Source organism: Mytilus trossulus, chromosome 5 (genome assembly GCF_036588685.1).
Source record: "Mytilus trossulus isolate FHL-02 chromosome 5, PNRI_Mtr1.1.1.hap1, whole genome shotgun sequence".
Classification (NCBI taxonomy): Eukaryota; Metazoa; Mollusca; class Bivalvia; order Mytilida; family Mytilidae; genus Mytilus; species Mytilus trossulus.
The window spans coordinates 69,399,584-69,471,672 of NC_086377.1; the positions used below are offsets into that span (position 1 = coordinate 69,399,584).

A 72,089-nucleotide genomic window follows, 5' to 3' on the forward strand; every position below is an offset into this window, starting at 1 on the left:
ATCGACATGGATTATAAAACTTATAAAGGTTGATATTAAGTTATACAAATGTACATTTTTTTTTGTATTTGATGCTAAATCTGCTTTGTGAGCTGTGTCATAAAATTAGTAAATACCTTCTTATAATAAATAGCTGAATCCATTTTAAGGCATCAAGAAAATTAATTTGTATTTATTTAATTATGCCCTTTATGCAAATTACAATTGTGCAAGGAGGTTGTTAAATTTTGAAAGAGTTATTTCCCCTTTCAGATTAGTGTTGGTATAGTTTGAAAGTCTTTAATTAACCTTTTATTAGGTCATAGATATTATAACAAGAGAGTTGCGAAAATGCAAACAAAATTCTGAAGCTGTGTTTGCACTGACAGATCAACATTTCCGTAAATCCTGTGCCAAGACCATATCCAGACTATGAGCTCATTTTTGAAGTCCGAACAGTAACCTATAGTTGTTAATTTCTGTGTCATTTTTGTCACTAGTGGAAAGTTGTCTTATTTGCAATACTACCTCTTCTTTTTTATATGAAGATATATTTTGAATTTAATTCTAGACATATGTAGATATAACCACCAATAAAGGAGGGACGAAAAATATCAAAGGGACAGTCAAACTCATAAGTCTAAAACAAACTGACAACGCCAAGGTTAAAAATGAAAAAGACAAACATAAAAACAATACACATGACACAACATAGAAAACTAAAGAATAAACAACATGAACCCCACCAAAAACTAGGGGTTATCTCAGGTGCTCCGGAAGGGTAAGCAGATCCTGCTCCACAAGTTGCACCCGTCGTGTTGCTTATGTGATTACAAATCCGGTAAATACTGCACTAGTGACCTATGGGCAAATGAAGGGATTAACAGGAAAAAATCATTTTGTTATCTAATTTTCATGGAACATGTGTAATAAGATAATAAATTTGTTCAGAATTCTTTAAAAATTATGTTTTGTAGAAAAATAAAACTTGCCCGATAAAGTGCACAAATGGAATAAAATTTCCTGCTATATCACTGAGTCCATTATTTTCATTGAAAACACAAAGGTGCGTTCTACCTCTGTAAAAGAAGAGGGACGAAAGATACCAAAGGGACAGTCAAACTCGTAAATCTAAAACAAACTGACAACGCCATGGCAAAAAATGAAAAAGACAAACAGAAAAGCAAAAGTAGACATGACACAACATAGAAAACTAAAGAATAAACAATACGAACCGCACCAAAAACTAGGGGTGATCTCTGAGCAGTAAGATGTATCTTCATCTTGTGTATTGTATTCTCCCAACCATTGCTGTATGTTAGCGTTGAAATCTTGCAGATGTGCTATCTGTTTCTGGTCTTCTGGCCGTGTATCTCTATAGGCAGGACAATAAGGTGGTGCCTCATCCTGTAGGATGCATGAAATATTTGTACCCTGTAAATCTGTACCTTGACACTCTTCTCTGTCCATATCAATAATAACGTGGTCAGACTTTTGAGTGGACATACTCACAGATCCTGGTCTGTCACCATGTAACTCACTAACTTCTGGCTGTGGTCTCGGTGAGAAATCAATAAGGCCTAGGGTACCCTCTGTTACTTTCATGTATGGAATTTGGGACAAAACATCTTGATCTATATGTATACCCTTTTCCCTAATATCCATAATTCTTGTTGATATAGCCTTCCCTATGCCAGGTATGCAGGTAAATATAACTCTAGGGCATGTGTTAATATTGATCATATACCCCTTACGACTCTGCATAATGACTTATGGTTATTTACACAGTTTAATGAATATATTTAATTTTATTTCAATATCAATCAGAAACAAATATATATATTCAAAACAATAATAGTGTTTATTCAATAAAAAGTCAAGTCAGCAATGAAATACACAACGGAACAATGTAAAATCACTCGCTCTTCCGTTTGTTTACATCCGTTTGGTACAAGATGGCGTCCAAATCTCGCGGCAAAATACCTCGCTATGAACTTAGAAACTTCTTTTCAAAAAGTTTTTCCCGGCCCAAAAAGTACTCAAAAACGATGAAACTATCTAGCCTTTATCCCAAAAAGTTAAATATAGGACCTAACAATACCCCCCCTCCCCCCCCCCCCCCCCCCCAAGATAAAACTACAATTCTCAGGGTTGACTGTCTGCACTCCAAATTTTAGAGATCCCAAGATGGCGACCAAATCCTCTGCAGGACCAAAATTTAAACCACCCGCAACTACCAGTAAAGTGTTACTTGGCTTGTCTAGCTGGGCTCTACGTATACCCCTAGGATTATGTGTATAACAGGTGTAAATATGTGTAGATATTTACCTTCAGGCTTGGTTTCCTACAGGGATTTATCTAGGATTCTCGCAGATAGGTTTATCGTGATCATCAAGGTCAGGAAGAGGCTGTATCCGGTCAAGGGTGACCCTTGTGTCATGTCTCCATTCGGGGCTCTCCAGTCTTCTACCAGGCCATGCACGTCACCATTCGGGTCTCTCTGCTCTTAACCAGTAGATCACACCAGACAGAGGAAACACCCTAGAACTACTGGGCAATTACACAACAAAATGAATATCGTTCATTTTTAACATCACCGGGGTATTTGCTAAAAGGATATGCCTTTTTTTACCCTCTCTGCCGAAGTATTTGCCAAAAAATACTTTATCTGACTGGACGCTTGTAACGTCACGGATCATCAATGCGTTTTAGGACATTAACATTCGGTGTAAACAAACAGATATATCATGTTCTTGAGGGGTATTTGCAAAAAATACCAGTCTTGAGAATGAATTTCCATCGCCTAACGGCTCGTGAAATTTGGCATTCTCTCGACTGGTATTTTTCGCAAATACCCCTCATTAACATAATATATCTGTTCAAAATACTATAAGAAAATATACATCCACTAGTTGTTCTTATCAGCTAGGCTATTTCTTAATACATGTAAATCATTAACTTCCTTGACAAAAATTTTAGTTACGTCATACTCATTAAAAGTAAACATAAATACAAATTTTTCCTCATCAGACATTTTGGGGAAATCTGGAACAATATTCTCTAATTCTTGAAAAAGATTTTGCCTACATTTTTCTAAAATTTGACATTTTAAAGTAAAATGATATTCATCTTCTACATCCTTTTTACAGAGAGGACATAATCTTTTTACCAACGGCAATGTACGGTGTCTACCCTGTTCAATATTTAGATAACTATAACTTATTCTTATTTTTATAACATTTGATATCATGTATCAATCAAAATCTATTATTAATTTTTTTCTAATATGTATTCTTTTTTTATTTTTCTGTATGTTCTTTATTTGTTTTCATATGGTTTATTTTAGGTCTTTCCAGAAATCTGTATACGTTTCTGCTAATTTTTTACCTACAGATTTTATAAGGCATTTCTTAGAGAATGTACTTTGGAAGTACTTGTCAAATTGCATGCTTATATTGGTGATTTTGAATCTGTTCAAAGTTTTGATTTTTCTACCCTGTATACTACATTGCCTCACATTCTCATTAAGAAAAAATTCACACACCTAATTAAATGGGCATTCAAAAAATCAGAATGTGAATATATATGTTCAAACTCTTTTAGGTCATTTTTTAGTAGCAATAAACAAAAAACTATGTTAATTGGACATGCTTTGATACTATATATGCCCTTGAATTTTTACTAGATAACATTTTTGTTCGCTTTGGGGATTCCGTATATCGTCAGATTATCGGAATTCCAATGGGGACTAACTGTGCACCACTTATTGCGGACCTCTTTTTGTATTGTTACGAGTTACAATTTATGACAAAAATAAGCAAAGACCCTTCAAAACAACATCTGATAAACAAATTTAATAATACTTTTAGATATTTGGATGATATTTTGGCTCTCAATAATGACGACTTCAGTATGTATATTAATGAAATTTATCCTGGTGAACTCACTTTAAATAAAGCTAATACTAACAATGACCACTGCCCTTTCCTCGATCTTGATATCTATATCACTAACGGAAAGCTGAATACTAAAATTTATGATAAAAGGGATGATTTTTCATTTCCTATCGTTAATTATCCTTTTTTAGATGGTGACGTTCCCTTGTTTTAGATGGTGACGTTCCCTTGTCACCATCTTACGGTGTTTATATATCTCAACTTGTACGATTCGCTCGTGTATGTAACAATGTTTTAGATTTTAACGAGAGAAATTTATGTATTACTGAAAAATTATTACACCAGGGTTTTCGATATCACAAACTAGTCAAAACATTTACTAAATTTTATCATCGGTATACAGACATCATTCGTAAATATAGCTCAACATGCAGACTTTTTATACGTTCAGGTATTTCACATCCAATTTTTTATGGAAATATTCTTTATAAAGCACAAAGGTGTCAGTATTCACCTCATAAACTTACAAACCCTTTGAATAGACTTATTAAGAAGGGATATAATTACGATACTGTTGTCAAGTCATTAAAGATTGCATATTTTGGCGTTAATATTGAGTCACTGATAAGGTCTTTGCGTCGGAACTAAACACATTTATTCTAAAAACAGTTGTTGGCATGACACGGGTTATGTTCTTCTCATATATGTTATGATGGTATGATACTAAACCCCTTACGGGAAGGATTGTGCCTGATGTTCATATGATGAAATCATAATCTTTCAGTCAGTTTAATTGAAGTCTGGAGCTGGCATGTCAGTTAACTGCTAGTAGTCTGTTGTTATTTATGTATTATTGTCATTTTGTTTATTTTCTTTGGTTACATCTTCTGACATCAGACTCGGACTTCTCTTGAACTGAATTTTAATGTGCGTATTGTTATGCTTTTACTTTTCTACACTGGTTAGAGGTATAGGGGGAGGGTTGAGATCTCACAAACATGTTTAACCCCGCCGCATTTTTGCGCCTGTCCCAAGTCAGGAGCCTCTGGCCTTTGTTAGTCTTGTATTATTTAAATTTTAGTTTCTTGTGTACAATTTGGAAATTAGTATGGCGTTCATTTTCACTGAACTAGTATATATTTGTTTAGGGGCCAGCTGAAGGACGCCTCCGGGTGCGGGAATTTTTCGCTACATTGAAGACCTGTTGGTGACCTTCTGCTGTTGTGTTTTTTTATTTTGGTCGGGTTGTTGTCTCTTTGACACATTCCCCATTTCCATTCTCAATTTTACTTTGATTTTCCCATATACGATTAAACCCCATTTTTGAAAGAGCATGTTTTGATTTGACCGCAAAACCATTATTTAAATTTAAAACTACGTTTATAGGCATTTGAAGCATGACTATCTTTTTTTTGCATTTATCAAATGGCACCAATAGCCAACAGAAGCCCTTACAGCATCAATAGCAATACATGTAGGCAACATACCTATTTCTGCTAAAACTGCTGAGTTTATTTGAAATTATGATGGTATAAAAGACAAATATCTACACTCAAGACTTGAATTAAGGGAGGATTTTAAATTTTGAGACTGTCTCATTTTCTCAATAGTAGATTTTTTAAAGAATATTGCAAAAAAATAAAATTTTACCTCAAAATGTTATAACTTTATCAATATTTAAAAACTTACCAAATTTGTCTTTATTTTTCTATCATTTGTCTCTATTTCTTCTTTCTGAACATTGATGAAAAAGAACAAAAGCTCAGGCAAAAATATCTCTGCACTTGTTTAGCTATATATCAAGGACAAGAGATAATCCCAAATGAGCAATCATTTTTATTCTGCTGTACAATCTTCATCAGTCCTGAAGCAATAAAAGTATAATAACATAAAAGTTTAGCTTAAATCAATAAGTAATATAAATGAGAGCTAAAATTTAGCTGGTTCTTTTTCAAACCAAAAGCTAAAATTTTAGCATCCAGAAAGATAAAATTTTAGCTTTGCAGAAAATTGATAAAATTTTAGCAAACATGTACACAAAGATAAAAATTTAGCATTTGACAAAACATTATATTGCAAGGAAAAATAGACTTTAGCATTGAGTTACAGGTATTTAAACACTGATGATGGCATTACCCCTGTTAACCTTAAGTTTAATTGATTGTTGGTTGCTTAATAATCAGTGACAAATAGTTATTGCTATAAACAAACAAGTGCCTATATGGGACTCTGTGAATAAGGTCAAACACTGACTGCCAAACATTAACAGTAATAAATGCTGAACAATTCCTCATTGTTATTCATGTTATTGGTAAAAACAAACAAGTGGCTATATGGCACTCTGGGCATAAGTTCATACACTGACTCACAAACGTTAACAGTAATAATTAAATTAACGGTACCAATTTTCTTGCACCAGATGCGCATTTCGACAATACATGTCTCTTCAGTGATGCTCGCGGCCAAAATATTTGAAATCCAAAGCTTATATAAAAGATATATGTTAAGACAATTCCTCATGGTTATTGGTAAAAACAAACAAGTGGATATATGGGATTCTGGGCATAAGGTCATAAACTGACTCACAAACATGAACAGTAATAAATGTTAGACAATTCCTCATGGTTATTGGTAAAATCAAAAAAGTGGCTATATGGGATTATGGGCATAAGGTCATACACTGACTCACAACCATTAACAGAAATAAATGCTAAACAATTCTTCATAGTTATTGGTAAAAACAAACAAGTTGCTTTATGGGACTCTGGGCATAAGGTCATACACTGACTCACAAACATTAACAGTAATAAATGTTAGACAATTCTTCATAGTTATTAGTAAAAACAAACAATTGGCTATATGGGACTCTGGGCATAAGGTCATACACTGACTCACAAACATTAACAGTAATAAATGCTTAACAATTCCTCATGGTTATTGGTAAAAACAAACAAGTGGCTATATGGGATTCCGGGCATAAGTCATACACTGACTCACAAACATAAAAAGTGATAAATGCTGAACATTTCCTCGTCATTATTACAAGTGGCTATATGGGATTTTGGGCATAAGGTCATAAACTAACTCACAAATATGAACAGTAATAAATGCTTAACAATTCGTTATGGTTATTGGTAAAATCAAACAAGTGGTTATATGGGACTCTGGGCATAAGGTCATAAACTGACTCACAAACATGAACAGTAATAAATGCTAAACAATTTCTCATGGTTATTAGTATAAACAAACAAGTGGATATATGGGACTCTGGGCATAAGGTCATACACTGACTCACAAACATTAACAGTAATAAATGTTAGACAATTCCTCATGGTTATTGGTAAAATCAAACAAGTGGTTATATGGGACTCTGGGCATAAGGTCATAAACTAACTCACAAACATAAACAGTAATAAATGCTAAACAATTCCTCATCTTTATTGGTAAAAACAAACAAGTGGCTATATGGGACTCTGGGCATAAGGTCATACACTAACTCACAAACATTAACAGTAATAAATGCTAAACAATTCCTCATCTTTATTGGTTAAAACAAACAAGTGGCTATATGGGACTCTGGGCATAAGGTCATACACTGACTCACAAACATTAACAGTAATAAATGTTAGGCATTTCCTCATAGTTAATGGTAAAAACAAACAAGTGGCTACATGGGATTCTGGGCATAAGGTCATACACTGACTCACAAACATTAACAGTTATGAAATAAAGACAATTCCTCATCGTTATTGGTAAAAACAAACAAGTGGCTATATGGGACTCTGGGCATAAGATCATAAACTGACTCACAAACATAAACATTAAGAAATGCTAAACATTCTTCATAGTTATTGGTAAAAACAAACAAGTGGCTTTATGGGACTCTGGGCATAAGGGACGACATCAAAAGTTCAATGAAGGATAAAAAACTAAATTCACATAGTTTTTTCACTGACCCCCACACCCCCTTTCTTAACTTAATTTGGGAAAAATTGATTGACCAAAAGAGATATATGTAAAATCGATTTTAGATTAACAAAACTTGCAGCGATGTTGACCCCCCCCCCCCAAAAAAAAAAAAAACTATGTGATTTAAGTTTTTTTTATCCTACATCGATCTTTTGATGTCGTCCCTAAGGTCATACACTGACTCCCAAACATTAACAAATGCTAAACAATTCCTCATCTTTATTGGTAAAATCAAACAAGTGGCTATATGGGATTCTGGGCATAAGGTCATACACTGATTCACAAACATTAACATTAATAAATGCTAAACAATTCCTCATGGTTATTGGTTAAAACAAACAAGTGGCTATATGGGACTCTGGGCATAAGGTCATGCACTGACTCACAAAAATTAACAGTAATAAATGCTAAACAATTCCTCATGGTTATTGGTAAAAACAAACAAGTGGCTCTATGGGACTCTGGGCATAAGGTCATACACTCACAAACATTAACAATGTCAACCCCAAATGGCCCTTTTCTTATTGTATTTAGTGTAACGGAAAATTCATAAAATTTTGTCAGCGGACTTTAAACATCCACCCTTGATCCTTATCACTATGCTCATGCTGGCCATATTCTTGTGCATCTTCGTTCCCATCTTGTCCGTGTCCAGAGAAGACGCAATAAACTATCTTCAAATTCGTGTTAACTATAAAATGTATGTAATTCAAGATTCCAAATTCTAAAACCGATATTTCGACTGAAAAAATGGAAAACAACACGTTTTATAATTTATTGCGTCCGAAGCGCTTTTCTGGATTTACCTTCATCAGGAACGCTCAAAGCCAAATATTTGAAATCCGAGAATGTACAAGTACCGAAAATCGTTGAAGAGCTATATATCAAAAATACCTAAAATAAATAGCCAAATTCGTCTAAAGCCAACTTTGCCTGAGGGAGTTGAAACCTTAGTTTCATAATAATTTCAAAAATTTATAAACAGACAATTTTAGTAAAGTTTGTTAAATCATGTCAGTACCGAAGTACTGACTACTGAGCTGATGATACCCTCGGGGACTGATAGTCCACCAGCAGAGGTATCGACCCAGTGAAGTTAAGGTATTGAAAAGGGTGAGGTCTATTAGTGTGTACATGAACATGAAACTAGATGCAAAAAGTCGACCACTATAAATTTTCAAAAAAATTGGTTCACAAGATCAGCCTGCTATTAGTGTAGTGAATTGTGAACAAGTACTGTTACTGTTATGTTGATGTCCTCAATCTAAACTTTCGAAGGTTGACTGGGGAATTTTGAAGTACGGTCACTCAAATCTTTTCCAATTATGCGAAGAATGAGAAATTAAGTATACCCCATATAGAGATAAGATGAAATAACAAGGACTGTTTCGTGCACTGTCACTCATACCCCATCTTTCATCTATAAAGTAAATATAATCATTGTTTTATATTTAATAACTGGGATATCTGACTCTATACACTAAATATACTGATATATATATAATGTGTTGACGAGTGAGATCATTAGACTATCTCAGTTCTTATAGTTCTTCTCAAGAACTGAGCTATGGCAATAAGAAAAAAAAGAAAAAAAAATATGTTTATATTTGTATTATTAATAAACATGATGTAAAGCAACAAAAACATTATACAATATCAACAAATGTAAAATTGTCTAAAAGGTAAATTCAATTCAACAGTTTATAAGTTTAACAATAGTAAAATAATATTCTGAGTAGTATAACAATTACATTTCAAGATAGTGAGTATTCGAGTGGACCTAAAGATTTTTAACCCGTGTTTTGTTTAGACCTATTATTTAAAACTTTTGGTTTATATTTAGAACTGTATAAAATACTTTATTTAGTCTAATTGTTAAAGACTGTAAAAGAACACGCTGTGGTAGTATTTAGAAGGACGTTCAAAATTATAGAAATAACTTTTCTACATCTTTGGTCTATTACCTAGACATACCTTGTGTTAGTAATAACTGAATAATGTATAATTGTGAGCCTTACATTAGCTACTGGTCTGAAGACAAACCAATATGTGTTAATTGATTATTTACGATACAAAGGTTACATGTAATTTTTCCTTCTTCAAAAATATTTATTTTTACTCGGAATTTTCCAAGATTTATAAAAAGTGATAACTTATAAAGATCATATATTATAACTTTAACTTAAAAATATTAAACTTATAACAAAATTAAATAAGCACAAGGGAGATAATTATTCTTTATCTTATAGCGAAATTGTTACATTCCTCCCCCCTTAAGAATCAATTTATATGAAAAAAAATACATTATTCTTGACAAACATATATATCTAATTTTCAACAATTTAGCTAATATTTAAATATCTGAAATTTAATAGTTGCAAGTAATTAACAACTTCCCTTATATCTATATATACATAATTTTTTTTGTTTAATTTTTATTTGTCCAAATCAATTGTAAAATGACCAACAATAACAGTCCTAAATGACTTTCACCATCCGGTTTTTTTTTAACTGCAATACCTACCCTTCCTTCATATTCGGCGTCTGGAAAATATATGCTTCATGGTCGCTGGGAACGATTACAGTTCCATGTTACTTTCGGAAATAATTCCTTCTTATTTATTTGCTCACTAAGAATGCGTCTTTCCTTCTTAGCTGCTTCTCTTACCTATAGGTCTACCTTTGGTCTTATAACACGTTTAATTATATTGCCGGGGTCAATATAATTCATATTATCTACCAGCTGAGGGATGGTGTTCATCACTTCTTCTGTGCGGTCTTTAATACTAAGCTTATGATGGTCCCTAAAATTTTGAAGAAGGTAACATCTGACAGAGACGGCATATAGTTATTGAGGTTTTCTAGGTATGAAAACGGAGCCAGTGTTTACAATACATTCCTATCCTCTTGATAACAGGGGTTTCACACCCCTGTACCTCACAGGACAAACCTTCATCCGGCCAATACTCTGGAATTTCATCCTCGGAAGGTATAAAAAATTTGGCTACTGAAATTTCAGACATGCTGAAAAAGGTAAAATACAATATTAAACATGATACAAAATTTCTTTCTATGTAGTTTTCCCTTAGGATTTATAAATCTCTTATTAGTACATGAAATAGAGTTAACTGTTGCAGTACGTTCTGCCGCAATATCTTTCTCTAAAAGGTGGTTGGTTCTATAATGTCGGCCTAGTTCACATCTGTATTTAAATTTTCTGTTGCACATAGTACATTTATACATAGGAATATTTTCTAAATGTACAAGTTTCCAATGTTTTATGTAACGTGAGTAGTTCCGGAAAAATACGGTGTTGCACCCGGCTACATCACAATACATGCCATTTTGTGGAAATGTTTCTCTCAAATCATCATCTAGACGATGTATCCTATCTTCCATTATTATCATTGACATCATTTCGTCTGTTTCAGCCATTATGAGTAATGTCTGAAAGATATTTTTTGTTTCTGTATTGAATTATATGTGTGTATGCTTCAAAATCTGCAAGACTTCAATAATTATTTCTTTGATTGCATACAAGAGTAGATCTTACTTTCTATAACATAAATATATATATATATAATTGCACGAGTCTATATTGAAAACTACGTTCAAACCCTTGATTGCGTTTGATAAAAACCGCAATTTTTATACGTGTGCATGTAAAACAAATTTCGTTGTAGAAGGTTGATTTTCTAGGCACTTTATGTTATATACAATACATATTAACATCATACACAGAATTTTTGTTCTTTTATGCTAAGAATAGCTTTTGTATCTTTCGTAAACAGAATATCTAATGTCCCCTTTAAGCAAAGAATAGCTTTTGTTTCTTTCGAAATTTTTCAACTTTTACTTGAACTCCAGATTCCCGTCATGTAATTCGGAACTTAAATTTCCATCTTTAAATATTACTTTATACAACTAACAACTGTGTCCGGCCTTGTTTGGGATACAATTATTCATATTTTGTAAAGAATCACACTGAATCTTCCAGAAAATATACTTAAGATGATATTATTAAAATGCTGGACTTTTTGATCGACAATATATTTGTTGAGTTTGGAGGATTTATATTTCCACAGACAGTCGGTATTCCAATGGGTACTAATTGTGCACCCCTGCTGGCTGATTTGTTTTTGTATTCGTATGAAGCAGAATTTATTCAGAACCTTCTAAAAGACAAAAAGAAAAAACACCTTGCGAAATTCTTTAATTTTACTTTCCGATATATTGATGATGTTTTATCATTGAACAACCCATACTTCAGCCAATACTTACATCTCATATATCCTAGTGAACTTGAAATTAAGGATACTACAGATACTAAAAGGACTGCTTCATACCTTGATCTTTTCCTCAATATTGACGTAGATGGACGACTTCACACGAAAATATATGATAAACGGGACGATTTCAACTTCCCAATTATCAATTTTCCATTTCTTAGCAGTAACATATCCTCTGCCCCTTCGTATGGTGTTTACATATCACAATTGATACGTTATTCACGTGCTTGTTCACACTATACGGACTTCATATACAGGAGTGTGCTCCTTACGCAGAAACTGCTCCAACAAAGTTATGAGGACAGATTAAAATTGACACTCCGTAAATTTTATGGACACCATCACGAATTGGTGGATCCATATGATTTCTCTTTAACCAAACTAGCTAAGGACATTTTTACCTTATGGTAGATTGTGGTTTGTCATTATGTCTTCTAATCTTTTAATTACCAAACGTGACTTATTCCCGATTGTGACTGTTTTGCTGAATGTGAATTCGTATTACTATAAGACGTGTTTCTGTACTTGTTTATCCCAAATTCATGTATTTAGTTTACATGTTTAATGTTATATTTGTAATTCTCATCGGATTTTGTCAAATGTGTTGACGTCTTTTTATTATATTTAGATGTTACGGATAGAAAAATTAATCACCACCTTTATTAATTATATTTAATTTTGTACGATTTATTACGTTTGAAGTTGGATTCATAACAAACTGGACAAATATAAATATTACAGTTAATTGCTATTAATAAGTATTGCAATATGCATTTTGTTTGAATGAATTATCAGTATTTAGTTCTAATATAATCTTAAAGCAATCCTAATTCTATTTCACTTTTGAATTATAGTTTTTCATGTGTGACGTCATGCTGTTTCTAAATTTCATAAATTTAAATGTGGCATAACGTTTGCCTTTTCGCCATCGTATGTGACGTCATTTTTTTAATTGCGTTGACGCCTGGACTGATTCGGGTGTGTCTATGCTGTATTGAACTTGGCATCATGTATTCGGGTTTAGTTTACGGTAATAAATTAATACTTCAGTTTCATTATGAATATATCTTTCACATTCATTTGTTCAAATTTACTGTTATTATATGAGTCAGCTAGAGCATTGTTGAGGTATGAAATCACTGAAATTTTGTTGACAAGTTAAAATAATTTTATAAAAGAGAACATGCTGGCAATCTAGATTGATTGGAATAAGCCCGTTTAATAAATGTGTGCAAATGTAGTCAAAAATTGAGTGAAATCGTAAAACATTTTAGTTCCCAAATGCGTGCATACATAATGCGCCCATTAAACATGTTAAAAGGAGATGTGGTACTATAGTATATGATTGTTCATGAGACCACTTTCCACTAGAGACCAAAGTAAGTCAGCTATTAAAGGCCCCGAGATGAGCATATTATCCTGCCTGAAAAAAAGGATTCATTAATAAAAAGCACCCGAGTTCTTTGAAATGTCAAAATTGTCTTATTTTGAGCAGGGACTTTCTATACTAAGTCCCTGTTTTGAGGAACTTCGTGTAACACAAAGTAGTAGCAGGTCCAACATGGTACAATTGAATATCTGATGGTACATGTATAATTTTATTGTCGGTTTTATGTTTGTGGTAAACAATATATAGATAAGGCGTTATAATGGCCATGATAAAATATAATATACTGGGAGTTTTGTACTGTGTAATTCAAGGTTTGTCCTCCTTTCCTCTCACGATTGCGTTTAGAGGTGTGATTCCTTATATAAAATTCAGGACTAATAAGAACAATATAAACATCAGTCACTTTTTAGACGAAGAAAATATTTACGAATATAGGAATAAAGTGATGACTTGCCTGATCCACGAATTGGTCCTGATAAGAATAGTGACATTAAAGAAGTTACTGAACTCACTGACACTATTCAGGTTGAGAGTGCCATTGTCTGTGCTGATAATCTTGTTGATCTTACTGATCAGGTCAAGGAGACTGAGAGTGCCAATGTCAGTACTGCCAATCTTGTGGAGACTACAGATCATATTGTAACACTTGCATCATTCCCATGATGACAATAATCAACTGGCCATAAAAATAATATGCAAGATCAAGTAGAAATACCGAGATATATCTTTACATGGTGTTACTCCTGATTTTATAACAGTGTTATTGTGAACAGTTGTAGATTTTATAATATATACTCAACCAGATTCATAACATGAATAAGATTTCTATGTTTTATACTCTCCTACAAAGTCTAACTCGTGTTTCTTGTTCTTTAAAATGAATGAAAAATCATGCCTAAATCTATGGTAGGCCACAGATTAACATCATCAGACCAAAATGAATCCAAAAATGATCAAAGATCCTCCATATTGGCATTCTTCACTCTACTGGTGTACTCCTCTTTTATTCTGGCTGCTTGTTGCTGTTCAGATTACCTAGATAAGGTGAGAAATAGGAAGATGTGGTATGAGTGGCAATGCAACAACAACTCCAAAGGAACAATTTATAAAAGTAAACCATCATAGGTCAAGGTACGGCCTAAATATGTAGTACTGGAAATTTACTTTTAATATTGAGTACTATTTTTTTACTTTAAAATTATTGTAATATTTAGGAACTTGTATTTTACAGTACTTTATTTGTACTAAATATTTTGGTACAGAAATAATACAATATTCCATGTTTGAAAATCCTAATTTTAAGAGATTTGAAATAATGAAACTTTCAAAATGCTGAAAATGTAACGGTAGTAATCAAATATCTGTAGTACCTAAATTTTAAGTTCAAATTAAGTACTGTATTGAACAGAACATGTTTTATTTCCAATTAAGGGCCCAAGAGGGGCATACAAGTCATCATGTTTTGTTTTGTTTTGTGAGATGTTTCGCACATGAAAGAAAGTTGCTAAGGAAAGTTACCACTGAGCAGAAAAGATCTCTTGGTTGCAAGTTTTGTAAAGAATTTAAAGACTATCTAAATCGTTACACTAGCAACCAAGAGCCCCAAAAAGACCGGCAAGATAAGAGGATTGTTAGATACCGTGCCATGTAAGATTACAAAATTTTATGGGTCCAATATGAGAATTACAAAAACAACTTTTATTTGGATTATTCCTTCAAAAGTTTTATATTACAATTATAGTCCATTTGCCAATTCCCATAATTCTGTAGTTGAAATTTTCCTTTCAAGTTGTCTCACTTAGGAGGGATATTAATTTTCATTGACAATGGAGAAAGAGTAAATTTTCCTGTGCTAAATGTGAGTGATCTAAAAGCTTTTGAAATTTTTAAATTACATTTATTTGTTGTTTAGGTACAAATGTAAATACTTTTTCGACTTGATACGACATCAGAAATTATTTTTCATGAAAGATTAGTTAAACCGCCGATTCATCATTTTTAATTTAATTTAACTTTGCATAGAACCCGAGTCCAAGATTGACAAAGGGAATTAATTTGTTTAAAAAGTGTGAAATAACAGAATGAAATCGGTAATTGACCAATGAACTATTCAAGAACATAAATATTTTTTCTCTCAAATGTGGATTAATGTGTAACACATTAAAATGAGAGAAAAGGCAATATAAACATCTTTTATCCAATTAATATTTTGTCAATAAATTAAAATTCAAATAGTCTTTTAGATCCAGAAATATTTCATTCCCCCAGAACTACCTTCAATTGAACAACGTACATTTCATTTCACAGACATTTGTAATCAAATCCATTATTCGACTACATAACTGTTTTAACAAGTGACAAACCCAGTATTTGCTCAAAATTTGATGTTAACTTTGAAACTGATATTGCGGAATCTTTTCATCTTTCACCAGCTGAAACCGCAGAAAGCAGGAAAAACACAATGGAACAAACACTCAACATGTCCATGCAATCTATTAACAGTGCATTAACTGACAATGACAATGATGTTAGGCAGTTTTTAACATTAGGGAAATCTTATAAAAGCCATGAGCGCGAGAGGATATTTTTTTCAACCAAAGAAGAGGCAAGAAAGATCACCCAAAAAAACACCAGAGCAAGAAAATCTTGGAAAACTTAAACCAAAAAAATAGCATGGAAATTTTGACAAATATAAATTTGAAAGAGATAATATTATTGATGAATTATCAACTATTGAGGTATAGTTAAGGAAAAGGTAGTCAGACGAAATAAACATTGCAAAACAGATAGCTCAAAAAACCTTCATAACAACCTCGATAAATAATTGAAAAACAAAAACAGTCTATGGTAGAAAAAATCCATTATTGATTGATTGTTGGTTGCTTAACGTCCAGTGGCAAATATTTCATGCATATTCAGGACAAGAACAAGTTCACAATTAATACAATAGGTAGGTCGATATGATAGAGGACATCTGGAATGATGGTCGGGGAAATTTAGACTGCCACTGGGAAATGAGGGTTCCTCGGATAGGGACAGAAATTCTGCCTTACAACAGAACACATACGGTCCCCTCAAAAGAGTTGTTGCATAGCCCCCCCCCCCCCCCCCCCCATAAAATCAAATGGTTGCTGCCTAATTGTGAGAAAACTGAATAACGGCTAAATTATTTTACTCCGTCAGATGAACTTCGAAAGTGATTTCAAATTGATAAAATCTTAAATAGATTGTTTAAGATGGAGGAATGGCTGAATATTACACATTATTGACGAAACTAAAATCAGGAACTATAACTGACAATACTGCTGCTGTTCAGTCCATTGTTATTTAATTGGGATATTGACGAAAATATGGAACAAGATGAAAAATCTTTATGAAGCTGTTGCAACAATAGATGCATATACGTAGTATAATGAAAATTTTGTAGAAGCAGTTTACTTATGACGTTATCTTGTACTTCAGTCATCAATACAAATCCAAACAGTTTAGACGTCTTTCTTTTTACATATGCAATTTTAGTAAAACCACTTTACGATATAAATCAACCATTTTTTTCCAAGAAAGGGAAGGGGGCAGAATGGTCAAATGCTGTTTATTGCTATTTTTTTCCTGAATTATAGAAGAAAATGAAGATGAAATCTTCAAAGGTAAACATAGTATGCCGAGTTGAATGGTGATGGTGACAATTTGTTGTGGGCAGCCATTATCGGGCCATTTTTTACATTTGCTCGGATTCCAACAAAACAATATATCGACCATCCCAAAAGTCCAAATTCGGGTTACTGTTGGTTTTCCCTGATTATGCTTAATCTTCCTCCCAAATAAACTGTTATCTATTTCGACATCATCATCAAATACTAGTATTTGATTTTCTGTGTGAACATGTTCACAGAAGAGTTCTCTCACATAACTCGACTAGGTGACGAACTTATGTCTGTGCCCATCTCAATAGTTCTTATTAAAGAGCAATAAATCTCTGATACCGAATTTGTGACCATTTGAACACCTTAATGAATACCCATCACTGGCCTTTGTGCGCTTGTATTGAGCGCATTTACGGGTACACTTCGCGCAGTCTTAATTCGTTTCAAGAAACCCGATTTGTCTAAGCCAGCTCAAAAAATCCTCATCTGCAGAAAGACAAAGTTGAAAAAATTCCACGGATTACGGAAAACCTGAAAGTCAATGCCTTTTTGAATATTCTTTTGAAGTTGGTAACGGTCTTTCCAATGTTTTTCCTTCCTTTTCCACGACCAGACATTTTTGGAATGACAAGAACGTGATAGAACTTAAATTGTAATCACTTAAATTCAAAAATAAAACAAAACCTAACAGATAGCCTTCTTTTCACAAACTCAGTATATAGCTACTCTAAATTCACAAAGACCTGCACTTTTAAAAACCCCATGCTATTCAGTTGAAAATTTCATATTCTATCGTAGCCAGTTTTTTGCAGGGCCAATGATTTCTTGGATTATCGTCCACAGTTCCATGATCTTCCTTGACATCAACTTTTCCTCTTATTTACTAACTTGTTCAATTTGCAAGTGTTTCCAAGACTCATTAAAGTAGCCCAGTCCAAGAATCATGCCACGTCTAGTCTCTTAACTCTAACGAATGAACACAAAATTTCACTTGCATGCAAGTTACAAGCGAGGGTCTCCCGAAATGTATTTGTATACCTGTTTTTTGTATAATAGAATAATAATAATTGAACTTTTTATTTCTCTATTCAGGTAAAGACAGTGTACAATAGTTTTCCTCACACCCTGTTTCGTTTCATAATAGACTCCAATAGCTCTAAAAAAGTCGTTTAACAAATGTTCAGCTAATTCTAGATGAATCTAGATTACTTTTCTTTCGATTTGAGATCCAAATGATACGAATGCAAATTTTAGGTAAATGTCCTTGTCTATATGTATAGGTTGCACTTTGTAAATCACGTGAATTGCAAGTCACGCCTCTTTTGGGGAGGAATTGAATGTGCACTAAATACTGCTACTGTTTACATAGCTGTTGCCATGGATGCAAAGTATTTTTTTTTAATTAAGACTCGATTGGAGAATTAAATGGATATAAATAAAAATGTCTATTTATTTAACTTATTTTTCAGGAGGACTGGAAGACATTTGGGTGTTGATTCAAATTTAATGGAAAAAAACAGTGTGAACCTGCAATGTTTATAAATGGAGGGCAGTAAAACTTGAAAATATGCCGCACAGCTATATGTTTGTATTAGTGCATGTCTCCTTTCCAGGGAAATATAACATTCTCCTCAAAACTTCCTGAATGAAGAGTGACTGCATATGCAATTTAGGCTGTTCCTATGAAAAATTGCATTGTTGGTTTTACACAAGTGCAATCTTTAGCCTATTTTGTTCCAACTTATAGTATCAATGTTTAATTCTTGATTTTAAAAACAATTTCACCTCCGTACATCCTTAAACTAGATATGGAAGACTGTTCTCCTACTGGATCAGGTCCATTACATGGCTTATGAAATCTGCTATGGTATGCATTCCGTCTGGTTGCATATGCTGGTTTCTGTCATGATAAAGTAACTTCATAATACTGTACTTTCCTTTCAGTCCAGTCGCCTTCTTAAAATTATTCTGTTGATTTCGGTTTGGTTTATTGTCAAATATTTCTCTCAAATGACGTTCTTCTTCATTGGTGTATGTGACTGGCTGCTGTTTCAGTTCCACTGATCCATTTGAGAAGCGGTTACTACTACGCAAAGGATGGTTTTCAGGAAGAAACTGTCTATTTGACAAATGAATAGTCTTACTTAGATGTTTGCAATAAATACCAGTTTCCTTTCAATAGCCACACGATCTCAAACCACTATGCCCACTTATATGTAACAGTTTTGAATACGCAGGAATGTCACATAAAAATTGCAAAAGGGCAACTTTCACTTTTACTGGTGCTTTTCGGTAGCTGTTGTATGTAGGGAATTCTGATAATTTAAGTATTTCATCAACCAGCAAATCTATGTAAGGTTCCAGTGACTTTGGTTCCGATCCATTTCTACCACTTGGTATTATCCCTACTAAAAGCATTTGACCAAGAAGTTGACGGATTTGAACAGGTAAGTTTATCCATGTTAACAAGAGTGGCCACATAGACTTTTGTGTTGGTAAATGTTTATTTGGATTCACCCCATCTGTAACGAGTGCTAGTGGTACAGTTTGTTGTTCCTCATGATCACCAAATACACCTTGGTCTGTATACCAGTTTTTGTAGACATTGCTATCTGTAAAGTCACATAACTTTCCATTTGAATATACTTTATTCGCGTAAAGAAGTTTACACAGATTTGACGTACCAAACCATCTGTTTAGTCTCGGTGCAATTGGCATATAATGAAAAACTTTCTGACTGGAATTTTTACTTTGCAAGGTTCTTGACAGATAGGACAAGAAGCTAAGTCACTATAATTTCCATTGTCACACGACCTATACAAAATGCAGTCATTAATGCAGGCATCATACTTTTGTAACGGCATTAATAATGGCTTCATCAAGCTTTTAGCTTCTTTAAATGTTGGAGGCAAAGAATTGGGTTGTGGCAAATGAGACTTCTCTGTCTGGAGAGCATTTGACATAGCTGACTTCGACATTTCATTGTTTGTTAAAAATACATCAAAATGCTGAAATACTGCCTCTTGTAATGTAACACTGGAACTTGCATATAAATTCTGGCTAAAGTTTTCCTTGAGATAGAGATTTTCATCAAATAATATATCTGGTATGATCTGGCTTTCATCAAACTTAAAAACCTTCTGCTTGTGTGCGTGGTAAGTCTTTATATTGACATTTGATCCTCTGCATAACATACAAAAGCACTGCTTGTAACATGAACCTGAAAGAAAACAATATTTATCAGGAATAGTCAACCTAAAAAATATCTGAATATTCATGGTCTGATTATCAGAACAGACGATCATGTTTCATACTTTAAATACTTGTTGATTCATTCCTTTGTACTAAATAAAATTTATAAATGTATGTCCCATTAGTATATTATCTACAATTGCTATAGTCCTTTTCCTGTTGGCATATTTGCAAACCCATTTTTTTTAATATGTTGTTGTGTTGTGTTACTGTCTATATTCATTTCTATTGCGACATGTTTTCATTTATTCTATGACAAACAACCTGTGCTTTGCTCATTGTTGGAGGACGTACGGTGACATATAGTTGTTAATGTCTATGTCATTTTGGTCTTTTGTGGATAGTTGTCTCATTGGCAATCATACCACATCTTCTTTTTTATATGTGTATATACATTGATTGATTGATTGTTGGTTGCTTAACGTCCAGTGGGTGGCAAATATTTCATGCATATTCAGGACGAGAACAAGTTAACCATAAATACAATAGGTAGGTAGTTGTAATAGAGGTCATCTAGGATGATGGTCAGCGAAATTTGGACTGCCACTGGAAATGAGGGTATATTGGATAGGGACAGAAATTTTGCCTTGCAACAGGCCACCTCAAAGAGTTGTCGCAAGGGTTCTTAACGTGCAAAGAGCGTGGCACTCTCTTTACACGAGGCATCGGATTTAACGTCCCCCTTCTGACCGGACGTGACTGCGAACTTATACATCCCGCACAGTCAAACGGACGCCCCACTTCGGCAAGCGTTTTACTGCCGGGCGGGAGAAGACCAAGTGACCCTATTTCTATTCCCCAGTCACCCTTGCCCTAACCCTAACTATGAGAAAATGTTGTTTTCAAACCCTCCGCGGTGACAAAGTTACATGACCCGGGGGTTAAGATTTGCGGAAAAAGGATCGATTGCGTTTTGGTCGGTACAGACAGGGGCCCTGGGGGGCCAGATACACCATGAACTTCATTTCTTTCGTATGTCGTGTTTTTAAGGGAAAAAACGGCAACTTTAAAATCTAACCCTTTGCCTTTCCTAAAGAGGGTTAGGAAATTTTTTTACGGTCGATAGGGGTTAGCTAAATTACCCGTCCCATTCCACCTAAACGCCCTCTAACTCTCCGCCAAAAATGGGGGCTCTAAGTTCAAAACACGACTTTCCACATATTGGGGTCTACCTGGTATACCCAGGACAATATTCTCAAGATCTTTATATCGTGTTATATACAAATATAGAGCTAGAATCTATATATATGTTATAATATACCTGTAAAATTTAGCAGGAAATTGGGCAGGGACCCAACAAAGAATCATGCAAAATTTGGTTCGACTCCTATCTACCAATTTTTTTTAATTTTTTTTTCTCTGTTAAAAAGCTAAGCCTAACCAACATTTTCTCAAAAACGAGTTGAAACCCTATTGACTGAGATTTTTTTGTATTTGTCCTACCTTTTGCATTTTTTGTATAAGTTGTGCCCATTAACGTACTCTAGGGTTAGGGTTAGTGTTTCAGTGACCAATCTAGTTGCATTTTTTAGTAACGGGGGTCATTTTCTAGGTTTTAAATACCTTAAAAAGCGACAAAATGCAAGTTTTGGGCTTATAAGGGGTTGTGTGTACTCCTATATTTTTTTAATTAACTCCTGCACCTATAAATGGCGTTAAAGATCAACATCTTAAAATTCCAAAACAGGTCTTGGATTCTCAAAAGCACGACATATAGTGAAATAACGTGCGATTGGAGGTGACTACCATTTTTGTGTCCTTCAGTTTTTCTCCAAATTTAACTAATCAACTGATCTAAGTGATCGATTTACTTTTGTGCTTATATGTCAGTCTTTGGTCCAAAATGTTTTATAGTCCGTGAAAGAGCTATATTTTAGCTATCCAAAACAGGCTTTAGATCATTTATAACCTCTTGCATATTGTTACAAAGATTGATTTCATATACCTACCCTAGGGGGCAAAAACATACAATTAGATACAAGTTAGGGGTTTATTTTTCTTCTTCGTCCTTTTGCATAGCGCTTGTAGATATATTTGAGCTTAACTATTTGGCAGATAGGAATCCAAAACAGTTTTTGGATTAAAAATAACTAATTTTAGTCAAATAACGAGTAACAGAAATATATAAGCATGAGAGCATACTCTAGTCACCAACTACCGCTGACTTGTACAAATAGCATTATATACCTTTATACTACCAAAATTCATCACTTTAACGCTGATATAAGAAGAGTAGATGCGTAAAGGTAGGTCCTCTATTTTAATCGGAACTTCTTTATTTTTCGGTCGATTTTAAAAATTGTAGGTGGAAAATGTGCAGAAATTATCAATCTTATTTTCTAACTCAATTTTTATCAAAAATTTAATTTTAAGATTTCAAAAATATGTGAAATGACGCTTATGAATCCACGGCTTTTATTGGATAACACTGTCCATTGCAAGGATAGGTCGATAACTGATAAATTATGGGGAACGTCTCAAAGGATAGGTCGATAACTGATAAATTGTGGAGAACGTCTCAAAGATAGTTTGTCAGTTTTGATAATCTTTAATGTGATTATTTTAGATAAATAGACAAGAAAAGACAGAAAGATGAAGACTGGTAAGTTTTTTAAAACAATATGTAAAAGAAAGGTAAGGGAATATGGGTTAGGAAATTAAATATGGGTTTAATTCGTAAATATTTGGCGTTTGTATTCTGTTGTTATCTTTCTGAGTTTTAACCCAAATCTACTTGATAACAATATTTCTTTTTATTTCCTTTTTTGTATGCAAAATTTGCACCTGTTTGATTTTTTTTCCATTTTTTTCAGAGACTGATATTGCTTTATTTAATTTTTACCTTTATATCAGTTTATCTATTTATGTTGTATTTATGGATCTTCCATTTGGATTATTTTGTTTTCAATCTCAACTTCATTTTATCTCAGCTTCAACTTTTTGTCAAGACGAGGATTTCGATTTCAAGTTTTTTTATGGCCCATGGATGTAACTACATAGCTATTTTTGACGTAGACGATTACCTTAATTTACTTATATTTTGTCAAGAACAGCAGTTTTGTTTTGTAGCTTACAAAATTTAATCAGATTCGTACCTTTTTGCTGTAATGGCAACCGCAGCCTTTGTTTTTCTTTTTGCCGTTTTTTCTTTCGAATCTGAACAAGGATTTTAACAAGCTACGGTTTTTGTTTACATCACGATATTGAGGCAGAACATACTCAGTTTCTCGGTTTGAGATACTTATTTGTTTTTTCAGTTGACGGTTTTCTAAGTTTAAATGCGATTTTACTCTTTTTTTCTCTTTAAAATTTTCCACTTTGATTATTTTCATTTTTGAGTTTTCATTTTTGTTTAGTTAAATACCTGTAGTTTTATTTAGTTTATTTTCTTGAGTTCATGAGCAAAAAAAAAGGTCAAGCGAAGATAGAGACAAAAAGAAAACGTATGTAAAATTGTTGTAACCATTTGGCTATTAACGGTTTCGTGATTTTTCACTTTGGAACAGTAAATGACAATAAAGTATATCTCGTGTAGCCATAATGTGATATAAAGTATGAAAAATGTATCCAATTACCGCTAAAATGTAGTCCTTTACCGCGAAACAGTAACCATACACCGCAAGAATGTAGTCGATACCGCAAGAATGTAGTCGTTTACCGCAAAAATGTAGCCGTACACCGCAAGGATGTAGCGATACACCACAAGGATGTAGCCATACACCGCAAGGATGTAGCCATAAACCACCAAAAAAGTAATAAATTTGACCCACCAAGTTACCATAATACTGCAAAAAGTAATGTGTTACCGCAACCTTTAGCCATTTAGCGCCAAACAAGTCATACTTTACCACAAATGTGTAACTGTATACCGCAAACATGTAGCGTTTTACCGCACGGAAGTTGTCAAGTACCGCACAAATGTAGCAGTTTACCGCACGAAAGTTGTAAAGTACCGCAAAAATGTAGGCGTTGACCGTCAAAAAGTTGCGGGATATGGATACTTGATTGCGGTATTTGACGACCAAGTTAGCAAATACCGCAAACATGTAGCCATTTACCACAAAAATGTAGCCAACCAGCGCAAAAAAGTAATCAATACCGCCATTTACCGCACTGAAGTAGTCATTTATAGCAATAAAGTAGCCAAATAACTATGTGGGAAGTGAATACTTAACGGTAGTTTAGTACTTTTTGCGGTTAATGACTCCTTTTTTGCAGTAAATGCAACAACTGTTTTCTTTTGTTTTCAGAAAACTTAAAGATTTCTGCCAATTTGATGCAATTGCCTTCATTCATTTTTCTCTCACTTTTTTGGTGATTTTTTATATAAACAATGGACAGTGATCATTATCCTTATGGATTTCTTTGCTTTTTTTATAATTTTGATTTAGAGATGCTATTGAGTTTTGTACAGAGAATAATATTGACTGCACTGATTTTTCATTCCATGGATGTGAATATATTGCTGTTTTTTCTGTCCATGAATGTTTTGCTCTGGTTCAATTTTGTGAAAACGAAGCCCATGATTTTGTGAAGTTTGTTTATCTGTAAATTGATAAAAATAGTTGTTCCATTATTTTTTTTTGGTTAAAAGTTTTTGTTTTCTTCATTTTAAATAATTCAAATTGGCAGAAATAAGAATACGTAAAGACAAGCTTAAGGTATGTATATTTAACATACAAATCCATTGTGTTTGTTCGCTACTGGACGTCCGTTCGTCTGTATTTAAGTACTTTAGTGTTTGGTCTGTCTGTCTGTCATACACATACATCATTCGTTGTGTTTTTTCGCTACTTAACGTCCTCTCGTCTGCATTAAAGTACCTCAGTGTTTGGTCTGTCTGTCTCACAGATACATCATTCGTTGTGTTTGTCCGCTACTGGACGTCGTCCATTCTTCTGTATTTGAGTACCTGAGTGTTTAGTCTGTCTGTCACACACATACACCATCCGTTGTTTGTTCGCTACTGGACGTCCGTTCGTCTGTATTTGAGTATCTTAGTGTTCAGTCTGTCTGTTTGTCTGTCACACAAATACATCATCCGTTGTGTTTGTTTGCTACTGGACGTCCGTTCGTCTGTATTTAAGTACCTTAGTGTTTGGTCTGTCTTTCCTGTCACACAAATACATAAGTTTATATCTAATCTCCAAATTGTAAGTCTTTGAATCCGGAACTTTCACATTGTAGCCTTTAACCGCCAATATGTAGTAATTTACCGCCAATATGTTGCCAGTTACCGCTGGTAACAATTTTGCGGTATAAAACGGTAATTAACTACATTCCTGCGGTAACGAAATATGTAGCCAATTGCCGCAAACATGTTGTAATTTACCGCAAAAATGTTGCCTTATACCGCTTTAAAGAAATTGCGACAAATTACTACATACTTGCGGTAAATGATTACATTTGCGCGGTGATTATTGTATGTAGCCAATGACCACAAGTATGTATTAAATTTACCGCAAAAATGTTGTCAGTTACCGCTAAAATGTTGCTTGTACCGTTCTCTAAAAAAATGTGGTAAATTACTACATTATTGCGGTAAATAATAACATATGTGCGGTGGTGATTGTATGTAGCCAATCACCGCACAGATGTAGTTGCTCACCGCAAAAATGTTGCCCATCTTCCGCTATTTACGATTTGCGGTAAATTGTTACATATTTGCGGTAAATGACTACATGTTTGCGGTACATGACTACATTTTTGCGGTATAGTCTGTGTAGCCGTTTTCCGCCATTTTGTAGTAAATCACCGTTGAAAAGTAGCAATATACCGCTGTTAATAAGCCAATAAAAATGTAACCACGTAGTCATTTGATTAACAACAAACCAAACATATTCAATATTTTATTCATTTTCAGAGAAAGAATCACCCCACCAATTTTTTTTTCTTTCTAGTGTGTTTTTCTTATGTTTTTAAGTGTCATGAATTCTTTTCCTCTGTTTTTTTTTAGTTTTGTAAATTCTGAAGACTACATTTCGGCCTTTGATTTTGGTACTGTCAAAAAATATAAATTAAGTTCTGTTTCTGGTAAAAATCATCTCTTACTTTATTCTATTGAAACCTTTTTTTCTTTAAAAAATTTCCTAGTATAAAATAACAAACATTTTACCTATCATTTTCTCAACAACTACCAGAACCACTCTTTGGTGGGGTGGTGAATTTTTTGAAATGGTTAATGTGAGTATAAATCTAGATATCTATAGGGGGGTTGAGGAAATGTACACGTGACAACAGTACACACTAAAAACACATGTTCTACGAATGAGAAACAGTAAACTTATTGTTTTAATAGGCAATGAAGGCAAACGGTGCATTTCATTTGCACACTTTACTGTTTCATAAGCGTTTTTTTTTCTAAATTACAGAAGCAAACTGTTTAAGCTCAACTGGCCATAGGCCGTATAATTTGATGACGACTGCGTCATCGTCAACTTTAGTCTGAGAAATAGACATTGTATAGCTGACTATGCGGTATGGGCTTTGTTCATTGTTGAAGGCCGTACGGTGACCTATAGTTGTTAATGTCTGTCACTTTGATCCTTTGTAGATAGATGTCTCATGGGCAATCATACCACATCTTTTTTTTTTATATTTAACCACATCAGAGAGACATTATCCCTTTCAGACAGTCCCCAATGGTGACTGGGGAATAGTAATATGGTCACTTGGTCTTCTCCCGACCGGCAGTAAAACGCTTGCCGAAGTGGGGCGTCCGTTTGGCTGTGCGGGATGTATCAAGTTCGCAGTCACGTCCGGTCTGAAAGGGGACGTTAAATCTGATGCCTCGTGTACAGAGAGTGCCACGCTTTTTGCACGTTAAGAACCCTTGCAACAACTCTCTGAGGGGTCCGTAGGTGGCCTGTTGCAAGGCAAAATTTCTGTCCCTATCCAATATACCCTCGTTTTCCGGTGGTAGTCCAAATTTCTCCGACCCAGATGGCCTCTATTGCATCAGCCTACCTATTGTATTTATTGTGAACTTGTTCGCGTCCTGAATATGCATGAAATATTTGCCACTGGACGTTAAGCAAACAACAATCAATCAATCAATCAATCCCTTTCAGACATAGACATTTTTCACCACCATCAGACACAGATACCACAATTATGTAGTATATTACCGTTAAAATGTTACAAAATACCGCTGAAAAGTAGCCAATTACCGTTGAATAGTTATCAATTTTTTGCTAAAAAGTAGCCAATCACCAACGGTAATTTGTTACATTTAGCGTTAATTGACAACTTTTCAACGGTAATTGGATACTTTACAGCGGTGAGGTTGCAACTTTTTTAACGGTAATTGGTTACTTTACAGCGGTAAGTTGCAACTTTTCAACGGTAATTGAATACTTTACAGCGGTAAATTGCAACTTTTCAACGGTAATTGGCTACGTTTGAGCGGTTAATGACTACATCTGAGCGTTAATGTCGGTATGCAGCCGTTTACCACAATAATGTAGTATATTACCGTTAAAATGTTACAAAATACCGCTGTTTAGTAGCCAATCACCGCTGAATAGTTATCAGTCATGGCTTAAAAGTAGTCAATCACCATTGGTAATTTGTTACATTAAGCGTTAATTGACAATTTTCAACGGTAATTGGCTACTTTGTAGCGGTATTTTGGGTACCTATTACAGTTATTGGCAACAATTAAGTGACATTTAGATACTTTAAAACTATAAAAAGATGACAAATTAAGCGAGTATTGATAATGTTTTTTTCTCCTTCAGATGTCAGACGACATGTATTCAGATTTGGACATTCCTACTACGCCGGGGCCTTCAAACAACAAACTACTGAATGTATGTCTATTCAGAAAGAGGAAGGTTGTAACAGAAATATGTATAGGGAGTGACTCTGAAGACTCATGTGTTCCTACAAAAAGATCCAAAACTGTTGTAAATAAAGTTGACACACCCAAAACAATGTCACAAAGGAGAAGAAAAAAACCAGACAACACTATTCACAAAGATAATCAAGTTAAGAAACCGCACACTAGATCACAAGGAAGTACAAAAACTAATAGTGTGGCTGACAGCTCTGGTGTTCCTGTGAAAAAAGTTTAATTAGCTACAATCACTAAAACCAGGTCACAGAGAAAGACACAAATAGAAAGTCACACTGACGACTTGGATGATGAGAAAATATCTCAAACAGTACAGAATCATGACAAAAGCCTCAAAATGAAGGCACGAAGAAAAAGACAAATAGAAATCTCTAAAGAAAGTGACTCTGAAGACGGTAATGTTCCAAAGAAAATTCCCAAAACTGTTATACATGAAGTGGATAAACCCAAAACAATGTCACAAAGCAGAAGAAACAAAGCAGACAACACCATTCACACAGATAAAAAGGGAACTAGAAAGGCAGTGCGTTGTCAAATTTGCAAGATTCCGCAACAAAACATTTGGAGACACATGAAAAGATCACATGGGACAGAAATAGAGAAAAAAGTGAAAAAAGAAGACGATAAAGTGGTTTCCAGTAAAGGCTATATAACATATGTATGCCCAGCACTTAGAATTATAAAAGGATGTCCGCCAGTAAAATGTAGAAAACAAGTAGAAAGATTAAGGGATCATTTTGTAAGGACACATAAAATTCCTAATGCATCAAAACAACTGTTAAAACTGATGAATAGAGCTGAACCATTAAGAAAAGAAAAAAAACGTATGATACAGTCAGAAAGGAAGTAGAAACCGTTATTGTCCTTAACTCTGATGACGATAACGATGATGTGAAAATTAAACAAGAACGAGAAGAGAAAAAGGTGAAAACAGAGAGTAGTATTTGCGTTTCTGAATCTGATTCTGAATCGCATGTTGTATATACAGCAACAGAAATTGAAGGAAGTGATGATATTATGTTTGCGCCAACTCAAAAAGTAGAAGTGAAAGAAGAAGCACAAATGAAAGAAGACGAACCATCAGAAGTAATAGTTTTTTACCAGGACAAAAAAATTAAGGATTTTGTAGCCCATCTGCAAACAGAGGGTATAGAGAGAAGAAACGCAATGCAGATGGGGGCAGAGGCCTTCAATGTTTGGAAGTGTATAGATCGAACGAGATATGTAAGTTCCATCATGAATAAAGACAATCTAACAAAATGGACTGAAAAAGCAATAGACATTCAGAAATCACCAACCATGACCCCCAAATTTCTTCAGTCAGTATCCAAACTTGTCTTGTTTTTTATGGAGAAGAAATTTATCAGCAAAACAGAAGTTTCTAACGCGGAGATAGTGCTACAACATATTAATTGGACCAATAAAATGCTAAATGCAAACACTCTTTATTATGCAAATGTTGACAAAGTACTGTATCATGTTTTTATTCATTGAAAATTATTGTTTGTTATGATTCTTTGTCATAATTTGCATCAACAGTTACCAAAACAAAGACTCTATGACTGTTTGTGTTATAATTCATGGGCAATATTTTTTTTTTTAAATGCAAAGTCATAAATATATGAATAAATGAAACTATGATCAAAGATAATGAATAAGAAGTACTGTATTCATGGTTTCATTCATTGCAAATGATTGTTTGTTATGATTCTCTGTCATAATTTGCATCAAAGGTAACCAAAACAAAGAATCTATGATTGTTTGTGTTATAATTCATAGGCAATATTTTTAGTTTAATTTCAATGTCATAAATATATGAATAAATGAATCTATGATCAAAGATACTGATTAAGAAGTACTGAATCCATGCTTTTATTCATTGAAAATGATTGTTTGTTATGATTTTTTGTCATAGTTTGCATCAACAGTAACTATAATTGATTGATTGTTGGTTGCTTTACGCCGCATTAGCACAAAAAGGCTATATCGCGGCGAGAGTTAATTCGAATATTTTTACAATTTAAAGCATATTTTTAAAATAAGACAAAAAGTCCTTCAATATACTAAAATTCTTGACTAAAGCAAATTGAGTATATACAAATAAAAATCAACAGTAAAATAACGTGATATAAATTAAAATCGATTTAAATATAATAACAATTTTATATTTTATAATAAATTCCAATTTCTTTTAAAAAAGCAACAACATTTGTAAATGGAACATCATTAAATAAATCATACATATTATTGACATTAAAAAGCTTCTTACGAATATCAGCAAAGTCAATACAATTAATTAAAACATGTTTGATAGAATACTTGCAGTTGCAAGGAACACATTGTGGTTCATCTTCATTTTTTAAAAGATACTCGTGTGTTATTCTAGTATGACCAATACGACATCTAGTAATAACACACTGATCTTTTCTGCACATAATAGTATCAAAAGGTTTGCCTAAACTAGGTTTAATTTCATGCAATTTATTATCATCTTTTTTACTCCATTTATTTTTCAATATATTAAAAACATATTCTCTAATATTAGATTTAAAATCAGTATATGGTACACAGTTAGATAGAGGGTCACCCAGGGCATTCTTTGCCTCAAGGTCTACAGCTGTGTTTCCAAGGATTCCAACATGACTCGGAACCCATAGAAATATTATTTCTTTCAGAAGAATTTTTAAATTCCTCATTATATATGAAATTTTCAGGATTGTTGGGTTTTTAATTTTAGTTTTACGTACAGCTTGTAAACATGAAAGTGAATCCGAACATATAATAAATTTGGATTTATCTGAAGAAGCAATAAATTTCAAAGCCAAAATTATTGCTTCTGCTTCAGCAGTAAAGATGGATGCATCAGATGGCAAACGGAGGGTTGCAGCTCTGTCCCTGAAGACAGCAGCAGATGCAACTTTATCACCATCTTTTGATCCATCAGTATAGACAGTTGAAAAATCTAGATAATCGGCTTTAATTTCAGCATAGTGTTGCTGAATTAAAAGAGGATTTGTTTTATTTTTATTGTGTTCACGGAGATCAAATATCATTTTTGGTTTGGGAAGTTCCCATGGAGGACATTTGCAAGTTTGAACTTGAGCAACAGATGTTAAATCAAAAGAAGCTAAATGTGGTTTTAAACGTAAACCTAACGGAGGTATTTTATTTTCATGTTTTGCAAAAATATCTTCATAAATCGGATTAAAAACACAGCTGTAGGCAGGATTATCTGAATGGGCTTTTAGTTTGACATCATATTGAAGTCCAAGCTTCAAACGTCTGTCAGTGAGTGTTTGCTCATCAGCCTCTACATACAGACTCTCAACTGGTGAGGTTTTGAATGCGCCAAGACAGAGACGCAAACCTTGGTGATGCACAGCATCGAGAATCTGTATGTAGGACTTCCTTGCAGAGCCATACACTATAGAGCCATAATCTAGTTTAGATCTAACAAGAGATCTATATAAATTGAGTAAAATGTTGCGATCAGCACCCCAGTCAGTGCTGCCGACAACTTTTAAAATATCTAAAGCTTTTAAACATCTCGCTTTTAACATTTTGATATGGGATAGAAAGGTTAACTTTTTATCGAAAAGTAAACCAAGAAATTTGGTTTCATCAACCATTTTAATTGGGTTGCCGTACAAAGTTAGTTCTGGATCAAGATGCAACTTTCTTTTGTTACAAAAATGCATCCCGACCGTTTTTGAAGTGGAAAATTTAAAACCATTTTCCGAGGCCCATTTTTCAATTCTTCCAAGACATAATTGTAATTGTCTTTCAATGTTATTCATTTTTTTGCCTCTGTAACATATTAAAAAATCATCAACGTACAATGAACCTTCAATATTACTTTTTTAAACTTCAACAAGGCTGTTGATTTTAAGACTAAATAATGTAACAGATAAAATACTGCCCTGAGGGACACCCATCTCTTGATCATAAAGATCAGACATGGTCGAATTAACTCTAACATTAAATTGTCTGTTAGAGAGAAAATAAGAAATAAAATTAGGCATATTGCCTTTCAACCCCATATCAAATAGATCTTTTAAAATACCATATTTTCATGCAGTATCATAGGCCTTCTCAAGGTCGAAAAAGACCGACACCACATGCTCATTTTTCGCAAAACCATTACGGACAAATGATTCGAATCGAACAAGATGATCAAGAGTACTGCGACCCTGTCGGAATCCACACTGAATATTGGCTAATAGCCCATTGGATTCCAGGAACCAAACAAGGCGATCATTGACCATTCGTTCGAGTGTTTTACAGACACAACTGGTTAGAGCAATTGTCGATAATTAATAGGATCCGTATGATCTTTACTTGGTTTTGGAATAGGCACGACGGTTGCAAGCTTCCAGATTGATGGTAAATCACCAGATTCCCAGATGTTATTCATGAGCTGCAAGAGAACTTCTAGCGAAGAATCTGGCAAGTGTTTTAAGAGTTGGTAGTGAATATTATCAGGCCACAGTAACTTTAACTATAAGTTTCGTGTTGTGTGCTTCTAGATTTGTTCCGTAATATTTTAGTCAGTTTGAAAAACTAAATAGTTCCTGACATGTGACTAGTATTAAGAAATATGAATATTTTGAAATGCACATTCATGTATGTACAGGTAAACACTTGAAATCTTGTTAACATATTACTATGATTCCTGCATTTACTGTTTAAATGTTTAAGGCAACATAGCAACTCATAGAACTATTGCCGTATTAAACCCTTAAATTGGCATTATTTCAGATTAGATATAATGCTGAAATATTATGATTGATTGATTGTTGGTGGCTTAACGTCCAGTGGCAAATATTTCATGCATATTCAGGACGAGAACAAGTTCACAATAAATACAATAGGTAGGTTATTATAAAACCAGTGACAGGTCTGTTGTTACTGTCAATGTAATTACCTATAGAATATGGTAGATTTATAAAATTATAAAAAAAGTTACAAAATTTTAGGTAAGTGTAGAAAAACTATTATAAAACCAATGACAGGTCTGTTTTTACTGTCAATATATGTATCTATTGAATATGGGTGATTTCTAAAATTATCAAAAACGTTATCAAATTTATAGGCAAATGTAGAAAAAAATTTATTAAACCAATGACAGGTCTGTTTTTACTGTCAATATAATTATCTATAGCATATGGTCGATTTCTAAAATTATCAAAAACGTTATCAAATTAATAGGCACATGTGGAAAAAATAATGTTGAACCAATGACAGGTTTATTTTTACTGTCAATATAATTATCTATAGCATATGGTCCATTTCTAAAATTATCAAAAACGTTATCAAATTTATAGGCAAATGTAGAAAAAATATTATTGAACCAATGATAGGTCTGTTTTAACTTTCATTATAATTATCAATAGAATACATTCGATTTCTGTCAATATAATTATCGATAGAATACGGTCGATTTCCAAAACTATCAAAAAAGATATCAAATTTATAGGCAAGTGTAGAAAAAGTATTATCAAACCAATTACAGGTCTGTTTTTACTGTCAATATAATTACCTAAAGAATATGGTAGATTTCTAAAATTATCAAAAAAGGTATAAAATTTCAGGTAAGTGTAGAAAAACTATTATCAAACCAATGACAGGTCTGTTTTAACTGTCAATATAATTCTTTATAGAACATGTTCGATTTCTAAAATTATCTAAAACGTTTTCTGTTTTAACTGTCAATATAATTATTTATTGAATATTGTCGCTTTCTTAAAATATCAAAAAAGTTATCAAATGTATAGGCAAAAAGAAAAAAATATTATGAAACCAGTGACAGGTCTGTTTTAATTGTCAATATAATTATCTATTTAATATGGTCAATTTCTAATATTATCAAACATGTTATCAAATTTATAGGGAAATGTACAAAAAAAAATTATTAAACCAATGACAGGTCTGTTTTTACTGTCAATATAATTATCTATAGCATATGGTCCATTTCTAAAATTATCAAAAACGTTATCAAATTTATAGGCAAATGTAGAAATAATATTATTGAACCAATGACTGGTCTGTTTTAACTGTCAATATAATTATCAATAGATTACGCTCGATTTTAATACTATCAAAAAAGTTATCAAATTTATAGGCAATGTAGAAACAAATATTATTAAACCAATGTCAGGTCTGTTTTTACTGTCAATATAATTATCTATAGAATATGGTCGATTTCTTAAATAAGCAAAAACAATATCAAATTTTAGGCAAATGTAGAAAAAATATTATTAAACCAATGACAGGTCTGTTTTTACTTTCAATATAATTCTCTATAGAATATGGTCGATTTCTAAAATTTTCAGAAAAGGTATCAAATTTTAGGCAAATGTAGAAAAATATTAAAAAACCATTGACAGGTCTGTTTTTACTGTCAATGTAATTATCTATAAAATACAGTTGATTTTTAAAACTATCAAAAAACCTATCAAATTTATAGGCAAATGTAGAAAAAATATTATTTAACCAATGACAGCTTTGTTTTTACGGTCAATATAATTATCTATAGAATATGGTCGATTTCCTAAATTATCAGAAACGTTATCAAATTTATAGGCAAATGTAGAAAAAAATATTATCAAACCAATGACAGGTCTGTTTTAACTGTCAATATAATTATCTATTGAATATGGTCGATTTCTAATATTACCAAACACGTTATCAAATTTATAGGAAAATGTACAAAAAAATATTATTAAACCAATTACAGGTCTGTTTTTACTGTCAATATAATTATCTATAGAATATGGTCGATTTCTAAAAGTGTCAAAAAAAGTATAAAATTTTAGGCAAATGTAGAAAAAATATTATTAAACTAATGACAGGTCTGTTTTAACTGTCAATATAATTATTTATTGAATATTGTCAATTTCTTAAATTATCAAAAAAGTTATCAAATATATAAGCAAATAAAGAAAAATATATTATGAAACCAGTGACAGGTCTGTTTTTATTGTCAATATCATTACCTATAGAATATGGTAGATTGATAAAATTATCAAAAAAGTTATAAAATTTTAGGTAAGTGTAGAAAAACTATTATAAAACCAATGACAGGTCTGTTTTTACTGTCATTATATGTATCTATTGAATATGGGTGATTTCTAAAATTATCAAAAACGTTATCAAATTTATAGGCAAATGTAGAAAAAAATATTATTAAACCAATGACAGGTCTGTTTTTACTGTCAATATAATTATCTATAGAATATGGTCGATTTCCTAAATTATCAAAAACGTTATCAAATTAATAGGCACATGTAGAAAAAATAATGTTGAACCAATGACAGGTTTATTTTTACTGTCAATATAATTATCTATTGCATATGGTCCTTTTCTAAAATTATCAAAAACGTTATCAAATTTATAGGCAAATGTAGAAAAAATATTATTGAACCAATGACAGGTCTGTTTTTACTGTCAATATAATTATCAATAGAATACATTCGATTTCTGTCAATATAATTATCGATAGATTACGGTCGATTTCCAAAACTATCAAAAAAGAAATCAAATTTATAGCCAAATGTAGAAAAGGTATTATCAAGCCAATGACAGGTCTGTTTTTACTGTCAATTTAATTATCTATAGAATATGGTTGATTTATAAAATTATCAAAAAAAATATCAAATTTTAGACAAATGTAGAAAAAATATTATTAAACCAATGACATGTCTGTTTTTACTGTCAATATAATTCTCTATAGAATATGGTCGATTTCTAAAATTATCAAAAAAAGGTATCAAATTTAAAGGCAAATGTAGAAAAAATATTATTAAACCAAAGACAGGTCTGTTTTTATTGTCAATATAATAACCTATAGTATATGGTCGATTTTTAAAATTATCAAAAAAGGTATAAAATTTAAAGGCAAATGTAGAAAAAATATTATTTAACCAATGAGAGGTGTGTTTTTACGGTCAATATAAGTACCTATAGAAAATGGTCGATTTCTAAAATTATCAAAAAAAGTATCAAATTTAAAGGCAAATGTAGAAAAAATATTATTAAACCAAAGACAGGTCTGTTTTTATTGTCAATATAATTACCTATAGAATATGGTCGATTTGTAAAATTATCAAAAGGAAGTACACCACTAATTCATGGTCCCATTGCTTTCTATGTTAAATTCCTCCGTTTCAAGCAGGCACACCTCTTTTATTTTAAGTTCAAATAAAGTGGCAATCATTGCATATCAAAGCAACACTTTATGGTGTCTTGTACTGAAAAAATCAACATACCTTGCATGGCATATAAGAAAGAACTGGTTCCCGGAACTTCAGATGTACCAAAACAGGTACTTCAGATCTGACAAACAGACAAAATGTACCCTCTTTTTAAAATTTGGTGCAGTTTTTTTAATATTCAAAACTAAAAGTCCAAAAGTGTTCTACAATGATCACCAGTCCTTCAGCTTTCATTTGATACCAAAAATACCTAAATATTCTACATATTTTGAAAGTTACAGTGGTGCGAAGGAACTATTTTGTGTTAAATATGTACTACTTTCTGGTATGTGCTTTCTGGCCGGGCCTTAATTAGTGGTGTTACACCTATAACTGAACCAAACTTGCTATATTGACTGGAGCATTATTTCTTTTCATTCTATGATCTATTTCAAGCAATAAAAAACATATAAAGCTTTAGTCCAAAGACTATTTTATTACTTCAAAGCTCAAATTGGACTGGTAGTAACATATGGGTTATTCAAAGAAAACTGCATATGTATACTACCAGTGGCCAATATACTTTTTTTATTCTCAATATCATTGTTTTATTTATTAATTTCTATTAGGAAAGCTATGCGCTTACTAATAGTCATATTTTTATCAGAGGTTCTTCATTAAATAAAAATATATTAGTCCAAACTTAAGACATAAATGAGAAATTATCCCCCCTTTTTTCTTGAAATTCAAAAAAGGCTTTTTTTTTGTATGGACCATACATTCTGTGGTAAAACATAGATTAATAAGAGCAATTTATATATCCATCAGCTAGATAACTTGCTAAACTGGTTCAAAATTGCATGCACAGTAAGATTTTAGAATTCTTATATGAGTATATACCATTTGCCTAGATTGTAAAAGGCTACCATAAGAAAAACAAAAAATCTTGAAAAATCAGAAAAAATATTTTGACCAAGAGCTATTCTGTTCCATATACAAGTAATAAAATACATGTTTTATGGATTTCAATCAGAAAAAATGCAAAAATAAGAACTAGGAGTCAAGTCCTAACTGTATGCATGTTGTATGACCATAAAAGGCCAACATACTTGAGTATGCCAATTTAAGAGCTTAAATTTCCCATAAGCAGGTTGGTTGACCAAAAAAAAATGATTAAACATGATTACTAACATCATAATTGACTTATTTTCATTGGAATAGGTACAACTTCTAAAAATTGGATTTCTGGTGATTCTCTGTAATAGGAAGTACACCACTAATTCATGGTCCCATTGCTTTCTATGTTAAATTCCTCCGTTTCAAGCAGGCACACCTCTTTTATTTTAAGTTCAAATAAAGTGGCAATCATTGCATATCAAAGCAACACTTTATGGTGTCTTGTACTGAAAAAATCAACATACCTTGCATGGCATATAAGAAAGAACTGGTTCCCGGAACTTCAGATGTACCAAAACAGGTACTTCAGATCTGACAAACAGACAAAATGTACCCTCTTTTTAAAATTTGGTGCAGTTTTTTTAATATTCAAAACTAAAAGTCCAAAAGTGTTCTACAATGATCACCAGTCCTTCAGCTTTCATTTGATACCAAAAATACCTAAATATTCTACATATTTTGAAAGTTACAGTGGTGCGAAGGAACTATTTTGTGTTAAATATGTACTACTTTCTGGTATGTGCTTTCTGGCCGGGCCTTAATTAGTGGTGTTACACCAAAAAAAGGTATAAAATTTAAAGGCAAATGTAGAAAAAAATATTATTAAACCAATAACAGGTCTGTTTTTACTGTCAATATAATTATCTATAGAATATGGTCGATTTCTTAAATAATTAAAAACAATATCAAATTTTAGGCAAATGTAGAAAAAAATATTATTAAACCAATGACAGGTCTGTTTTTACTTTCAATATAATTCTCTATAGAATACAGTTGATTTTTAAAACTATCAAAAAAACTATCAAATTTATAGGCAAATGTAGAAAAAAATATTATTTAACCAATGACAGCTCTGTTTTTACTGTCAATATAATTATCTATAGAATATGGTCGATTTCTTAAATAATCAAAAACAATATCAAATTTTAGGCAAATGTAGAAAAAATATTATTAAACCAATGACAGGTCTGTTTTTTACTTTCAATATAATTATCTATAGAATATGGTCGATTTCTAAAATTTTCAGAAAAGGTATCAAATTTTAGGCAAATGTAGAAAAATATTAAAAAAACCTTTGACAGGTCTGTTTTTTACTGTCAATATAATTATCTATAAAATACAGTTAATTTTTAAAACTATCAAAAAAACTATCAAATTTATAGGCAAATGTAGAAAAAAATATTATTTAACCAATGACAGCTCTGTTTTTACGGTCAATAAACTTATCTATTGAATATGGTCGATTTCTAATATTACCAAACACGTTATCAAATTTATAGGAAAATGTACAAAAAAAATATTATTAAACCAATTACAGGTCTCTTTTTACTGTCAATATAATTATCTATAGAATATGGTCGATTTCTAAAAATATAAAAAAAAAAATATCAAATTAATAGGCAAATGTTGAAAAAAATATTATTAAACCAATCATGACAGGTCTGTTCTTACTGTCAATATAATTATCTATAGAATATGGTCGATTTCTTAAATTATCAAAAAAGGTATAAAATGTATAGGCAAATGTACAAAAAATATTATTAAACTAATGACAGGTCTGTTTTAACTGTCAATATAATTATTTATTGAATATTGTCGCTTTCTTAAATTATCAAAAAAGTTATCAAATATATAAGCAAATAAAGAAAAAATATATTATGAAACCAGTGACAGGTCTGTTTTGACTGTCAATATAATTACCTATAGAATATGGTAGATTGATAAAATTATCAAAAAAGTTATAAAATTTTAGGTAAGTGTAGAAAAAACTATTATAAAACCAATGACAGGTCTGTTTTTTACTGTCATTATATGTATCTATTGAATATGGGTGATTTCTAAAATTATCAAAAAACGTTATCAAATTTATAGGCACATGTAGAAAAAAAATATTATTAAACCAATGACAGGTCTGTTTTACTGTCAATATAATTATCTATAGAATATGGTCGATTTCCTAAATTATCAAAAACGTTATCAAATTAATAGGCACATGTAGAAAAAAATAATGTTGAACCAATGACAGGTTTATTTTTACTGTCAATATAATTATCTATTGCATATGGTCCTTTTCTAAAATTATCAAAAACGTTATCAAATTTATAGGCAAATGTAGAAAAAAATATTATTGAACCAATTACAGGTCTGTTTTTAACTGTCAATATAATTATCAATAGAATACATTCGATTTCTGTCAATATAATTATCGATAGATTACGGTCGATTTCCAAAACTATCAAAAAAGAAATCAAATTTATAGTCAAATGTAGAAAAGGTATTATCAAGCCAATGACAGGTCTGTTTTTTACTGTCAATTTAATTATCTATAGAATATGGTTGATTTTTAAAACTATCAAAAAAAACTATCAAATTTATAGGCAAATGTAGAAAAAAATATTATTAAACCAATGACAGCTCTGTTTTTACTGTCAATATAATTATCTATAGAATATGGTCGATTTCTTAAATAATCAAAAACAATATCAAATTTTAGGCAAATGTAGAAAAAAATATTATAAAACCAATGACAGGTCTGTTTTTTACTTTCAATATAATTATCTATAGAATATGGTCGATTTCTAAAATTTTCAGAAAAGGTATCAAATTTTAGGCAAATGTAGAAAAATATTAAAAAAACCATTGACAGGTCTGTTTTTTACTGTCAATATAATTATCTATAAAATACAGTTGATTTTTAAAACTATCAAAAAAAACTATCAAATTTATAGGCAAATGTAGAAAAAATATTATTTAACCAATGACAGCTCTGTTTTTACGGTCAATATACTTATCTATTGAATATGGTCGATTTCTAATATCACCAAACACGTTATCAAATTTATAGGAAAATGTACAAAAAAATATTATTAAACCAATTACAGGTCTGTTTTTACTGTCAATATAATTATCTATAGAATATGGTCGATTTCTAAAAATATAAAAAAAAAACTATCAAATTAATAGGCAAATGTTGAAAAAAATATTATTCAACCAATCATGACAGGTCTGTTCTTACTGTCAATTTAATTATCTATAGAATATGGTCGATTTCTTAAATTATCAAAAAAGGAATAAAATGTATAGGCAAATGTACAAAAAATATAATTAAACTAATGACAGGTCTGTTTTAACTGTCAATATAATTATTTATTGAATATTGTCGCTTTCTTAAATTATCAAAAAAGTTATCATATATATAAGCAAATAAAGAAAAATATATTATGAAACCAGTGACAGGTCTGTTTTTTACTGTCAATATAATTACCTATAGAATATGGTAGATTGATAAAATTATCAAAAAAGTTATAAAATTTTTAGGTAAGTGTAGAAAAAACTATTATAAAAACCAATGACAGGTCTGTTTTTTACTGTCATTATATGTATCTATTGAATATGGGTGATTTCTAAAATTATCAAAAAACGTTATCAAATTTATAGGCAAATGTAGAAAAAAATATTATTAAACCAATGACAGGTCTGTTTTTTACTGTCAATATAATTATCTATAGAATATGGTCGATTTCCTAAATTATCAAAAACGTTATCAAATTAAAAGGCACATGTAGAAAAAATAATGTTGAACCAATGACAGGTTTATTTTTACTGTCAATATAATTATCTATAGAATATGGTCGATTTCTAAAAATATAAAAAAAAAACTATCATATTAATAGGCAAATGTTGAAAAAAAATATTATTAAACCAATCATGACAGGTCTGTTCTTACTGTCAATATAATTATCTATAGAATATGGTCGATTTCTTAAATTATCAAAAAAGGTATAAAAATGTATAGGCAAATGTACAAAAAATATAATTAAACTAATGACAGGTCTGTTTTAACTGTCAATATAATTATTTATTGAATATTGTCGCTTTCTTAAATTATCAAAAAAGTTATCATATATATAAGCAAATAAAGAAAAAATATATTATGAAACCAGTGACAGGTCTGTTTTTTACTGTCAATATAATTACCTATAGAATATGGTAGATTGATAAAATTATCAAAAAAGTTATAAAATTTTAGGTAAGTGTAGAAAAACTATTATAAAACCAATGACAGGTCTGTTTTTACTGTCATTATATGTATCTATTGAATATGGGTGATTTCTAAAATTATCAAAAACGTTATCAAATTTATAGGCAAATGTAGAAAAAAATATTATTAAACCAATGACAGGTCTGTTTTTACTGTCAATATAATTATCTATAGAATATGGTCGATTTCCTAAATTATCAAAAACGTTATCAAATTAAAAGGCACATGTAGAAAAAATAATGTTGAACCAATGACAGGTTTATTTTTACTGTCAATATAATTATCTATTGCATATGGTCCTTTTCTAAAATTATCAAAAACGTTATCAAATTTATAGGCAAATGTAGAAAAAATATTATTGAACCAATTACAGGTCTGTTTTAACTGTCAATATAATTATCAATAGAATACATTCGATTTCTGTCAATATAATTATCGATAGATTACGGTCGATTTCCAAAACTATCAAAAATGAAATCAAATTTATAGCCAAATGTAGAAAAGGTATTATCAAGCCAATGACAGGTCTGTTTTTACTGTCAATTTAATTATCTATAGAATATGGTTGATTTATAAAATTATCAAAAAAAATATCAAATTTTAGACAAATGTAGAAAAAATATTATTAAACCAATGACAGGTCTGTTTTTACTGTCAATATAATTCTCTATAGAATATGGTCGATTTCTAAAATTATCAAAAAAGGTATCAAATTTAAAGGCAAATGTAGAAAAAATATTATTTAACCAATGAGAGGTGTGTTTTTACGGTCAAAATAATTACCTATTGAAAATGGTCGATTTCTAAAATTATCAAAAAAGGTATCAAATTTAAAGGCAAATGTAGAAAAAATATTATTAAACCAAAGACATGTCTGTTTTTGTTGTCAATATAATTACCTATAGAATATGGTCGATTTGTAAAATTATCAAAAAAGGTATAAAATTTAAAGGCAAATGTAGAAAAAATATTATTAAACCAATAACAGGTCTGTTTTTACTGTCAATATAATTATCTATAGAATATGGTCGATTTCTTAAATAATCAAAAACAATATCAAATTTTAGGCAAATGTAGAAAAAATATTATTAAACCAATGACAGGTCTGTTTTTACTTTCAATATAATTCTCTATAGAATACAGTTGATTTTTAAAACTATCAAAAAAACTATCAAATTTATAGGCAGATGTAGAAAAAATATTATCAAACCAATGACAGGTCTGTTTTAACTGTCAATATAATTATCTATTGAATATGGTCGATTTCTAATATTACCAAACACGTTATCAAATTTATAGGAAAATGTACAAAAAAATATTATTAAACCAATTACAGGTCTGTTTTTACTGTCAATATAATTATCTATAGAATATGGTCGATTTCTAAAATTATCAAAAAAGATATCAAATTTTAGCCAAATGTCGTAAAATAGTATTCAACCAATTACAGGTCTGTTTTTACTATTTATTTATTATTATTAAACCAATGAAAGGTATAATGGTCGATTTCTAAAATAATCAAAAAAGTTATAAAATTAATGGGCAAATGTAGAAAAATACTATTTAACCAGTGACAGGTCTGTTTTTACTGTTAAAATAACTATCTATTGAATATGGTCGATTTCTAAAATTAATAAAAAAATTATCAAATTTATAGGCAAATGTAGAAAAAATATTATTAAACCAATGACAGTCTGTTTTTACTGTCAATATAATTACCTAAAGAATATGGTCGATTTCTAAAATTATCAAAAAAGTTATTAAATTTATAGGCAAATGTAGAAAAAATATTATTATACCAATGACAGGTCTGTTTTTACTGTCAACATAATTACCTATAGAATATGGTCGATTTCTAAAATTATCAAAAAAGTTATTAAATTTATAGGCAAATGTAGAAAAATACTATTATACCAATGACAGGTCTGTTTTTACTGTCAATATAATTACCTATAGAATATGGTCGATTTCTGAAATTATCAAAAAAGGAATAAACTTTAGGCAAATTTAGAAAAAATATTATTTAACCAATGACAGGTCTGTTTTCACTGTCAATATAATTACCTATAGAATATGGTCGATTTCTAAAAAAATAAAAAAAGTTATCAAATTAATAGGGAAATGTAGAAAAATATCATTTAACCAATGACAGGTCTGTTTTTACTGTCAATATAATTCTCTATAGAACATGGTCGATTTCTAAAATTATCAAAAAAGGTATAAATTTTAGGCAAATGTAGAAAAAATATTATTAAACCAATGACAGGTCTGTTTTCACTGTCAATATAATTACCTATAGAATATGGTCGATTTCTAAAATAATCAAAAAAGTTATCAAATTATTAGGGAAATGTAGAAAAATATCATTTAACCAATGACAGGTCTGTTTTTACTGTCAATATAATTCTCTATAGAACATGGTCGATTTCTAAAATTATCAAAAAAGGTATAAATTTTAGGCAAATGTAGAAAAAATATTATTAAACCAATGACAGTCTGTTTTTACTGTCAATATAATTCTCTATAGAATATGGTCGATTTCTCAAATTATCAAAAAAATATCAATTTATAGGCAAATGTAGAAAGATATATTATTAAACCAATGACAATTCTGTTTTTACTGTCAATATAATTCTTTATAGAATATGGTCGATTTTTAAAATTATCAAAAAAGTTATCAAATTTATAGGCATATGTAGAAAAAATATTATTAAACCAATGACAGGTCTGTTTTTAATGTCAATATAATTACCTATAGAATATGGTCGATTTCTTAAATTATGAAAAAAGTTATAAATTTTTTAGGCAAATGAAGAGAAAATATTATTAAACCATTGTCAGGTCTGTTTTTACTGTCAATATAATTATCTAAAGAATATGGTCGATTTCTAAATTAATAAAAAAAAAAAATCAATTTTATAGGCAAATGTAGAAAAAATATTATTAAACCAGTGACAGGTCTGATTTTAGTTTCAATATAATTACCTATAGATTATGGTCGATTTCTAAAATTATCAAAAAAGGTATCAAATTTAAAGGCAAATGTAGAAAAAATATTATGAAACCAATGACAGGTCTGTTTTACCTGTCAATATAATTACCTATAGAATATGGTCGATTTCTAAAATTATCAAAAAAGGTATCAAATTTAAAGGCAAATGTAGAAAAAAATATTATTAAAGCAATGACAGGTCTGTTTTACCTTCAATATAATTACCTATAGAATATGGTGGATTTCTCAAATTATCAAAAAAGGTATAAATTTTAGGCAAATTTAGAAAAAAACTATTAAACCAATGACAGGTCTGTTTTTACTGTCAATAAAATTGTCTATAGAATATGGTCGTTTTCTAAAATTATCAAATTTATAGGCAAATGTAGTAAAAATTTATTAAACCAATGACAGGTCTGTTTTTACTGTCAATATAATTCTCTATAGAACATGGTCGATTTCTATAATTATTAAAAAAGGTATCAAATTTATAGGCAAATGTAGAAAAAATATTATTAAACCAATGAAAGGTCTGTTTTTACTGTCAATATAATTATCTATAGAATATGGTCGATTTCTCAAATTATCAAAAAAATATCAATTTATAGGCAAATGTAGAAAGATATATTATTAAACCAATGACAATTCTGTTTTTACTTTCAATATAATTCTCTATAGAATACAGTTGATTTTTAAAACTATCAAAAAAACTATCAAATTTATAGGCAGATGTAGAAAAAATATTATTTAACCAATGACAGCTCTGTTTTTACGGTCAATATAATTATCTATAGAATATGTTCGATTTCCTAAATTATCAGAAACGTTATCAAATGTATAGGCAAATGTAGAAAAAATATTATCAAACCAATGACAGGTCTGTTTTAACTGTCAATATAATTATCTATTGAATATGGTCGATTTCTAATATTACCAAACACGTTATCAAATTTATAGGAAAATGTACAAAAAAATATTATTAAACCAATTACAGGTCTGTTTTTACTGTCAATATAATTATCTATAGAATATGGTCGATTTCTAAAATTATCAAAAAAAATATCAAATTTTAGCCAAATGTCGTAAAATAGTATTCAACCAATTACAGGTCTGTTTTTACTATTTATTTATTATTATTAAACCAATGAAAGGTATAATGGTCGATTTCTAAAATAATCAAAAAAGTTATAAAATTAATGGGCAAATGTAGAAAAATAATATTTAACCAGTGACAGGTCTGTTTTTACTGTTAAAATAACTATCTATTGAATATGGTCGATTTCTAAAATTAATAAAAAAATTATCAAATTTATAGGCAAATGTAGAAAAAATATTATTAAACCAATGACAGTCTGTTTTTACTGTCAATATAATTACCTAAAGAATATGGTCGATTTCTAAAATTATCAAAAAAGTTATTAAATTTATAGGCAAATGTAGAAAAAATATTATTATACCAATGACAGGTCTGTTTTTACTGTCAACATAATTACCTATAGAATATGGTCGATTTCTAAAATTATCAAAAAAGTTATTAAATTTATAGGCAAATGTAGAAAAATACTATTATACCAATGACAGGTCTGTTTTTACTGTCAATATAATTACCTATAGAATATGGTCGATTTCTGAAATTATCAAAAAAGGAATAAACTTTAGGCAAATTTAGAAAAAATATTATTTAACCAATGACAGGTCTGTTTTCACTGTCAATATAATTACCTATAGAATATGGTCGATTTCTAAAAAAATCAAAAAAGTTATCAAATTAATAGGGAAATGTAGAAAAATATCATTTAACCAATGACAGGTCTGTTTTTACTGTCAATATAATTCTCTATAGAACATGATCGATTTCTAAAATTATCAAAAAAGGTATAAATTTTAGGCAAATGTAGAAAAAATATTATTAAACCAATGACAGGTCTGTTTTCACTGTCAATGTAATTACCTATAGAATATGGTCGATTTCTAAAATAATCAAAAAAGTTATCAAATTATTAGGGAAATGTAGAAAAATATCATTTAACCAATGACAGGTCTGTTTTTACTGTCAATATAATTCTCTATAGAATATGGTCGATTTCTCAAATTATCAAAAAAATATCAATTTATAGGCAAATGTAGAAAGATATATTATTAAACCAATGACAATTCTGTTTTTACTGTCAATATAATTCTTTATAGAATATGGTCGATTTTTAAAATTATCAAAAAAGTTATCAAATTTATAGGCATATGTAGAAAAAATATTATTAAACCAATGACAGGTCTGTTTTTAATGTCAATATAATTACCTATAGAATATGGTCGATTTCTTAAATTATGAAAAAAGTTATAAATTTTTTAGGCAAATGAAGAGAAAATATTATTAAACCATTGTCAGGTCTGTTTTTACTGTCAATATAATTATCTAAAGAATATGGTCGATTTCTAAATTAATAAAAAAAAAAAAATCAATTTTATAGGCAAATGTAGAAAAAATATTATGAAACCAATGACAGGTCTGTTTTTACTGTCAATATAATTACCTATAGAATATGATCGATTTCTTAAATTATCAAAAAAGGTATCAAATTTAAAGGCACATGTAGAAAAAATAATATCAAACCAGTGACAGGTCTGATAAAAAAAAGGTATCAAATTTATAGGCACATGTAGAAAAAATATATTAAACCAGTGACAGGTCTGTTTTACCTGTCAATATAATTACCTATAGAATATGGTCGATTTCTAAAATTATCAAAAAAGGTATCAGATTTAAAGGCAAATGTAGAAAAAATATTATTAAAGCAATGACAGGTCTGTTTTACTGTCAATATAATTACCAATAGAATATGGTCGATTTTTTAAATATAAAAAAAGGTATCAAATTTATAGGCAAATGTAGAAAAAATATTATTTAACCAATGACAGGTCTATTTTTACTGTCAATATAATTCTCTATATAACATGGTCGATTTCTAAAATTATTAAAAAAAAAATTATAGGCAAATGCAAAAAAAATAATATTAAACCAATGACAGTTCTGTTTTTACTGTCAATATAATTACCTATTGAAGATGGTCGATTTCTTAAATTATCAAAAAAGGTATCAAATTTAAAGGCACATGTAGAAAAAATAATATCAAACCAGTGACAGGTCTGATAAAAAAGGTATCAAATTTAAAGGCACATGTAGAAAAAATATATTAAACCAGTGACAGGTCTGTTTTACCTGTCAATATAATTACCTATAGAATATGGTCGATTTCTAAAATTATCAAAAAAGGTATCAAATTTATAGGCAAATGTAGAATAATTATTATTACACCAATGAGAGGTCTGTTTTTACTGTTAATATAATTACCTATAAAATATGGTCGATTTTTAAAATTATTAAAAAAGTTATCAAATTTATAGGCATATGTAGAAAAAATATTATTAAACCAATGACAGGTCTGTTTTTACTGTCAATATAATTACCTATAGAATATGGTCGATTTCTTAAATTATGAAAAAAAGTTATAAAATTTTTAGGCAAATGTAGAGAAAATATTATTAAATCAATGTCAGGTCTGTTTTTACTGTCAATATAATTATCTAAAGAATATGGTCGATTTCTAAAATAATCAAAAAAAATATCAATTTTATAGGCAAATGTAGAAAAAATATTATTAAACCAGTGACAGGTCTGATTTTAGTTTCAATATAATTACCTATAGATTATGGTCGATTTCTAAAATTATCAAAAAAGGTATCAAATTTAAAGGCAAATGTAGAAAAAATATTATGAAACCAATGACAGGTCTGTTTTACCTGTCAATATAATTACCTATAGAATATGGTCGATTTCTAAAATTATCAAAAAAGGTATCAAATTTAAAGGCAAATGTAGAAAAAAATATTATAAAAGCAATGACAGGTCTGTTTTACCTTCAATATAATTACCTATAGAATATGGTGGATTTCTCAAATTATCAAAAAAGGTATAAATTTTAGGCAAATTTAGAAAAAAACTATTAAACCAATGACAGGTCTGTTTTTACTGTCAATAAAATTGTCTATAGAATATGGTCGTTTTCTAAAATTATCAAATTTATAGGCAAATGTAGTAAAAATTTATTAAACCAATGACAGGTCTGTTTTTACTGTCAATATAATTCTCTATAGAACATGGTCGATTTCTATAATTATTGAAAAAGGTATCAAATTTATAGGCAAATGTAGAAAAAATATTATTAAACCAATGAAAGGTCTGTTTTTACTGTCAATATAATTATCTATAGAATATGGTCGATTTCTCAAATTATCAAAAAAATATCAATTTATAGGCAAATGTAGAAAGATATATTATTAAACCAATGACAATTCTGTTTTTACTGTCAATATAATTCTTTATAGAATATGGTCGATTTTTAAAATTATCAAAAAAGTTATCAAATTTATAGGCATATGTAGAAAAAATATTATTAAACCAATGACAGGTCTGTTTTTACTGTCAATATAATTACCCATAGAATATGGTCGATTTCTTAAATTATGAAAAAAGGTATAAATTTTTAAGGCAAATGTAGAGAAAATATTATTAAACCAATGTCAGGTCTGTTTTTACTGTCAATATAATTATCTAAAGAATATGGTCGATTTCTAAAATAATCAAAAAAAATATCAATTTTATAGGCAAATATAGAAAAAATACTTATAAACCAGTGACAGGTCTGATTTTACTGACAATATAATTGCCAATAGATTAGGGTCGATTTCTAAAATAATCAAAAAAAAAATCAATTTTATAGGCAAATGTAGAAAAAATATTATCAAACCAATGACAGGTCTGTTTTTACTGTCAATATAATTACCTATAAAATATGGTCGATTTCTTAAATTATCAAAAAAGGTATCAAATTTAAAGGCACATGTAGAAAAAAGAATATCAAACCAGTGACAGGTCTGATAAAAAAAGGTATCAAATTTAAAGGCACATGTAGAAAAAATATATTAAACCAGTGACAGGTCTGTTTTACCTGTCAATATAATTACCTATAGAATATGGTCGATTTCTAAAATTATCAAAAAAGGTATCAAATTTATAGGCAAATGTAGAATAATTATTATTAAACCAATGAGAGGTCTGTTTTTACTGTTAATATAATTACCTATAAAATATGGTCGATTTTTAAAATTATTAAAAAAGTTATCAAATTTATAGGCATATGTAGGAAAAATATTATTAAACCAATGACAGGTCTGTTTTTACTGTCAATATAATTACCTATAGAATATGGTCGATTTCTTAAATTATGAAAAAAGTTATCAAATGTATAGGCATATGTAGAAAAAATATTATTAAACCAATGACAGGTCTGTTTTTACTGTCAATATAATTACCCATAGAATATGGTCGATTTTTTAAATTATGAAAAAAGGTATAAATTTTTAAGGCAAATGTAGAGAAAATATTTACTGTAAAATTGATTTTTTTTTTTCAATTGTAATTGATGTTACCTTAAATCGGTCATTTGACCAAAATACTTTTTAACATGTATTGACAAATGCATTGAAAGTAAATTTGAACAAACCAAACCTTCGATATAGAATTATACTTTTTCAGTAAAATTTACCACTTTTTGGATAATTCATTCAGATGTTACCTTCAATTGACCGTATTCATAGGATAATTGTAAATAATACAACAGCAAACCGGTTGTTGCTATATGGATAACTTTTCGACATTTTACTGTAAATTTGATTTTTTTTTTATAATTGTAATTGATGTTACCTTAAATCGGTCAATTGACCAAGACAACTTTCTAATATGTATTGATAATTGTATTTGAAGTTACCTTTAATCGATCATTTGACCGAGATATTTTCTAATATGTATTGAAATATGTATTTGAAGTCAATTTGGACCAACCAAACCTTCATTATAGAATAAAATACTTTTTTTAGTAAATTTTACCACTTTTTGGATAATTCATTCAGATGTTACCTTCAATTGACCATACTAATAGGATAATTGTAAATAATACAACAGCAAACCTGTTGTTGCTATATGGATAACTTTTCGACATTTTACTGTAAATTTGATTTTTTTTTTATAATTGTAATTGATGTTACCTTAAATCGGTCAATTGACCAAGACAACTTTCTAATATGTATTGATAATTGTATTTGAAGTTACCTTAAATCGATCATTTGACCGAGATATTTTCTAATATGTATTGAAATATGTATTTGAAGTCAATTTGGACCAACCAAACCTTCATTATAGAATAAAATACTTTTTTTAGTAAATTTTACCACTTTTGGGATAATTCATTCAGATGTTACCTTCAATTGACTATATTTTTAGGATAATTGAAAATAATGCAACAGCAAATCGGTTGTTGGTATATTGATAATATTTCGACATTTTACTGTAAATTTGTTAATTTTTTGGATAATTGTAATTGACGTTATCTAAAATCGGTCATTTGACCGAGATATTTTCTAATATGTATTGACAAATGTATTTGAAATCAATTTGGACCAACCAAACCTTCATTATAGAATTATAATACTTTTTTAGTAAATTTTACCTTTTTTGGGATAATTCATTCAGATGTTACCTTCAAATGACCATATTTATACGATAATTGTAAATAATACAACAGCACACCTGTTGTTGGTATACTGATAATATTTCGACATTTTACTGTAAATTTGTTAATTTTTTTGATAATTGTAATTGACGTTATCTAAAATCGGTCATTTGACCGAGACCACTTTCTAATAAGTATTGATAATTGTATTTGAAATCAATTTGGACCAACCAAACCTTCATTATAGAATTATAATACTTTTTTTAGTAAATTTTACCACTTTTGGGATAATTCATTCAGATGTTACCTTGAATTGACCATATTTATAGGATAATTGTAAATAATTCAACAGCAAACTTGTTGTTGGTATATTGATAACTTTTTGACATATTACTGTAAATTTGATTTTTTTTTCAATTGTAATTGATGTTACCTTAAATCGGTCATTTGACCAAAATACTTTTTAACATGTATTGACAAATGCATTGAAAGTAAATTTGAACAAACCAAACCTTCGATATAGAATTATACTTTTTCAGTAAAATTTACCACTTTTTGGATAATTCATTCAGATGTTACCTTCAATTGACCGTATTCATAGGATAATTGTAAATAATACAACAGCAAACCTGTTGTTGGTATATTGATAACTTTTCGACATTTAACTGTAAATTTGATTTTTTTTTTGATAATTATAAATGATGTTACCTTAAATCGGTCATTTGACCAAGACCACTTTCTAATATGTATTGATAATTGTATTTGAAGTTACCTTAAATCGCTCATTTGACCAAGATATTTTCTAATATGTATTGAAATATGTATTTGAAGTCAATTTGGACCAACCAAACATTCATTATAGAATTATAATACTTTTTTACTAAATTTTACCACTTTTTGGTTCATTCATTCAGATGTTACCTTCAATTGACCATATTTATAGGATAATTGTAAATAATACAACAGCAAACCTGTTGTTGGTATATTGATAATATTTCGACATTTTACTCTAAATTTGTTAATTTTTTTGATAATTGTAATTGACGTTATCTAAAATCGGTCATTTGACCAACACAACTTTTTAATTTGTATTGACAATTGTATTTGAAGTTACCTTAAATCGGTCATTTGAATAAGACAACTGTCTTATATGTATTGATAATTGTATTTGAAGTTACTTGAAACGTTTTTTTTTACCGAAATACTTTCTAACATGTTTTGACAAATGCATATGAAGTCAATTTCAACAAACCAAACCTTCATTATAGAATTATAATACTTTTTTAGAAAATTTTACCACTTTTTGGATAATTCATTCAGATGTTACCTTCAACTGACCATATTTATAGGATAATTGTAAATAATACAACAGCAAACCTGTTGTTGGTATATTGATAATATTTCGATATTTTACTCTAAATATGTTAATTTTTTTGATAATTGTAATTGACGCTATCTAAAATTGGTCATTTGACCAAGACAACTTTTTAATTTGTATTGATAATTGTATTTGAAGTTACCTTTAATCGGTCATTTGACCAAGACAACTTTCTAATATGTATTTGATGTTACCTTTAATCTGTCATTTGACCAAAATACTTTTTAACATGTATTGACAAATGCATTGAAAGTCAATTTGAACAAACCAAACCTTCGATATAGAATTATAATGCTTTTTTAGTAAAATTTACCGCTTTTTGGATAATTTATTCAGATGTTACCTTCAATTGACCATACTAATAGGATAATTGTAAATAATACAACAACAAATCTGTTGTTGGTATGTTGATAACTTTTCGACATTTTACTGTAAATTTGATAATTTTTTTGATAATTGTAATTGATGTAACCTTAAATCGGTCATTTGACCAAAATACTTTTTAACATGTATTGACAAATGCATTGAAAGTAAATTTGAACAAACCAAACCTTCGATATAGAATTATACTTTTTCAGTAAAATTTACCACTTTTTGGATAATTCATTCAGATGTTACCTTCAATTGACTATATTTTTAGGATAATTGTAAATAATACAACAGCAAACCTGTTGTTGGTATATTGATAACTATTCGACATTTTACTGTAAATTTGATAATTTTTTTGATAATTGTAATTGATGTTACCTTAAATCGGTCATTTGACCAAGACCACTTTCTAATATGTATTGACAATTGTATTTTTAGTTACCGTAAATCGATCATTTGACCGAGATATTTTCTAATATGTATTGAAATATGTATTTGAAGTCAATTTGGACCAACCAAACATTCATTATAGAATTATAATACTTTTTTTAGTAAATTTTACCACTTTTGGGATAATTTATTCAGATGTTACCTTCAATTGACTATATTTTTAGGATAATTGTAAATAATACAACAGCAAACCTGTTGTTGGTATATTGATAACTATTCGACATTTTACTGTAAATTTGATAATTTTTTTGATAATTGTAATTGATGTTACCTTAAATCGGTCATTTGACCAAGACCACTTTCTAATATGTATTGACAATTGTATTTTTAGTTACCTTAAATCGATCATTTGACCGAGATATTTTCTAATATGTATTGAAATATGTATTTGAAGTCAATTTGGACCAACCAAACCTTCATTATAGAATTATAATACTTTTTTAGTAAATTTTACCACTTTTTGGATAATTCATTCAGATGTTACCTTCAATTGACCATATTTATAGGATAATTGTAAATAATACAACAGCAAACGGGTGTTGTCATTTGACCGAGATATTTTCTAATATGTATTGACAAATGTATTTGAAATCAATTTGGACCAACCAAACCTTCATTATAGAATTATAATACTTTTTTAGTAAATTTTACCTTTTTTGGGATAATTCATTCAGATGTTACCTTCAACTGACCATATTTATAGGATAATTGTAAACAATACAACAGCACACCTGTTGTTGGTATATTGATAATATTTCGAAATTTTACTGTAAATTTGTTAATTTTTTTGATAATTGTAATTGATGTTACCTTAAATAGGTCATTTGACCAAAATACTTTTTAACATGTATTGACAAATGCATTGAAAGTCAATTTGAACAAACCAAACCTTCGATATAGAATTATACTTTTTTAGTAAAATTTACCACTTTTTGGATAGTTCATTCAGATGTTACCTTCAATTGACCGTATTCATAGGATAATTGTAAATAATACAACAGCAAACTCGTGTTGGTATATTGATAACTTTTCGACATTTAACTGTAAATTTGATTTTTTTTTTTATTATTGTAATTGATGTTACCTTAAATCGGTCATTTCACCAAGACCACTTTCTAATATGTATTGATAATTGTATTTGAAGTTACCTTAAATCGATCATTTGACCAAGATATTTTCTAATATGTATTGAAATATGTATTTGAAGTCAATTTGGACCTACCAAACATTCATTATAGAATTATAATACTTTTTTACTAAATTTTACCACTTTTTGTTTAATTCATTCAGATGTTACCTTCAATTGACCATATTTATAGGATAATTGTAAATAACACAACAGCAAACCTGTTGTTGGTATATTGATAATATTTCGACATTTTACTCTAAATTTGTTAATTTTTTTGATAATTGTAATTGACGTTATCTAAAATTGGTCATTTGACCAAGACAACTTTTTAATTTGTATTGATAATTGTATTTGAAGTTACCTTTAATCGGTCATTTGACAAAGACAACTTTCTAATATGTATTTGATGTTACCTTTAATCTCTCATTTGACCAAAATACTTTTTAACATGTATTGACAAATGCATTGAAAGTCAATTTGAACAAACCAAACCTTCGACATAGAATTATAATGCTTTTTTAGTAAAATTTACCGCTTTTTGCATAATTTATTCAGATGTTACCTTCAATTGACCATACTAATAGGATAATTGTAAATAATACAACAGCAAATCTGTTGTTGGTATGTTGATAACTTTTCGACATTTTACTGTAAATTTGATATTTTTTTTGATAATTGTAATTGATGTAACCTTAAATCGGTCATTTGACCAAAATACTTTTTAACATGTATTGACAATGCATTAAAAGTCAATTTGAATAAACCAAACCTTCAATATAGAATTATAATACTTTTTTAGTAAATTTTACCACTTTTTGGATAATTCATTTAGATGTTACCTTCAATTGACCATACTAATAGGATAATTGTAAATAATACAACAGCAAACCTGTTGTTGGTATATGGATAACTTTTCGACATTTTACTGTAAATTTGATTTTTTTTTGATAATTGTAATTGATGTTACCTTAAATCGGTCATTTGACCAAGACAACTTTCTAATATGTATTGATAATTGTATTTGAAGTTACCTTAAATCGATCATTTGACCGAGATATTTTCTAATATGTATTGAAATATGTATTTGAAGTCAATTTGGACCAACCAAACCTTCATTATAGAATTATAATATATTTTTTAGTGAATTTTACCACTTTTTGGATAATTCATTCAGATGTTACCTTCAATTGACCATATTTATAGGATAATTGTAAATAATACAACAGCAAACCTGTTGTTGGTATATTGATAATATTTCGACATTTTACTGTAAATTTGTTAATTTTTTGGTTAATTGTAATTGACGTTATCTAAAATCGGTCATTTGACCGAGATATTTTCTAATATGTATTGACAAATGTATTTGAAATCAATTTGGACCAACCAAACCTTCATTATAGAATTATAATACTTTTTTAGTAAATTTTACCTTTTTTGGGATAATTCATTCAGATGTTACCTTCAACTGACCATATGTATAGGATAATTGTAAATAATACAACAGCACACCTGTTGTTGGTATATTGATAATATTTCGTCATTTTACTGTAAATTTGTTAATTTTTTTGATAATTGTAATTGACGTTATCTAAAATCGGTCATTTGACCGAGACCACTTTCTAATAAGTATTGATAATTGTATTTGAAATCAATTTGGACCAACCAAACCTTCATTATAGAATTATAATACTTTTTTTAGTAAATTTTACCATTTTTGGGATAATTCATTCAGATGTTACCTTGAATTGACCATATTTATAGGATAATTGTAAATAATTCAACAGCAAACTTGTTGTTGGTATATTGATAACATTTTGACATATTACTGTAAATTTGATTTTTTTTTTACAATTGTAATTGATGTTACCTTAAATCGTTCATTTGACCAAAATACTTTTTAACATGTATTGACAAATGCATTGAAAGTCAATTTGAACAAACCAAACCTTCGATATAGAATTATACTTTTTCAGTAAAATTTACCACTTTTTGGATAATTCATTCAGATGTTACCTTCAATTGACCGTATTCATAGGATAATTGTAAATAATACAACAGCAAACCTGTTGTTGGTATATTGATAACTTTTCGACATTTAACTGTAAATTTGATATTTTTTTTGATAATTATAAATGATGTTACCTTAAATCGGTCATTTGACCAAGACCACTTTCTAATATGTATTGATAATTGTATTTGAAGTTACCTTAAATCGCTCATTTGACCAAGATATTTTCTAATATGTATTGAAATATGTATTTGAAGTCAATTTGGACCAACCAAACATTCATTATAGAATTATAATACTTTTTTACTAAATTTTACCACTTTTTGGTTAATTCATTCAGATGTTACCTTCAATTGACCATCTTTATAGGATACTTGTAAATAATACAACAGCAAACCTGTTGTTGGTATATTGATAATATTTCGACATTTTACTCTAAATTTTGTTAATTTTTTAGATAATTGTAATTGACGTTATAGAAAATCGGTCATTTGACCAAGACAACTTTTTAATTTGTATTGATAACTGTATTTGAAGTTACCTTAAATCGGTCATTTGAATAAGACAACTTTCTTATATGTAATGATAATTGTATTTGATGTTACTTTAAACGGTTTTTTGACCGAAATACTTTCTAACATGTTTTGACAAATGCATATGAAGTCAATTTCAACAAACCAAACCTTCATTGTAGAATTATAATTCTTTTTTAGAAAATTTTACCACTTTTGGGATAATTGTAAATAATGCAACAGCAAACCTTTTGTTGGTATATTGATAATATTTCGACATTTTACTGTAAATTTGTTAATTTTTTTGATAATTGTAATTGATGTTACTTTAAATCGGTCATTTGACCAAGACAACTTTCTAATATGTATTGATAATTGTAATTGGTGTTACCTTAAATCGGTCATTTGACCAAGACAACTTTCTAATATGTATTGATAATTGTATTTGATGTAACATTAAATCGGTCATTTGACCGAAATACTTTCTAACATGTATTGACACATGCATTTGCAGTCAATTTCAACAAACCAAATTTTCAATATAGAATTATATTACTTTTTTAAGTAAATTTTACCACTTTTGGCATAAGTCATTCAGATGTTACCTTCAATTAACCATATATATAGGATTATTGTAAATAATTCAACAGCAAACCTATTGTTGGTATATTGATAACTTTTCGACATATTACTGTAAGCTTGATTTTTTTTTATAATTGTAATTGATGTAACCTTAATTCGGTCATTTGATCAAAATACTTTCTAACATGTTTTGACAAATGCATTGAAAGTCAATTTGAACAAACCAAACCTTCGATATAGAATTATCATACTTTTTTTAGTAAAATTTACCACTTTTTGGATAATTCATTCAGATGTTACCTTCAATTAAACATACTAATCGGATAATTGTTAATAATTCAACAGCAAACCTGTTGTTGGTATATTGATAACTATTCGACATTTTACTGTAAATTTGATATTTTTTTTGATAATTGTAATTGATGTTACCTTAAATCGGTCATTTGACCAAGACCACTTTCTAATATGTATTGATAATTCTATTTGAAGTTACCTTAAATCGCTCATTTGACCAAGATATTTTCTAATATGTATTGAAATATGTATTTGAAGTCAATTTGGACCAACCAAACATTCATTATAGAATTATAATACTTTTTTACTAAATTTTACCACTTTTTGGTTAATTCATTCAGATGTTACCTTCAATTGACCATCTTTATAGGATACTTGTAAATAATACAACAGCAAACCTGTTGTTGGTATATTGATAATATTTCGACATTTTACTCTAAATTTGTTATTTTGTTTGATAATTGAAATTGACGTTATCTAAAATCGGTCATTTGACCAAGACAACTTTTCAATTTGTATTGATAATTGTATTTGAAGTTACCTTAAATCGGTCATTTGAATAAGACAACTTTCTTATATGTATTGATAATTGTATTTGATGTTATTTGAAACGGTTTTTTGACCGAAATACTTTCTAACATGTTTTGACAAATGCATATGAAGTCAATTTCAACAAACCAAACCTTCATTATAGAATTATAATACTTTTTTAGAAAATTTTACCACTTTTTGGATAATTCATTCAGATGTTAACTTCCACTGACCATATTTATAGGATAATTGTAAATAATTCAACAGCACACTTGTTGTTGGTATATTGATAACTTTTTGACATATTACTGTAAATTTGATTTTTTTTTTCAATTGTAATTGATGTTACCTTAAATCGGTCATTTGACCAAAATACTTTTTAACATGTATTGACAAATGCATTGAAAGTCAATTTGAACAAACCAAACCTTCGATATAGAATTATACTTTTTTAGTAAAATTTACCGCTTTTTGGATAATTCATTCAGATGTTACCTTCAATTGACCGTATTCATAGGATAATTGTAAATAATACAACAGCAAACCTGTTGTTGGTATATTGATAACTTTTCGACATTTAACTGTAAATTTGATATTTTTTTTGATAATTGTAATTGATGTTACCTTAAATCGGTCATTTGACCAAGATATTTTCTAATATGTATTGACAAATGTATTTGAAATCAATTTGGACCAACCAAACCTTCATTATAGAATTATAATACTTTTTTTTAGTAAATTTTACCTTTTTTGGGATAATTCATTCAGATGTTACCTTCAACTAACCATATTTATAGGATAATTGTAAACAATACAACAGCAAACCTTTTGTTGGTATATTGATAATATTTCGACATTTTACTCTAAATTTTGTTAATTTTTTAGATAATTGTAATTGACGTTATATAAAATCGGTCATTTGACCAAGACAACTTTTTAATTTGTATTGATAATTGTATTTGAAGTTACCTTAAATCGGTCATTTGAATAAGACAACTTTCTTATATGTAATGATAACTGTATTTGATGTTACTTTAAACGGTTTTTTGACCGAAATACTTTCTAACATGTTTTGACAAATGCATATGAAGTCAATTTCAACAAACCAAACCTTCATTATAGAATTATAATACTTTTTTAGAAAATTTTACCACTTTTGGGACAATTGTAAATAATACAACAACAAACCTTTTGTTGGTATATTGATAATATTTCGACATTTTACTGTAAATTTGTTAATTTTTTTGATAATTGTAATTGATGTTACTTTAAATCGGTCATTTGACCAAGACAACTTTCTAATATGTATCGATAATTGTAATTGGTGTTACCTTAAATCGGTCATTTGACCAAGACAACTTTCTAATATGTATTGATAATTGTATTTGATGTTACATTAAATCGGTCATTTGACCGAAATACTTTCTAACATGTATTGACACATGCATTTGCAGTCAATTTCAATAAACCAAATCTTCAATATAGAATTATAATACTTTTTTTAGTAAATTTTACCACTTTTGGCATAATTCATTCAGATGTTACCTTCAATTAACCATATATATAGGATTATTGTAAATAATTCAACAGCAAACCTATTGTTGGTATATTGATAACTTTTCGACATATTACTGTAAAGTTGATTTTTTTTTATAATTGTAATTGATGTTACCTTAAATCGGTCATTTGACCAAAATACTTTTTAACATGTATTGACAAATGCATTGAAAGTCAATTTGAACAAACCAAACCTTCGATATAGAATTATAATACTTTTTTTAGTAAAATTTACCACTTTTTGGATAATTCATTCAGATGTTACCTTCAATTGAACATACTAATCGGATAATTGTAAATAATACAACAGCAAGCCTGTTGTTGGTATATTGATAACTATTCGACATTTTACTGTAAATCTGAATTTTTTTTTGATAATTGTAATTGATGTTACCTAAAATCGGTCATTTGACCAAGACAACTTTCTAATATGTATTGATAATTGTATTTGATGTTACCTTAAATCGGTCATTTGACCGAGATATTTTCTAATATATATTGACAAATGTATTTGAAGTTAATTTGGACCAACCAAACCTTTAATATAAAATTATAATACTTTTTTAGTAAATTTTACCACTTTTTAGATAATTCATTCAGATGTTACCTTCAATTGACCATATTTATAGGATAATTGTAGATAATAAAACAGCAAACCTGTTGTTGTTATATTGATAACTTTTCGACATGTTACTGTTAATTTGATATTTTTTTGGATAATTGTAATTGATGTTACCTTAAATCGGTCATTTGAACAAAATACTTTTTAACATGTATTGACTAATGCATTTAAAGTCAATTTGAACAAATTAAACCTTCATTATAGAATTATAATACTTTTTTAGTAAATTTTACCACTTTTGGGATAATTCATTCAGATGTTACCTTCCATTGACCATATTTATAGGATAATTGTAAATATTACAACAGCAAACCTGTTGTTGGTATATTGATAACTTTTCGACATATTACTGTAAATTTGAATTTTTTTTTATAATTGTAATTGATGCTTCCTTAAATCGGTCATTTGACCAAAATACTTTTTAACATGTATTGACAAATGCATTGAAAATCAATTTGAACAAATTAAACCTTCACTATAGAATTATAATACTTTTTTAGTAAATTTTACCACTTTTTGGATAATTCATTCAGATGTTACCTTCAATTGACCATACTAATAGAATAATTGTAAATAACACAACAGCAAACCTGTTGTTGGTATATTGATAACTTTTCGACATTTTACTGTAAATTTGATAATTTTTCTGATAATTGTAATTGAAGTAACCTTAAAATGGTCATTTGACCAAGACAACTTTCTAATATGTATTGATAATTGTATTTGATGTTACCTTAAATCGGTCATTTGACCGAGATATTTTCTAATATATATTGACAAATGTATTTGAAGTTAATTTGGACCAACTAAACCTTTGTTATAAAATTATAATACTTTTTTAGTAAATTTTACCACTTTTTGGATAATTCATTCAGATGTTACCTTCAATTGACCATACTAATAGGATAATTGTAAATAATACAACAGCAAACCTGGTGTTGGTATATTGATTACTTTTCGACATTTTACTGTAAATTTGATATTTTTTTTGGTAATTGTAATTGATGTTACCTTAAATCGGTCATTTGACCAAAATACTTTTTAACATGTATTGACAAATGCATTGAAAGTCAATTTGAACAAACCAGACCTTCAATATAGAATAATAATGCTTTTTTAGTAAATTTTACCACTTTTTGGATAATTCATTCAGATGTTACCTTCAATTGACCATACTAATAGGACAATTGTTAATAATACAACAGCAAACCTGGTGTTGGTATATTGATAACTTTTCGACATTTTACTGTAAATTTGATTTTTTTTTTGATAATTGTAATTGATGTTACCTTAAATCGGTCATTTGACCAAGACAACTTTCTAATATGTATTGATAATTGTATTTAAAGTTACATTAAATCGATCATTTGACCGAGATATTTTGTAATATGTATTTGAAGTCAATTTGGACCAACCAAACCTTCATTATAGAATTATAATACTTTTTTAGTAAATTTTACCACTTTTGGGATAATTCATTCAGATGTTACCTTCAATTGACCATATTGATAGGATAATTGTAAATAATACAACAGCAAACCTGTTGTTGGTTTATTAATAACTTTTCGACATTTTACTGTAAATTTGAATTTTTTTTTGATAATTGTAATTGATGTTACCTTAAATCGATCATTTGACCGAGATATTTTGTAACATGTATTTGAAGTTAATTTGGACCAACCAAACCTTTAATATAAAATTATAATACTTTTTTAGTAAATTTTACCACTTTTTAGATAATTCATTCAGATGTTACCTTCAATTGACCATATTTATAGGATAATTGTAGATAATAAAACAGCAAACCTGTTGTTGTTATATTGATAAGTTTTCGACATGTTACTGTAAATTTGATATTTTTTTTTATAATAGTAATTGATGTTACCTTAAATCGGTCATTTGACCAAATAATTTTTAACATGTATTGACAAATGCATTGAAAATCAATATGAACAAATTAAACCCCCAATATAGAATTATAATACTTTTTTAGTAAATTTTACCACTTTTTGGATAATTCATTCAGATGTTACCTTCAATTGACCACTCTAATAGGATAATTGTAAATAATACAACAGCAAACCAGTTGTTGGTATATTGATAACTTTTCGACATTTTACTGTAAATTTGATAATTTTTCTGATAATTGTAATTGAAGTAACCTTAAATCGGTCATTTGAACAAGACAACTTTCTAATATGTATTGATAAATGTATTTGATGTTACCTTAAATCGGTCATTTGACCGAGATATTTTCTAAAAATATATTGACAAATGTATTTGAAGTTAATTTGGAACAACTAAACCTTTGTTTTAAAATTATAATACTTTTTTAGTAAATTTTACCACTTTTTAGATAATTCATTCAGATGTTACCTTCAATTGACCATATTTATAGGAAAATTGTAGATAATAAAACAGCAAACCTGTTGTTGTTATATTGATAACTTTTGGATATTTTACTGTAAATTTTATATTTTTTTTGATAATTGTAATTGATGTTACCTTAAATCGGTCATTTGACCAAAATACTTTTTAACATGTATTGACTAATGCATTTAAAGTCAATTTGAACAAATTAAACCTTCATTATAGAATTATAATACTTTTTTAGTAAAATTTACCACTTTTTGGATAATTCATTCAGATGTTACCTTCAACTGACCATATTTATAGGATAATTGTAAATAATACAACAGCAAACTTGTTGTTGGTATATTGATAACATTTCCTCATTTTACTGTAAATTTGTTAATTTTTTTGATGATTGTAATTGACGTTATCTAAAATCAGTCATTTGACCAAGACAACTTTTTAATTTGTATTGATAATTGTATTTGAAGTTACCTTAAATCGGTCATTTGACCGAGATAATTTCTAATATACATTGACAAATGTATTTGAAGTTAATTTGGACCAACCAAACCTTTAATATAAAATTATAATATTTTTTTAGTAAATTTTACCACTTTTTGGATAATTCATTCAGATGTTACTTTCAATTGACCATATTTAGAGGATAATTGTAAATGATACAACAGCAAACCTGTAGATGGTATATTGATAAATTTCGACATTTTACTGTTAATTTGATTTTTGTTTTTAATAATTGTAATTGATGTTATCACTTTTTGGATAATTCATTTAGTTGTTATCTTCAATTGACCATACTAATAGGATAATTGTAAATAATACAACAGCAAACGTGGTGTTGGTATATTGATTACTTTTCGACATTTTACTGTAAATTTGATATTTTTTTTGGTAATTGTAATTGATGTTACCTTAAATCGGTCATTTGACCAAAATACTTTTTAACATGTATTGACAAATGCATTGAAAGTCAATTTGAACAAACCAGACCTTCAATATAGAATAATAATGCTTTTTTAGTAAATTTTACCACTTTTTGGATAATTCATTCAGATGTTACCTTCAATTGACCATACTAATAGGACAATTGTTAATAATACAACAGCAAACCTGGTGTTGGTATATTGATAACTTTTCGACATTTTACTGTAAATTTGATTTTTTTTTTGATAATTGTAATTGATGTTACCTTAAATCGGTCATTTGACCAAGACAACTTTCTAATATGTATTGATAATTGTATTTAAAGTTACATTAAATCGATCATTTGACCGAGATATTTTGTAATATGTATTTGAAGTCAATTTGGACCAACCAAACCTTCATTATAGAATTATAATACTTTTTTAGTAAATTTTACCACTTTTGGGATAATTCATTCAGATGTTACCTTCAATTGACCATATTGATAGGATAATTGTAAATAATACAACAGCAAACCTGTTGTTGTTTTATTAATAACTTTTCGACATTTTACTGTAAATTTGAATTTTTATTTGATAATTGTAATTGATGTTACCTTAAATCGATCATTTGACCGAGATATTTTGTAACATGTATTTGAAGTTAATTTGGACCAACCAAACCTTTAATATAAAATTATAATACTTTTTTAGTAAATTTTACCACTTTTTAGATAATTCATTCAGATGTTACCTTCAATTGACCATATTTATAGGATAATTGTAGATAATAAAACAGCAAACCTGTTGTTGTTATATTGATAAGTTTTCGACATGTTACTGTAAATTTGATATTTTTTTTTATAATAGTAATTGATGTTACCTTAAATCGGTCATTTGACCAAATAATTTTTAACATGTATTGACAAATGCATTGAAAATCAATATGAACAAATTAAACCCCCAATATAGAATTATAATACTTTTTTAGTAAATTTTACCACTTTTTGGATAATTCATTCAGATGTTACCTTCAATTGACCACTCTAATAGGATAATTGTAAATAATACAACAGCAAACCAGTTGTTGGTATATTGATAACTTTTCGACATTTTACTGTAAATTTGATAATTTTTCTGATAATTGTAATTGAAGTAACCTTAAATCGGTCATTTGAACAAGACAACTTTCTAATATGTATTGATAAATGTATTTGATGTTACCTTAAATCGGTCATTTGACCGAGATATTTTCTAAAAATATATTGACAAATGTATTTGAAGTTAATTTGGAACAACTAAACCTTTGTTTTAAAATTATAATACTTTTTTAGTAAATTTTACCACTTTTTAGATAATTCATTCAGATGTTACCTTCAATTGACCATATTTATAGGAAAATTGTAGATAATAAAACAGCAAACCTGTTGTTGTTATATTGATAACTTTTGGATATTTTACTGTAAATTTTATATTTTTTTTGATAATTGTAATTGATGTTACCTTAAATCGGTCATTTGACCAAAATACTTTTTAACATGTATTGACTAATGCATTTAAAGTCAATTTGAACAAATTAAACCTTCATTATAGAATTATAATACTTTTTTAGTAAAATTTACCACTTTTTGGATAATTCATTCAGATGTTACCTTCAACTGACCATATTTATAGGATAATTGTAAATAATACAACAGCAAACTTGTTGTTGGTATATTGATAACATTTCCTCATTTTACTGTAAATTTGTTAATTTTTTTGATGATTGTAATTGACGTTATCTAAAATCAGTCATTTGACCAAGACAACTTTTTAATTTGTATTGATAATTGTATTTGAAGTTACCTTAAATCGGTCATTTGACCGAGATAATTTCTAATATACATTGACAAATGTATTTGAAGTTAATTTGGACCAACCAAACCTTTAATATAAAATTATAATATTTTTTTAGTAAATTTTACCACTTTTTGGATAATTCATTCAGATGTTACTTTCAATTGACCATATTTAGAGGATAATTGTAAATGATACAACAGCAAACCTGTAGATGGTATATTGATAAATTTCGACATTTTACTGTTAATTTGATTTTTGTTTTTAATAATTGTAATTGATGTTATCACTTTTTGGATAATTCATTTAGTTGTTATCTTCAATTGACCATATTGATAGGATAATTCATTCAGAACTTACCTTCGATTGACCATATTTATAGGATACTAGTAATTGTAAATAATACAAGAGCAAACCTGTTGTTGGTATATTCATAAATTTCGACATTGTACTGTAAATTTGATTTTTGTTTTGATAATTGTAATTGATGTTAACTTAAATCGGTAATTTGACCAAGACAACATTCCTATATGTATTGATAATTGTATTTGATGTTACCTCAAATCGGTCATTTGACCGAAATACTTTGCAACATGTATTGACAAATGCATTTGAAGTCAATTTGAACAAAACAAACCTTCATTACAGAATTATAATACTTTTTTTTAGTAAATTTTACCACTTTTGGGACAATTCATTCAGATGTTATCTTCAATTGACCATATTTATAGGATATTTGTAAGTAATAGAACAGCAAACCTGTTGTAGGTATATTGATAATTTTTCGACATTTTACTGTAATTTTGACCATTTTTTGAAAATTGTAATTGATTTTATCTTAAATCGGTCATATGGCCACGAAAACTTTCTAATATGTATTGGTAATTGTAATTGATGTTACATTACATCGGTCATTTGACCGAAGTACTTTCTAACATGTATTGACAAACGCATTTGAAGTCAATTTGAACAAACCAAACCTTCATTATAGAATTATAATACTTTTTAGTAAATTTTACCACTTTTGGGATAATTTATTCAGATGTTACCTTTAATTGACCATATTTATAGGATAATTGTAAATAATACAACAGCAAACCTGTTGTTGGTCTATTGATAACTTTTCGACATTTTACTGTATATTTGATTTTTTTTTGATAATTGTAATTGATGTTACCTTAAATCGGTTATTTGACCAAGACAACTTTCTAATATGTATTGATAGTTGTATTAGATGTTACCTTAAATCGGTCATTTGACCTAAATACTTCTAACATGTATTGACAAATGTATTTGAAGTCAATTTGAACAAACCAAACCTTCATTATAGAATGATAAAACTTTCTAGTAAATTTTACCACCTTTTGGATAATTCATTCAACTTTTTTTGATAATTGTAATTGATGTTACCTTAAATCGGTTAATAGAACCAAGACAACTTTCTAATATGTATTGATAGTTGTATTTGATGTTACTTTAAATCGGTCATTTGACCTAAATACTTCTAACATGTATTGACAAATGTATTTGAAGTCAATTTGAACAAACCAAACCTTCATTATAGAATGATATAACTTTTCGACATTTTACTGTTAATTTGACCATTTTTTTATCATATGACCAAGACAACTTTCTAATATGTATTGATAATTGTATTTGATGTTACCTTAAATCGGTCATTTGACCAAGACGACTTTCTGTTATGTATTGATAATTGTATTTGATATTACCTTAAATCTGTCATTTGACCGAGATACTTTCTAATATGTATTGACAAATGTATTTGAAGTCAATTTAGTCCAACCAAACCTTCATTATAAAATTATAACACTTTTTTAGTAAATGTTACCACCTTTTGGATAATTAATTCAGATGTTACCTTCAATGACCATATTTATAGGATAATTGTAAATAATACAACAGCAAACATGCTGTTGGTATATTGATGACTTTTCGACATTTTACTGTACATTTCATTTTTTTTTGATAATTGTAATTGATGTTACCTTAAATCGGTTATTTGACCAAGACAACTTTCTAATATATATTGATAATTGTATTTAATGTTACCTTAAATCGGTAATTTGACTAAGACAACTTTCTTATATGTATTGACAAATGTATTTGAAGTCAATTTTGACCAACCAAACCTTCATTATAGAATTATAACATTTTTTTGTCAATTTTTATCGGTTTTTGGATAATTCATTCAGATGTATCTTCAATTGACCATATTTAGAGGATAATTGTAAATTATACAACAGCAAACCTGTTGTAGGTATATTGATAACTTTTCGACATTTTACTGTTAATTTGACCATTTTTTTATCATATGACCAAGACAACTTTCTAATACGTATTGATAATTGTATTTGCTGTTACCTTAAATCGGTCATTTGACCAAGACAACTTTCTAATATGTATTGATAATTGTATTTGATGGTACCTTAAATCGGTCATTTGACCGAGATACTTTCTAATATGTATTGACAAATGTATTTGAAATCAATTTGAACCAACCAAACCTTCATTATAGAATTATTATACTTTTTTAGTAAATTTTACCACTTTTTGGATAATTCATTCAGATGTTACCTTCAATTGACCATATTTGTAGGATATTTGTTAATAATACAACAGCAAACCTGTTGTTGGTATATTGATAACTTTTCGACATTTTACTGTATATTTGATTTTTTTTTTTATAATTGTAATTGTTATTTCCTTAAATCGGTCATTTGACCAAGACAACTTTCTAATATGTATTGATAATTGTATCAGGAGTCAACGTGAAGCAATCAAAACTTAACTATAAAATTAAAAACAAAATCCAATAAATTTTACCACTTTTTGGACATTTTTCTTATATGTATTGATAATTGTATTTGATGTTACCTTAAATCGGTCATTTGACCAAGACAACTTTCTGTTATGTATTGATAATTGTATTTGATATTACCTTAAATCGGTCATTTGACCGAGATACTTTCTAATATGTATTGACAAATGTATTTGAAGTCAATTAGTCCAACCAAACCTTCAATAAAAAATTATAACACTTTTTTAGTAAATGTTACCAACTTTTGGATAATTAATTCAGATGTTACCTTCAATGACCATATTTATAGGATAATTGTAAATAATACAACAGCAAACCTGTTGTTGGTCTATTGATAACTTTTCGACATTTTACTGTATATTTGATTTTTTTTGGATAATTGTAATTGATGTTACCTTAAATCGGTTATTTGACCAAGATAACTTTCTAATATGTATTGATAGTTGTATTTGATGTTACCTTAAATCGGTCATTTGACTAAGACAACTTTCTTATATGTATTGACAAATGTATTTGAAGTCAATTTTGACCAACCAAACCTTCATTATAGAATTGTAACATTTTTTTGTTAATTTTTATCACTTTTTGGATAATTCATTCAGATGTATCTTCAATTGACCATATTTAGAGGATAATTGTAAATTATACAACAGCAAACCTGTTGTAGGTATATTGATAACTTTTCGACATTTTACTGTTAATTTGACCATTTTTTTATCATATGACCAAGACAACTTTCTAATATGTATTGATAATTGTATTTGATGTTACCTTAAATCGGTCATTTGACCAAGACAACTTTCTAATATGTATTGATAATTGTATTTGATGGTACCTTAAATCGGTCATTTGACCGAGATACTTTCTAATATGTATTGACAAATGTATTTGAAATCAATTTGAACCAACCAAACCTTCATTATAGAATTATAATATTTTTTTTAGGAAATTTTACCACTTTTTGGATAATTCATTCAGATGTTACCTTCAATTGACCATATTTGTAGGATATTTGTTAATAATACAACGGCAAACCTGTTGTTGGTATATTGATAACTTTTCGACATTTTACTGTATATTTGATTTTTTTTTTTTATAATTGTAATTGTTATTACCTTAAATCGGTCATTTGACCAAGACAACTTTTTAATATGTATTGATAATTGTATCAGGAGTCAACGTGAAGCAATCAAAACTTAACTATAAAATTAAAAACAAAATCCAATAAATTTTACCACTTTTTGGACATTTTTCTTATATGTATTGATAATTGTATTTGATGTTACCTTAAATCGGTCATTTGACCAATACGACTTTCTGTTATGTATTGATAATTGTATTTGATGTTACCTTATATCGGTCATTTGACCGAGATACTTTCTAATATGTATTGACAAATGTATTTGAAGTCAATTTAGACCAACCAAACCTTCATTATAGAATTATAACACTTTTTTAGTAAATGTAACCACCTTTTGGATAATTAATTCAGATGTTACCTTCAATGACCATATTTATAGGATAATTGTAAAAATACAACAGCAAACCTGTTGTTGGTATATTGATAACTTTTCGACATTTTACTGTATATTTGATTTTTTTTTGATAATTGTAATTGATGTTACCTTAAATCGGTTATTTGACCAAGACAACTTTCTAATATGTATTGATAGTTGTATTAGATGTTACCTTAAATCGGTCATTTGACCTAAATACTTCTAACATGTATTGACAAATGTATTTGAAGTCAATTTGAACAAACCAAACCTTCATTATAGAATGATAAAACTTTCTAGTAAATTTTACCACCTTTTGGATAATTCATTCAACTTTTTTTGATAATTGTAATTGATGTTACCTTAAATCGGTTAATAGAACCAAGACAACTTTCTAATATGTATTGATAGTTGTATTTGATGTTACTTTAAATCGGTCATTTGACCTAAATACTTCTAACATGTATTGACAAATGTATTTGAAGTCAATTTGAACAAACCAAACCTTCATTATAGAATGATATAACTTTTCGACATTTTACTGTTAATTTGACCATTTTTTTATCTTATGACCAAGACAACTTTCTAATATGTATTGATAATTGTATTTGATGTTACCTTAAATCGGTCATTTGACCAAGACGACTTTCTGTTATGTATTGATAATTGTATTTGATATTACCTTAAATCTGTCATTTGACCGAGATACTTTCTAATATGTATTGACAAATGTATTTGAAGTCAATTTAGTCCAACCAAACCTTCATTATAAAATTATAACACTTTTTTAGTAAATGTTACCACCTTTTGGATAATTAATTCAGATGTTACCTTCAATGACCATATTTATAGGATAATTGTAAATAATACAACAGCAAACATGCTGTTGGTATATTGATGACTTTTCGACATTTTACTGTACATTTAATTTTTTTTTGATAATTGTAATTGATGTTACCTTAAATCGGTTATTTGACCAAGACAACTTTCTAATATATATTGATAATTGTATTTAATGTTACCTTAAATCGGTAATTTGACTAAGACAACTTTCTTATATGTATTGACAAATGTATTTGAAGTCAATTTTGACCAACCAAACCTTCATTATAGAATTATAACATTTTTTTGTCAATTTTTATCGGTTTTTGGATAATTCATTCAGATGTATCTTCAATTGACCATATTTAGAGGATAATTGTAAATTATACAACAGCAAACCTGTTGTAGGTATATTGATAACTTTTCGACATTTTACTGTTAATTTGACCATTTTTTTATCATATGACCAAGACAACTTTCTAATACGTATTGATAATTGTATTTGCTGTTACCTTAAATCGGTCATTTGACCAAGACAACTTTCTAATATGTATTGATAATTGTATTTGATGGTACCTTAAATCGGTCATTTGACCGAGATACTTTCTAATATGTATTGACAAATGTATTTGAAGTAAATTTAGTCCAACCAAACCTTCAATATAAAATTATAACACTTTTTTAGTAAATGTTACCAACTTTTGGATAATTAATTCAGATGTTACCTTCAATGACCATATTTATAGGATAATTGTAAATAATACAACAGCAAACCTGTTGTTGGTCTATTGATAACTTTTCGACATTTTACTGTATATTTGATTTTTTTTGGATAATTGTAATTGATGTTACCTTAAATCGGTTATTTGACCAAGATAACTTTCTAATATGTATTGATAGTTGTATTTGATGATACCTTAAATCGGTCATTTGACCTAAATACTTCTAACATGTATTGACAAATGTATTTGAAGTCAATTTGAACAAACCAAACCTTCATTGAATTTATAGAATGATAAAACTTTTTTAGTAAAATTTACCACCTTTTGGATAATTCATTCAGATGTTACCTTCAATTGACCATATCAATAGGATAATTGTAAATAATACAACAGCAAACCTGGTGTAGGTATACTGATAACTTTTC

At 29.1% G+C, this 72,089-nt stretch overlaps 1 pseudogene; it reads right to left on the minus strand.

The window, feature by feature from the left end:
* Nucleotides 1–18,991: 18,991 nt before the first annotated feature.
* LOC134718251 (uncharacterized) lies at nt 18,992–20,361 on the minus strand (annotated as a pseudogene).
* Nucleotides 20,362–72,089: the final 51,728 nt, after the last annotated feature.